Consider the following 72,089-nt stretch of genomic DNA (forward strand, 5'->3'; position numbering starts at 1 on the left):
CTGTTAGAATAGCTGATAGCAGGAAGGACTCTCTTAGCATGAATTATCACAAAAATAAGTTGAAGCAAAATAAATCCATATGACCTTCTTATGTTTCACTCAGAAGATTTTCCAAATAATTCCACGTCTAACCATAGCATACAGATGTTTCTCCTATACTGTGAGAGAGAGACAATTCCATAATCTGGAACTTAAAGCAACCATCATGAGTACAAATGACGTCATTTCCATAAAGCTGAAGCACAGTTTTCTAAATCAGCACACCATATTCATGAAAAAAAAAAAAAAGCATTGGCTTAGGTTTAAAACCAAATATTTAAAACAATAAGAAAAGGAAGTTAAAGTGGATTTCTTATGAAGACTAGAAAAAAAAAAGAATAGGAAAGAGGTAGGCCTTATAAAGAACTAAAACCAGAAATTGCCAGGGAGCAGGCATCACACTACTATCTCGAAGTCCCTGATTCTGTCTTTATGTGAGCAGCAAGTTCCTGAGTTTGATTCATTCTCCTCAAGGAATCTGTGAGCTCATGTTTATCAATGTGATAACCTAAACTAATCCAAAATCTCACTCAGCCCTCAAGGATAGTTAGAACCTGTTGGGCCTGTTGGCTGACACACTCTTGGAATATCTCTGTGGCCCACTTTAACTCCTGTCCTTTCTGTGTACCCAGTTAATGTGTATCAGCAGATTTTCATATGTATCTCTTACTTCCTTAGGTACCTTTTTGTCTATCTGTACTTCTCTTAACTTATTGTTCAGTTTGCTAATTCTTTTTCCAGCTGTATCTAATCTGCTATGGTAAATTTATTCTTTGCCGTTATTTTATTTTCCAACACTATAGTTTTAAGTTAGGTCTTTGCAGATTTGAGGATTTGAAACATACAGCTTTATTAGTCTCTAACCTGACATTATTTTGGGATTTTGATGTGTGATGGCTAATATCATTTTTCATTTTACTTTAATTGGCTATAATTATTCCATAATCAATAGCTTTCTCCCATCAGTCATTCTAATCCCAGAATTGCCATGGGAAAGAAAAATTCATTCCAGAGTAATAGCTGATGCTCCTGAAATTACCAGAGGACTTTAAAATGTTTTTCTTTGTAGCATTCTAAAATTTAAGGACAATTTTATTGAAACATACTACATGTAACTTAATGTTCACCACTTAAACTGCAACATTCCAAAATTATCCAGGCACTTACAGAATTATGCAACCACTTTCTGGCTGTGATGCCACATGCTTATAATCCCAGTATTTGGAAGGCTGGAGCAAGAGGAACATTGAAAGTTCAAGGCCAGCCCAGACTGCAGAAGGAGCCCCTATACAATAAATAAATGAATGAGAGAAAGAGAGGGAAAAAGAGAGAGGGGGAGGAAGAGAGGGAGGGAGGGAAGAAATAAAGAAATGAAGGAAGGAAGGAAGAAAGGAAAGAAGGAAGGAAGGAAGGAAAGAAGGAAGGAAGGAAGGAAGGGAGACTCAAAAGAATAATTTTATTATCACCATGAACAGTACTATGGAAGTGTATACCAAATAACACCTTTCCTCCTCAGCTTGCTTTCAGTCATGGTGTATCATCATAGCAATTGTGACCCTAACTGGGACATCCTCCATGATGTTCTGGAGCCATATGTCAAGGTAAAGCCTTCCTTCCTTAAGATACTGCAGTCAGGGTATGTTACCATAGCAACTGGAAAAAAAACTGATGTGTGCCATTACCTTGTTGTCATACTAAGAAATTGTTGTGCAATTCAAGAGTATAAAGATACTTGTGACTGTGTATTCCTTTGGGAGTTTACAGATTTGTCTTCTCCATATAAGTCTATGATCCATTCTAGAATCATTATTTTGTACCATGTGTTTGAGGGGGTAAAAACTAAGAGTTTTGCATATAGTATTCATTTCTTCTGGTTCTATTTGTTGAGGGGAATTATTATTTTGCACTGAAACTCTTTGGTTGCTTTGTGGGGAAAAAAATAAGTTGACCATAACTGTACAGATTGATTTCTTGATTCTCAAATCTAGTTGGTGTTTATCTTGTGAGAGTTTATCTTGTGACTAAGTGCTATCTTAGTCACTCGTTTTGCAGTGTATGTAGAAGTCAGGGAGCTGAATGCACACCCCCACCTTGCCTTTTCAGCAGTGGGTTATCCTAATGTCCTTGAATAGTCACATGATTGCTGAGAGGGATTGGACAAAATCATAGATAAACAGGAACTGAACAGGAACTATTTATGTTGAGTTAACAGTTAGTCTTCTGATACATTATCAGGGAATATGTTCACATTATTTAAAGTTCTCTATATTTTTCCAATACTACTTTTGTAGTTTCCAATGTATAAGACATCTTTCATCACCTTAAGTCAGAGTTAGAAATCTGCACTAGGGTTAGAGATGGAGATGCACCTGTGTTTTCTTCTACTGTCTGTGCACTGAAAGTATACTTGTGTGCATGTGCATGTGTGTGTGCATTCATGCATGTGTGCATGCAGTTGTACATGCACATATATTCAAGGACATGTGGAGACCAGTCTGTTGTAGAAATTTTTAATCTCATTCCTGGGTTTCTACCAGGCCTAGATCATTCAGTTTTTAGATAAAAGACACACACCCTTTCATATTTACAATAAGACTTAAACAGCACAAGAGCTAGGCAGATGTTTACTCTAGTGCCATTAGAATCTACTTTTCTATAGATGGCCCCGAGTTACTACTTACTATTTACCATGTTTCATCTGAGCTGCTCTTAGCTCTAATTGGCCAGCCCTCGGGGCCATTTTTCGTAGACTCACCTAACTCATGGTGGCGTCCCTTCCTCTACACCTTCCATTCTCCTCATGGTTCCTTCTTTAAAGCTAAGCTTGGGAACCCTAAATCCCACCTGTGTCTCTTCTGCCCAGTTACTGGCTGTCAGCATCTTTATTTACCAATCAGAAAGAACTTGGGGGCAGGGTCACATAGCGTCTCTAGGATCTAGGTGCAGACCCCAGGTCTTGGGGGCCCACACTTAGCATTACAGTAGACCGCATGACTAAACCTCAGGCCCTGCCCATCCTGTCTTTTGAGACAGGGTGTCTCACTGATCTAGGACACACCAAGTAAACTAGGCCAGCTTGCATAGGAAGGTAGTCTTGCACTTCCTTTTCCAACATATACACTTCCTGTGGTCTATCACTTTACTGTATTAGCTAACTTTCTAAAGCAAAGTGACAGGACTGAAGAATCAATGTCTCGGTTCTCCTTTGGGAGCAAACTGCTGCCCAGCATGTTTGACATGTGAAGGTTAAGAATGAGGCAGTCTACACACACACACACACACACACAGAGAGAGACACACTTTATTGAGTTTAACAAAACTGGTGTTCTATTTGCCAACTGCACACAACACTACATATTGGCCTTTGAAAAGTATTTATAGAAATAACATAAAACCTAAGATCTACATCTTCCTCCAAGAAAGTTTGTGTGCTGTTTGTGCCACGATTCCAGGGACACTTTGAGCAATCTAGACTCCCCCTACTAGTTTTTGAATTTCACATTCCAGACCTGATGAGTCAATTGAAGAGAGGCTGTGATCCATATGTAGTCCATTCAGTTCCATCCTACTTTCTGCAGGCAGCTCCCTGGAATTCCAATCCCAAATTGTAAATAAAAGGAGGGCCTTTTGGACCACAGCTTTTGGGCCCAAGCCTCAAGGCATTTTCAGAAACACAGCTCTAACTTCTAGTCCCTCATTCAAGACCTGAAAATGTTTATTAAAGAGTATGTTTGCTCTCTGGATCTTGTGACTTCCAAGATTTCAACTTGTAAACTCTCATAACACTCCCAGTTTTTCACTAGCTCTCACCCCTCCTCATTCTGACCAGTGACTGTCTGTCTCTCATGCTAGGCGGCCCTAGTTGACCTCTGAATGCCCCTGAAAACAGATGACACTGTGGAGCCTTCCCACAGTCCTATAGCCCCTTTGAGAAATGATTGGCACCCCGGTTGGGCACAAAGGAGTGGTTTTATTGTCCTAATCACATTTCACTGCCTCTCAGCCCAAATTCCTCATTGGCTGAGTTCTTCGGAGACATACAATCTTCCCAGTGTCTAGAACTGTCCCCTTCCCAGATTCCCCATCCTGTTGTTTTTGGATTCAAAGCTTTATCTGATTTATATCCTGGAGCTTGAGACTTCCTCCTTTTCTGGTCCTGGGTTCAGCCACACATGGTACTGTCTGTAACTTTTCAACTACAGGATGAAGAGAGAGTCCCTAGACAAGCAAGAGCTGGCTGCCAGCCAGAGGGGACAAAGTAACTCCTGGTTCTCTGTAATTCTCTGACCTCTTCTGGCTCTTTTTCAAATTCATGATATCTTTTTAATTAATTGTTGTTACATGCATATATGTATATGCATATATACCTAAATATAACATGGTTAGTCTGTATAATGTTATTTGTATATGTGTTTTCAGGACTGAGCATTTGGAATTTGGATAATCAATTGGTGTGCTCTTCCCTGGGGAAGAGTATTTCTCCCACCATCAGTACTCCTTAGTGGCCTATAGTTCTTCCTGTATAGTTGAGTTCTCATCCCCTGTCCACTTTGGTTTGTCTATTACTGTAATCCTTGTTCAGCTTATGTTCATTCGGTCATAATGGTGAGACGTTATGGGTGTAGCTTCTGATGTTTCTAGGAGACAGAGCCTCACAGTAAACTCCCAGATCCTCCGGCTCTTACAATCTTTCTGCTCCCTCTTCTACAGTGATCCCTATGTCTTATTCAGGAGTTGATTTGTAGAGATATCCACTGGGACTAGGCTCTAGAACTCTGCATTTTATTGTGGTTTTCTGTAATGGTCTCTGTCTGTTACAAAGAGAAGTTTCCTTAATGAGAGGTGAATATTACACTTAACTATGGGAATAAAGCAAATATGTTGAATATAGTTAAGGATTATGCTGATGTAATAAAATGATGATTGTAGGTTCTTCTTCAAGATCTGTGACTTCACTAGCCCTGGGAAGCTGTGTAGATTTTCAGCACCTCTTACTGGACAGGTCTTAAGTCAAACTAGAGAGCTGTTGGTTATCACCAACATATGTGAGCCACTACTGTACCCTTAAGGTTACTGTGCCATTCTGGTGATTATTATGATTCATAAGCTAGGTAGAAAAGTGTCGGTCTCATCCCCTCCTTTGGAAGTTTGCAGGGTACCTTTGGTGCTACGAGAGCTAGTCCGAGGGAGGAGGCTTCCATGTTAGTTCCACCTCAGGAGCTTCTGGGCCCCTGTGCCTGACATATGGACGAGGTGTCTTCAGCAAAGTGGACTTAACTTCCACCTCTAGGAGCAACCAAGAACAATAGTGAGAGTCTGTAATGTTTTGGGAGTCTCTTGAACAGTTCTAAACAACTCAAGGAAGGGGACGGGGGGGGGGGAGCTTCTTATAGTTGGTATTAGTTTTGTTAGGTTGTCATTGGCTCCTGGAGGAAGCACTGCCAGGCAAGATGAGTAAATTTATGTATATGAAGATTTACTGTATGATTAATGAACTCTAAAGGCACCATGTACTGAAAATGACCAGATTGATGTATTTCTAACAAGAGTAAGCAGTGCGGAGGACAGAGGGAGCAGACACAAATAATGGAGATCCGAAAATACTTATCAGGCCTAGCACACATGGGTGACAAGGAGCAGTCATATTCCTGGACTCCAGAGTCTCATGATCTGATGAACTTAATAACCTTTTATCCCTTCACCTTAGATCCTAATGGGTACCATTAGAGTGCACAGCTTGGAAGATGCTCTGCTCTTGCTTGCTGCGATCATTTTTAATTTTTTAATTGTGTGTCTGTCTGTCTGAAATGTTTGATGAGTTAATGATTATGGACTCATGTCTCTACTGTGTGGTGGAGGAAAGGAAGTGAAAACAGCATGCAGGGGCTGTGGAGTGAACCACACCTGAGTTCTTAGAGGCGGCTTGGAGCTGCTAAGTTAAAGGTAGCCACAGAGCCATGTGGCTCCATGGGTGCTGGCCCTAGTGTGAGTTAAAAGGTAAATGACATAATTAATTATTACCAAAACTCTCTGTCTGTCTGTCTGTCTGTATCTAGGGGCACACAGTCATCAGGGTACATGGTGGACTTCAGAGAATAGCTTATAGAAATTGTGTCTGTCCTTCTATCATATGGGTACCAGAGTTCCAACTTGTATTAACAGGTTTGGTGGCGAGTACCTGTGCTCACTAGGGCATCTCTCTGGCATTTGTTGGGGTTCTTACTTGGATGTATAACAAAGTGAATGGCAATAATGAATGACAAGCTGACAAGCATCGGTCTACCCACTCAATTGTAGCAACCAGTGGGCTATAATATCATTAATCTTCTCCTTGTTCATTTTCCTTCCCCTTCCTCCCCTTCCCCTTTTTCTCAAGCCAGGCCCACTTCTACACCATTCCACTGCACCTTTTCTGATCAACTGGAACTCTTGGTAGCCCAAATGGCCACCCTCAATGTATTTGGATCCAACCCTCCACTGACACACTCTGTGTGCCTCAATTTGCCTTTATGTAGACAGGAAAGACTGCTTTCAAAAAGACAATTTGTACCTTTCAAATTTTCTCTTTGCCAACAACAGGAGCCAGAAGACAATGGAACACTAATTACAAGAAATGGCTCTTACCTAAGATTCTACATCTGTGTGGGAAGGGAAGATAAGACGGGCTTAAATAAAGAATAAAAGTTGCCCAAGCAAGTTCACCTGCCATATTGGCTCACAGACATAAAGTCTCCCTAGCGTTTGCATCAGACTTTGTTTCCTTTTAAGCTGGATGACACAAAGTGACCTGGAAGGTTCTAAAACAGAAAATATTTACCTAAGCAACAAGACAGGAGCTCAGGGGTTTGGTGCTTAATCATGACGTCCATAGTCAAGCTACTTCACCTCCTGGGACCTCAGTGTCTTTACTTGTGAGGATATCTTCCCTGCCTTCCCTTCTTACTGCAAAGCTGTGAAGGTCCATGAAAATTATATAGGAAGGAGATTTTTTTTCAAACTGAAGGCACTGGTCAATAGGAAGCATTATTTCCATATTCCACAAAGGCCTTCTGGTCAATCAGCCTTCTTGCTCATCTTCCAAAATCCTCGACTTTCACCAAGAGAGGACATTTTAAATCTTTGACTTGTCTTTTCTTCATATCTCAGCCCTTCACCAATGGGAATCTCAGGGTCTGAAATTACAGCTACCTGACTCACCTTTGCTCTAGATGTGGAGGGTGGCTGACCTGCTGTCCCGGCCTGAAGGCCTGTGACATGCCCCGTTCCCCTCAACTTTGTTCTACTTTAAGCAATGACTTATGTGTTCATCCTCACTGCACCATGCCTGATTAAACCCTACATCTATGGCCCCAAGTAGGACGCCAGAGATTACAAAACTTCCATCCACAACACCCTTTTAAAGCAATACTTGTTCCAAAGTCTTGAAGACTGTCGCCACCTTGTGGTCAAATGCTGCTGTTTATTGGACAGGATCTTTTGACCTTTTCCTAAGGGAGTAAAATGGACAAGAAGTGAAACCAGGGGCTGGCAAAATGAACATCTCATTAACATATTCTGATGACGGTTGGTACAGAAAGTAGCAAGGTTACAGATGGTGAGGCCGGATCAAGCTACATGAAGTTTAGGCTTGGATTCCAACAAGACTGGATACAGCAGTGGACAAGTTGAAGTGCTATTTTGATACAAACCCCTAAAATGATTAAAATATTATTAGTTCAGCATAGTGAGGATGGTATTTAGCTAAATAAAGCCACCAACAGACATTGACATCTTGCCTGCAATCAGACCACAAAAGGGAAGGAAGTCTGTTCCGTGAGAATAAATAACAGACGAATGGTCTAGAAGGGGTGATGAGCATCCAGGAGAGCCTTCCTAGAGTGTGACTGATGAGTTGAAACAGGGGGAGTGACCAGAAGGTAAGGCGTGGGGAGGCAAGTGTCCACGGTCTGTGGGAGAAGGACCACACATTGGTGCAGCCCACGTGCCTCCCATGGCTGTAGACACGGAGACAAGGGGGTAGAATCTATTCCTGGAAGGGCTCGTCTATGCAGTCAGGTAGAAAAGCACAGAGCACATTCTGAATTTCAATCTTTTCTTTCTTCTCTTCTCATAAACCAAGAGGAAGCCATTCACATGTTACAAGCCAGAGGGCAACAAAGTTGAGTGTCAGAAAGGTCATCCTTGTGGCAGTGAGGAGAATGTACCAGAGAAAAAACATTAAGGATCAAAACACTACTAACCTAGTCTATGTGAGCAGGGCAGTGGTAGGAAAATGCAGGGCATGGTAAACACATTATCTGTAATGAGCCGTGTCATCCCTGTACATACTGAGAAAGCCAATTCCAGAGGTGACACCTGTAACCACCATTCCACAAGCTCTTGCTGTAGTGCAGGAGGTAATGGAGACATGGGGAAAAGTGTGTGGAACTCTTTGGGAATGAGACTCAACAGGGCCCAATGAAGCTGGATGTAGGACATGAGGCAGGGAGAGTGGGACCACTCTGTGGATGAGCAATTTTTGGGGGGTCTGAAAGAACACCAGGTTAGAAGGAATCATACATGAATTCGATGTTGAGTTTGACATGTGTGTATGTGTGTGTGTATGCGTGAGCATTGTGTGTGCATGTGTGTGTGTGTGTGTGTGTGTGTGCACGTGCACATTATGTTGCATGGGGTATATATATATGTTTGTGTGGATGTGTGAATGTACATATGTGTGGAGGTATGTGCATGAACATATGTGTAGGTCAGAGATCAATGTTGAGTGCCTCGGTCACTTTACTTTTAATTAACACAAAGCTATACCCTCCTTCCTTTTTGGCTTTCTTTCTTTCTTTCCTTCTTTCTTTTTTTCTTTCAACAGTGTTTCTTTCTGAGCCTGGGGTTCACTGATTTGACTAGGCAGGTCAGTCAATGAGCTTAAGGAATCCACTGGTCTCTGTCCCCAGGACATTAGGGTTACACATACTTGCTGGTCTGTACACCTCCCCACCACTCAGATACTATAGGGATACTTAGACTGTTGGCTCAAAAGAGAGAAGCAGGATCCCAATGCTGAAGAGACATTTGAAGCCACAAGTACAGTGACCCAGAAAAAAAGCACGGGGTGAGAACAGAGCTAGAACTAAGACTTGTGAGCTGTGGAGTTCAGCTTCAAGCTATTCATGGGATGGGGCAGAGCCAAATGAGCAGAAATAGGATCCAGAATCTATGCTATATAAGCCAAGAAAAAGTATGTTGGAAGGAAGGAAGGAGCAACCACAGAAAGTGTCCAGGTCAATCTGAGGACTTAAACTGTCCCTTGGATTTGGCCAGTGATGTCACAGAGGCGGCTACTGAGCAGGGTCTAGCACAGAGAGGTGTTGAACTCCACTACTAAGGTTGAAGTCTATTATGTCTGGACAGCTTTCCTGAGCTCAGTGCAAAACAGAGGATGTCATTTTCTTAACTGGGCTTCTTCTTTTCTGTCTGATCTGGGGAGCTTGACCCCCACATTTTCTACTTGAGGAGTGTCACGTAGTCGTTGGCAAAATTACAGGTTCAGCTTCCTCTCTCCAGATAAGAACCTGCTCATCCTGAATGCCTCTCAATGCAAATGAGGCGTTCCCAGTAATTCACCTCCAGCCAATGATATATATTCACCCTGAAAACGCCTTTCAACTCTCCAAGATTCATATAAAGCCCTTGTTCACCCTGAATACAGTGTATGTGCACAAGCTGTTTCACTGCAGATGTCTAAGAGAACTGTAAAACTAAAATTCTCGGAGATAGCCTTCTCCGCCAGCACTCATAGCTGCACAAACATCCTGCACACACTGCTCCTGGGCTCTGCTTCATCCTTCCAACCTGGTGGGCCAGCTGCTCCAGAGGAAACAGAACTCAGATCCACAGCGGCCATCAGTGTGGAGCCAAGACCTTCAGTTGGTGGGAGTGAGTGTCCTTGGCCTGGAGCACACCTTACTGCCCAGCCTTTGGCATCAGCCCAAAGGCCCAAGCCTCCATATTATGAGGGATGGCACCTACAAAGAAGGCTTTCCTTCATTCCTTCAAGGCAGAAAATGCTTGGTGAATATTTGTGTTGAAGGGACTGATCCACTTGACAGGGTGTGAGAAGTCACTGGTAGAGTCAATTTGCAGAAAAGAAGGAAGGAAAGGAGAAAGGGGGGAAGGATGGAGGGAAGGAGAGAAGGAGGGAAGGACACACTTCTGGACAGGCAGAGGATCTGTCCTGCCTCAGGAGGGAAGACAAGGCAGGGGTAGATACAAAATGTCACAAACTCCAGGCTGAGGTTCCTACTGGCTTCTAAACAAGATGTCCACGTCCCTCCTAAGCAGGACAGATCTGTATATGCTCACAGATCTGTTCTCACTAATAACTCTCATGTTTAAAGAACATGAATATGAATATTCCACTTATCTCTGATATTGTAATTAAAAGAGCCAGAGTTTGAGCCAGAGTTTGGGGTCAAGCTAAGGCCAGTGGGAAAATTCCACCACAAACCTCCGAGCACAAAGACCCCTCCCTTCCAGGAAGGGTAGAGCTAGTTTAGTTCCTGGAACAAGCTAACCTGTCAAACAAAGCCACCTGTGACTCCCAACCAACACCCCCCCGAAGGTCCCCAACAGTTCATTGACCATGTGTCAGTTTGAAGGTTGCTTCAATCCAATAGTACCCTGTCCAGTTACCATTATTAGAATTCTGCCCCAATTGTTTGAATTCTGCCCTTATGAAATGTACATAATCCTGTTAGAGTCTACTCAGGGTCGTCTCCCTCCTGAAGCAGCACGTTAGAACAATAAAACTTGCTCTTGCATCGATCACAGCCTCCATGAGTCTCATTCAAGGGGTCCAGGTAGAGGTCTAATTCGAACCTCACATACTCAAACACTTTAACTAGAAACCACAGCAAATGTGAAGAGGGAAGTGATGTTTCTATGGAAACTTGTTTGAATGTGCTGGGAAATTTTCAAAGCAAGATGCTAAAAATCCTACCCAACTAAGCAGTTAAATTTAAAACACACATGCTGAGCCAGGTGCAGTGCAGTGGCTTACATTTCTAACCCCAGCTCTAGGGAGGCAGAGGCTAGCCTGAGTTACACAGTGAGCCCCAGACCATTACAGGACAGAGTGAGACCTTCTCAAATATATGCATGTAAACATACTACTGTATGATAGATACTGTAACGAAAAGTCTCTGCAAAGGTCTGCTTGTGTTTGAGAAAACAAGATTGAATCACAGAACTGTATCTGACTTGCAAAGGCAATATGAAACTCAAATAGATCTGCAATAGATCAGGTTAAAAAGAGAGGAAGGGACTGGCATGTCTTACTCAGAAATCATGAACGCATGTTCTGTGACTTCCTCTTAACTGACTTTTTAAATAAACAGAGTAACTCCTGGACCAAGCTGTCCTTAAGTAGATGTCTACAGTTTCAAAGATGAATGAACAGATGGGTAGTCACAGGTAGTTTACATATTAATATACTTAGTGAATAGTCATTAAAAAATAAGTCATATCTCTCCCATTTAATAGAGCAAGAAACAGGCTAAAAAAAACTGTCAAGGACTAAGTTATAGGATTTGGATCGAAGCTCAGTTCTCCTAACTTTTAACCTAGGATCCAGGTTGGCCATTTTTATTATTTTCATGTGATCTGGTCTCAGTCTCAATCTGTCTCTTCCAATGTTCCATCCCAGCATCCTCCAACCGAGAGCCACCGTCTCACCCATTTTCTTCACCTGTCGTACCCCATCACGGACTCCGTCATCAACTCTGACAGACAACTCTTCCGACTGTTCCTCCCCAGACTCACATCTTAGGCACACACCACGGCACTAGCTTTCCCTTCCCAATTCCTGATAGACTAAGCACCACCCTAGCACCAACCCACTTTTCTCCTGCCCTTTGTTTCCAGCACATCATCACTCTTCTACAGGTGTTTCTGTCGGTCCCTCTCAGCATCCTAATGGATTTTTTGAAAATGTCTGACATAGTGACTCTGGACTGGGTAATTTATAAAGAATGGATTTCTCATAGTTCTGAAACTGAAAGCCCGAGATCAAGACACTGGTGGAGCCATGTGTGATTTCAAGATGATGCCCCTTTGCTATGTCCTCACATGGTCTAAGAGCAGAGGAGAACGAGCCCACCCCCTCAAGCTGTCTCTACAGTGGCATCAGTCATTCATGAAGGCAGAATGTCAAGATCCTAACACCACTCCCCACAGGCCTCATCATCCAACACTCTGGCACTGGGGTCAAGGCTTGAAACAAATTGTCAAAGAGGCAAAAATAAGTCAAACCATTGCTGTGCCACGTTGGGTGGTTTTGTCCGGTCCTTTCCTGCAGGAGTGAGGGTGGAGAGGGTTCCTCTTTGTTTATTGCTTCAACTGTATCCACCTGTTCCAAACCACTGTTACAACTCGTGCTTTATGCTAGTTTTACACCTGATCATTATCCCGAAATGCCAAAAGCCCTCCCAAATCCACTGAGGCCTTTGACTTCCACCTCCCAATACTCACGCTCAAATCTATCCCTACATGCATTGCTCAGTGTTATCAGCTACAAGTCTGAAATGTTGACATTCTTATCCATCCCCCTTCTTGCCTTCAGAAGCCAATCTCATTCTTTAGCCTCAAAGGTCCCATAGTTATTACTCCTCCCCAACTGGCCAGTGTCTCTGCACAAGCCAACGAAAGAGACATCCTGTTTACAGTATCGAATCTGTCCTCATCTTTCTAAGCCATCTGCACTCAGTCCAGGCACCTAAGGGAATAGCCCTTCAGTATCTTAAGAAAATCGATGTGTTCTCATTTTTAAAATAATTCAAACCTGGTGTAATTATGCAGGACTGCAATACTTGCACCCAGTGACTTGAGGTCAGCCTGAGATATATGCAGAGAGCAGCTATCTCAAAAATATTTCAGTGTTATCACATGTGGCTTGAACGTCAAAGCCTGTGTCGTTACATACAAGGTGCGTTGTGGTCTAGATCTTTCACACACCCCTACCCTCAAACCATTTGCATTCTTGATCTAGGAAACATGTATTCGTAGTTACCTGTTATTGTGTATGCTTTGCATGTCTAAAGAATAATATTCTGTACATATTAATACAGTGGGAGTTATTCCTTGACAAGCTAGTTTCCTAAATAATCAGAGAACTTTTAGTATTTCAAAGCCTGGGCTTTAGTTGGGTAGACTCTCAATAGCTCACCTACCCACGTCCAGCCACATGGCAAGCTTCATCTTCCAGGCACACAGTCAGGTCCATCTCCACTGATATCTCCTGGCAAAGGGGCCTACCTACTTCTTTCCAGGGTTCCCCTTTCCCTCCCAGGAAGTTCTGCCCTCCTCTCTACTGCCCAATCACAGCCTTTTATTGACCAATTAACTTAGAGAGCAAGGTTTGCACAACCAAAGCAGGTGTACATGAGAATTCACTGGTGTTGGGGCAACCAGATTTTGGGGTACAGAATTAAGCATTTGAAGACAAAGCTGCACCAGGCCAACCCTTTTCTACAACCTGGAAAACTCCTACTGAAGCTTTTACTGGTGCCCTCTTCGTGTCTTCCATAATCATCTTTATGCCAGCATTTGGGCCACAGCATCCCCATAGCTTCTCCATCCTGTATGTCCTTCTCCTTTAAGTGCTACCACCATCCCAAGCCTTCAGCACCAGAAGTGAATCTCCTAACCAGCCCAGATCCCGGACCAAGCCCCAGAAATCTCTAAGATAGACCTGCCTTACCTACAAAGCCAAGGCCTGACAGTCTCTTTTCTTTTATTCTGTGTTCTTGGCACCTGGGCGAGCATTGGAATCCATGGTCTTCTAGTTCCAAAGGGCTCTCACAGCCCCCTCCCATCTTCTCACTTGGCAGTGTTGAGTCCCCTTGGCCTTTCTGGCAGTCAGTGCTAACAAAGGCAGAACATGGCTGAGGCTAAGCAAAGTAGCAAAGACTTGAGGTGCTGGTGGGTGGGCGTGTGACTAAGCACACCAGCAGGGCTGTGCTATCTGTGTGTTTTAGGCTCTGTGCTGATTAACTTCTTAGCATGACAGATGTTACAGCTATCCTCCCAATTCCTAGACTTTTAAGTTGGTGAAATGGGGTGCTGAAGGATGGACCACAGGGAAAAAAATGGCTTTAATCCCATCATTTCCAAAGTACCCATCACAGTCATTATGTGACTCAACGAGACACATGTGCTTGTTTTTTCATTTTCATTTATTCTGTGCAGTTTAAAGAGAAAGTTAAAACACATAAACCATGGAAGCATTAGATCTTCTAAGACAGGAACACCATTCATTTGCATATCCCTTCTCTGTATTTTACAACTTGTTATACACAAGTACTATTAACATACACAATTCCAACTCCTCACAGAGTATCTGTCAAGCAGCAAGATGAAAACGCATCACAGCACAGGACGGAAGGCTCCTTAAGAAACCACAGCAGCAGTATCTGGAGAACAGTTGTGCACGGGACTGGTAAAGAGGCTAATGCTAGACAGTCCTGAACAGACAGCATGTGCACTAACAATGGAGGTGCAGCTTCCACTAATACAGAATAAGATGGAACCTGTTAGAAGTTTCAAACCCTGGGACACTTTAACAGAAGACAATATACAAGGTTCCTTAATTCTATATTCTATAAACCATTCTACAGTCACCTGAGCATCTCTATGCTCTCACACTGCTTATTGGCTTTATAAAGTCAGCTTCAAATATAAAAGCACTTAAGTTTACCAGTTGAGATCTGCAGTTACACTGGTTACCAGTCAGTCAGATACCTTCCGAGAAAAGCTGACTGTAAAAAACATTGCACTGTGGATTCAGATTATTCCTCTTAACAGGAAACATGGACTACTTCTCATGGTGTTTTAGATGTCAGTACATACTTATCTTAAACTTTAGTAAAACACCACTTTCAAATGGTTTTTAAGCCTAATCTAAAGAAAGGGGGTCAAGATGTTGATGAAAGGGCTGACCAGTATCTACTTCACTGTGGGAAGCCATTGCTTCCCTCGGGCATGTGCTAATGCCTCAGCTGTTATACAAACTTTCAGAGTATTTGGCATTTAAATCTGAGCCATGCCACCACATGGGCACACACTCTCGCACACGCGCGCACACACACACACACACACACACACACACACACACACACACCTTTAAGAAGGGTTGGCAGAGAAGGAACTGTAGCAATCTACCTGAGTCCTCGAGTATCTAATTGATCCTCAGATATAGCATTATTTCTGAAAGGGTTCAAGCAAGACTCTAGTATCTGTCCGCGGCATCTTTAAACTGTAAAGTACACCCCTTGCACTGAGAGCCTGAGAATACAGGTCTAATAGTCCTAACAGCTATATAAGTTCTAAAACAAAACAGGAAACAGGGCAGAAATCCACAGCACATAAGGAACCCTGCAGGGATGCTTTCTCTTCCCTCTCTTGGTTAAAGGAGGTCCAAGAAACCAATCTTACACAAAGGACTATATGCCTTAGATTCTTTATAGTGGCATCCAGAATGTTTAGTTAAGTTAAAACCTGCCAAATATGAGCTATTACACCATAAGGTATTATTTCTTGGGCCAAGCACAGTATTTATTAGTTCTATCAGATATGCGAGGAACATAAATACCAATAAATAATGCCCTTTATGTAGTTTTGCAGGAATTAGTTTGGGCCTTGTTACAGATTGGAGGGGACAGTTACATTGGCCGTCACTCTTTAATACTGATACAACAGAGCGCTCACCTGCTACTTAAAGGTTTTTCCTATTGGCTTCTAACCCTTAGATATCCACCACAAAACATTAGCAACAATGAAAACTTGAAACTCAAAACATTAGATTATGAAAAAAAAAATCTAATGTAAACATCCTCCTGGTACCAAGATGCCCTGGGGCATCTTGACCGGTTTAAAAATATTTAGTTAGTATAAGAAATACTAAATGCTAAAGATCAATGCTAGGAACAGTGTCACTGCTTTGTGCCTTCTAGTCACGGCCCATAAAGAAGGCAGATGACTGCACCCACTCTCAAGCAATTGGGGATCTTCCCCAGAAAATGTACAGTTGAAGGTTGTCTCCTGTAACTTCCCTGCCAGTGTATACAAAGGGCTACGATGTCTACATCTTTAGGAACTCAACTTGGGCAGTGCCAGTAGACAATGAACAAACAGCATCTGCCAGGGAAAAGGACGAGGTAACAAATGAGACTAAACACGTGAAGAACAAGAACGAGGAAGGAACTTGGCCTTGCAGCTCATTCCGTAGGAAGCAGACAACACTAGAAGGTTCCCCAATCCATCGCTCTTCTCTAGTAAACAGTCCAAAGTTCAGTTAAAACAAACATGGACTCCTGGCAAGAGGCATTTTACACAGTCAAGCAGGCATTTTCATCCAGTACTTCCTCAAGCCCTAGTACTCTTGAGGTCTTGTCAATGAATAGCTGTTCATGAAGTACTTTCTCTACACCACGAGCCCAGAACATAAATCCCCATATAAAGGAGGGACTGATCTCATTCTCCATAAAGACAGCTCTTAGATTCATAACTACAATGCTAAAACGCCCAGTAGGTTTGCCCTCAAAGTATTTCATAAAAAATAACTGTTAACACTGTAAGATTTACACTTAAATTCTCCAATAAATAACTGCGATCCTGAAAAGTAAATTTACATGTTAGGACTTTTACCTAATCTAAGTGGTCATCTATTAGGATGAACCATACGTATCTCTAAGAGAAAGCATTGCCCATTAAGCTACAGCATGTGCCTGGTATCAAAGAAATATTTTCATTTTGCATTTATCCCATGTTCCGAAATATTTTATCACAAAAATCTTGTGCCTATGTAACAACTGTGTGAAATAAACTGGTTAAGTTGTAACTGTAACTTCATATTCCAAGCCCCCCCCTCTTCCAAATCACCTCAAACTGGTTGTAGGAATCGGTACTTTCCCACCCACAGCAATAGCACTGGCCATGCAGCATTGCCAGAAGGTTGCTCCCACTGCCTTTTGTCTAATTCTGCCAGGCAGCTCTGGAGAAAACCTTGGATGCCTTCATGGCATTCCTCTCTGTTTAGTGGTCATACGAGCCTCTCTCTGCTTTAAATTTTGTTAAGATCAATTCTGAGGATTTTGGCAATTTCTCCTGCCTCTGCAATCACTTGGCATGAAGAAAGGCAACTGTTTAAGTGCCTTGCTGACAAAATACAGCACAGCTTCATCAACTTGTGGGTCTCTTCCTTTCTTAAGTCCTGTAAAGCATTTGCTGTTTCTTTGCAAGAAAATATAGAATTGTGATCATTTCTTCAGCCACAAATGTTGGCATCACGAATATCAAAAATGCTCCAGTGCTGTCTCCATGGCTTTCCACACACAATAACCTTTCATTTCAATGCTGAGTCATAGTGCTGTCTTTTAAATGCCAATTAAACCTGAAATATTTGATACCAACAATATGCACATCAGCTGAGGTAATGACACTGTGACAGCTGCAGAGTCACATATGCATGAGTTAGGATAATGACACAATATCACCTGCTGACAGTAATGACATCCGTCTCAATTTCCGACAAGTTAGAATGTCAAGAAAAGGGTACACTTTAATACTAATAACATGTTTTTTTAAGCCTGAAATGTTTACAGATTTATACCAGTGCACTTTTAAAAAAGAAAAAGAAAAAAGAAAGAATACGTCCAGCAAATAAGTGTATTAAGGAGACCCAGTGAAGCGAAACGTCCACGATGAAATCTGCGACGCCATCTGCGATGGCCCGATTTGGTTTAAATTCCCTTTATTTCTATATGGCTTACGTGTAAATCTTTTTTTGAACTGGATATAAATCCAATTGCAAATGTTCCTTGGTCACTTAGTAACTTTCAAAGCTAGGTCACTAAGGACAGAGACTCACAACTGCCTTAGATCATACTCTAAGAAACTGTTGCCTGCTCAGTGGCCATCGACCGGCGGCCTTCGCTGGCGAGCAGATCTGATCTTGTGTGGCGAGGCTGAAGGGTCTTCTTCTGTTTCAGAACCTGAAGGCTGCTCATTATCTCCTTCCTGGGATCCTGTGTCTCCCACCAGCTCCCGAAGAAACTTGAATTTAGATAAAAATAGATGCCATACAAAATACCAACCTAGAGAAAGACAAAAACAAAAACCAAAGAACAAAAAATTAAGACAAATTATTCCATTGTTTTCAACTCAGAACAATACAGTTTTCTGAAATGTCTATTATAAACATGCAGTGTACACTATGCGTTCATACATCAAACATAAGGACTTATGATATGAAAGGCATGGGAAGAGTTTCCAGAATTATACAGGAGAACAACTTCCTGTTCTCATGGAATTTAGAATCCAGAATTAACATTATAATGATGTGGGGGATGTTTGCACAGACTGCTGGGGGACTGAGGCAGGTAGATGCCAAGTTCAAGGCTAGCCTGGGCTCTGTGGTAAGATTCCAGTCTCCAGTGCCAACCCTCTGTACACATATTTATGAGTTTTGGATTAAGTAGGAGTACTCGCTGTTCTAAGATCAAGCGTGAGGGGAGTGTTTCTGTAGAAAAGAGATGCACTAGCGAGCAGACATACCCCACCTCAGCTCTGCTCAAGGTGAGGCAGACTGAAAGGTCACTGTGCCACCACAGTGGAAGGACACAGCTGACACTATGGACAGAGTTTACAGCAGTGTCTCAGCCTTCCTAAGGACCTTTAACACAGTTCCTCACGCTGTGCTGACCACACCAGAACAGTGTTTCTTGATACTGTTTTTTAACTGTAATTTTGCTACTGTAAATTGTAATATAAATATTTTGGGAGCTTGAGGTTTCTCGAAGGGTCATGACCCGCAGGTTGAGAACTGCTGGTTTATGGACCATTTCATAGAAAACTATGAAATTTCTACAATTACAAAACAGAAAAAAAATAAAGCCTGTGAAGCAACTGCCAAAGTTCAAGATTTTTAGAAAATGACATTTTCACATCAAATTCTTTAAGGAAGAAATGTTGCCCACTAAAGGATCAGTTACGTAAACTAAAGGTGGCTTGCCCCTGTTGAAGACTGGTTCTAATGCCTTGATTCAATCAGGAATCTGCATGTCCAAACGATAAAGTCCTTATCCCCAATTGGGTTTTGATTGACCAATAAAGATGCCAGTGGCTAATGGCTGGGTAACGGGAGACAGAATAGGACCCTTAGAGTTGCTCAGGCTAGGAACTGGGAAAATGAGACAGACGATCATCATGAAGTATCAGGAGACCGATAGGAGGTATAGAGGATAAAGCCATGTGAGGATTCAGGTGGGCAACCGCTGGCCACTTCCCCCAGTTGGGCCTGGAGTAGCAAGGGAGGATTAGGAGTACCCAGCCTTTGAGGTAGGCAAGGCATTTTAAAATAACTCTGTGTGTGTGTGTGTGTGTGTGTGTGTGTGTGTGTGTGTGTGTGTGTGTGTGCGCGCGCGCGCGCGCGCGCGCGCGCGCGCGCGCACGCGCACACACACATGTTCTATTCACAGATCCATACACTTCCAGGGCAGTGGGATCGTGACTGCCAGGAGCATAAATCTGAGTAGCTAAAACCTCATCACTACATGCCCCAAGCTTTAAGAGCAGAACAAAGTCAGGCAAGTCAGCCTTGGCACCATGTTTCCATCACACCATTGATTCGAAAAGGCCAGCAGGCCATTGCATTTTCTCATGACATGGACTTCATGGAAACAGAGCCCAACAGCTCTTCCACCGTGTTAAACTAGGCCAGAATCCTGGCCACCATGTAGGAGCAGTGCTTACTTTGTCTTATTTCTTACAGTCATTTATGAAAAAAAGCACAACATTCACTATTTACCACAAAAAGACCAACCTTGGAAACTTAGCCCATTTCTTGGGTTTTTGCCTTCTTTTAAGCCTGAATTCTGCATGTTGACCAGAGAACACCCAGAGTATTTTGGGCCAACCATATGCATAAATGCCCTAGCTTTGTAAAATAGTATTTTGATGATATTCCTAAATAACATGCTCTATTCTTACCCATAATTCTCTGCTGAATAGGTGGAGCGATTAGAGAAAAGACCAGACAGGCAGACCCTGCTTCTGACCCAAGACACATAAAGCTGCACTCTGAGGACTGGGAGAAGAGCTACTGAGGAAGTTTAGGTGCCTGTCGCTAACAAGGGCCCCATGAATCCCTCACCTAACATGAATGCAAATGCTAGCAGGGCAGGAGGGCAGGGAAATCTGTTTCTTCAAAGTGTATTTTTATAGATATGATTCACATATCAAGCTTATCCTCTTGAAGCATACAATTTAATGGCTTCTGATATATTCCGAAGGTTGTATAGTCAACACTCCCTGAACACCAGGGCAAGTGCACCAACCCTAAAACAATTCCCAGGCCATCCATGGCTGAGGAAGGACCTCTGCTGACAGAGAGCTTATCTAGTTGTATAAAGCCCTGGTTTAGTTCCCAGAAGCACATAAAACCAGGTGTGGTGTGCACACCTTTAATCCCAACACAAGCAAGTGGAAGCACCAAAATCAGAGGTTGAAGGGTATCCTTGACTACATAGGGAGTCTGAGGTAGCCTTCGATCCAGGAGACTTTGTCTTCCAAAACAAAACAAGCTAGCAAAGACAAAGCAAGCAAATAGGCAACAGAAAGAGAAAGGATCCTGGTACTTTGTAAGAATCCCATCATAGCTGGAGGGAATGACTACACCCAGTACCTGGAACACAGAGGAAAGTAGATGTCTGTATGTTTGAGGCCAGCCTGGTCTACACAATGATCTCCAGACCAGCCAAGGCTATATAGTGAGACCCTGTCTAAAAAAGGAGGGAGGATGGGGGAGAAAAAAAAGGAGAAAATCTATAAAACAACAAGCTGAACATGATAGCAGTTGTCAGAGACTTCCCATTAGATTTCACCCCCTCTTCCTTCCAAACTGCGCTGCCAGTAACTTCAACAATGTAGGAAAGTCCTGTGTCAGGCTAGCGCTCACACAGCAGCACTAGCACAGCACAGCAGCCATGCACCATTCTCACACTAGCAGTCTCTGAGTGCATCACGTGACTTGGGTTTACCCACTGGGAGCATGGGACATGGCCTCATTTCTCACACCTCTTTTCAAGATCCGTGCTTGTTGGTAGCCACACCGCCACACAATCTCACCAGGGCGTGTGAGGTCCTGCTTCCCACTTCCTACCCACACTTCATGACCTACTAGGTATGAAACGGCACACTAGAGTGGCGGATCTGATTGTCACAAATCTTCATAAGTAATAACAAGTTTCTGGTTTTTTAAATGTCAATTTTTTGGTTTTGCTTTTAAAAGTATTTATCTGATTCTGCTGCTCAGTTTAAAGGTCGGAGGGGGTTGTTGGTGTCTTAATCCTTATGTTGTAAGCTCTCGTGTGCTGTAGACAGTAGATGCTCTTCGCCTTCCCTCCCATCCAGTGTCTTTTCACTATTTTGGAATGACTTCTGCAGAACATTTAGTTCTGATGAAACCTGTAGGGGAGGTGCTGTTTCCCTAACTGGTTCTTGATTTGATCAATAAAAAAGGCAGAAGCAATCGCTGGGCAAAGGGTGAAGGTGGGAATTCTGGTCCCAGGAAGATGGAGAGAGGCGCTTTGGCCAGGCTTTGGAACAAGAAGCACAAACAACCTTGTAAGATCTTCAGAGAGCCAGAACCAGCAGCCCCCACTGTGGCGGAGGCTGGCTGACATAGTCCAGCCGGCATAGGTTAGCTGATAAGATTAGGGCAGGAGTCCAGTGCCCAGCAGTTGTGTGATCTGGCTAGTTTTAAAATATTGAAGCTGTCTAGTGTTCTTCTGTGGAGCTAAGGTGGGTAGAGAAAGAGCAGCTGGGGCAGTAACTGGTGTCTTGGCAGAGCTGGCCTGGAGTCGCAGAGTAAAGCTGAGAAGGAGCCCATAGAATGAAGACAGCAACTCCAGCTTTCCCAGCTTGGAGGTTGGTTGCAAGGAATCCGGAGCTAAGCTGGGAGTATGGACCTAGGGCCCAGTCAAAAGAGAAAACGTGTTTTAAAATTTCATGCAACAAAACCCAGTAAATCACTGTTAACTTGGCTGCCTGGGCTTGTGGTATCACTTAGAGGAAACTACTGGCTAATCCAAGATGGTTAAGATCTACACCTGCCCGTCTTCTACGTCTCCAGCTGGAGAGGTAGGTCCAAATTTATTCATTAGTGTATGAATATCAATTTGTCCCAGCTCATTCACTGAAAGGACTTTTCTCTTGGATGTCTGGTCAAACACACTCATAAATGGTAATTTTCTTCTGGCTTTTAATTCCCTGTATGCTCATCTTAATGCTGCCATACCAGCTGAAGGCTGAAGTCACCAACTCTGCTTTCCCCAAGATTGTTTCAACACGTGTGTCCCTTGAATAGGTCAGTTTTAGTGTCAGCTAGTCAGTGCACAAGTCTGTAGGTCAAAATGGGGACCAGCGTTGGTTCCACAATGCCATTCTACTCAACTAAAATGTCCCACAATGAGTATACATGGTTATATGTGTGTATACATGTATGTGTACCCACAGAGTACTCCCAACTGTCTCTAACTCCTGTTCCAGAGGATCTGGCAAAATACCAATGTACATAAAATAAAAACAAATACATTTAAAAAATAAAGAATGAGAAAAAAGATAACAAAAGTCTCAGATGAGAAAGCACTAACAAGCCCTCACAACAGTGGCAGTCCCTGTGGGACCATCAAGAGAAGGCCATGCCTGAGACAATGGCAGTCCCCTGTGGGACCATCAAGAGAAGGCCATGCCCCCAGGACAATGGCAGTCCCTGTGGGACCATCAAGAGAAGACCAAGCCTGAGACAATGGCAGTCCCCTGTGGGACCATCAAGAGAAGGCCGTGCCCAGGACAATGGCAGTCCCCTGTGGGACCATCAAGAGAAGGCTGTGCCCGGGACAGAAGTCTACAGAAGGACAGCAGCAATCCAGAAGTTTGTATGAAAACACACTCTTGGAGCAGGCCCTCTTCCTCTCAACTTGAACAAAACTGAGATTCAGTCCTGGGGGTTAAGGGTGGGGTGAGATTTAGTAGAAGGTAGAATCCCAAAGGCTATGGTTGTCATGGTTGCCATGGCTGCCACATATATACTCTCCATTTTCCCAAGGTGTCCTGCTAACCCACCAACCACTCACACTTCTAGACAAACTCACCAAACATGCCTCTATCTCCCTCCAAGCAGTAGGAGAGGGTGAGCCCCAGCTGGTGGGAAGGACAAGAGTCCGGTGCTTCCCACAGAGCGACTGAGGGGAGAACCTTACACCGTGAACACAGAGATCTCCTGTGGGCAGCCAGAGGACGGACACTCGGTGCAGGGAAGTGACAGGGCGGGAAGTGCATGCAGGGGAAAGGCAAAGGGAAGGCTGGAAGAGATAGAAGGTGTCTGTAATCAGTGTCTGGTGCATAGAAATAGTTTATATAAAATGTCAGTCTGAACAAAAGATGATAATGAAAACTCAACAGTTAAACAAATAACAACCCAAGAAGTTTACATTAGAAAAGAAACTACTGTAAATGCCAGTGCACATATCCTAAGAAAGCAGGTTTTAGCATAGTGATCACTGAGCTACTGCCGTCCCAGAAAAGCCTGATAAGACATACTCCAGAGCTGAGTTAGACAGGAAAAGAAACCACTATTTCTTTTCAACTTTGGGGACAAGTACTCTAAGAAAAAGCTTTGTACATATCAGCTACCAGCCACAGTATCATTCAATTTAGACTGTCCTGAGGGACCGACCACAGCATGGTATCTGTCCCCACCTTATGACAAATAAACCCTAAGCAGAGCATTGTGTAGCTCTCCTAGCTCAGTAAGGCAGCTTGTGTTTAAGTAACAGAGGCTCTAAGACCAAAGGGGGAGGGGGGTCTTAAAAACTTACAAGGGTATCTGAAAGTCCACCTGGTGGTTAGTTGGTTGGTAGTTAACTTGATTAGTCCTCATGAACCAGTCATTGTCTTGCTGTGGTGTTTTTCCCTGCATGTTTACCTCAGCACTCCTGAGAAGGAGTGGGTAGTTTTAGAAATCTGAGGAGAATGGACATAGTAGCTAAGACTTTGTAAATTCCTCTTCACTGGGTAAGACTCCCAGGGCAATCCCACTACAGAAGCTGCTCAACCCACCCAGACAGGTTTTGTTGGCTTGCTTTCTGAGATAAGGTCACACCTAGAACTTGAGGTATAGTCCAGGCTAACCTTACACTTGGGGCAATTCTGATGTACAAGCCTTCCAAATAAGATTACAGCACACTAACACATCTCCGGCTCACAGAAAAATCTGCTAGCTAAAGTTTATCTAAAGAACTGGACTTGGTGGTACCTATTATCATCCTTGGGAGGTGAGCTGGAAACAGGAGGCTAATGAGCCTAGGCTAGCCTGGGCTAGAGCAAGACCCTGCATCAAAAAACAAAGTAACAAAACCTTCCCAGAACCCTTTAAAACATCAACACACAATACCTATTAGTGTCTGTCTACACTGCACAAGTCTGCAACCTACAGAGAAGAGCAACTACTTGGAGTGGGGGCCACGGTTGGCCCAGAGGAAGATGAGGAGACCATTCTTCCTGAGATACAAGGTTCACTATAAACATAAAACATGGTTTAAAAAAAAGAAAAGAACTCAGTGTAATGACCCTACTTTAAGACGCCCTACTGCCGCAGTTCCTACGGGTAAGACTCAAACTGAGCATTTCCCAGTCTGCTAGGGGCTCTCAGACATCAGACTTCAGGAATCATCCCACAGACCCTGTCAATCTAGCGGCTGTGCTTCCTCATCTTCTGTTTGGGTTTGAGACAGTCTCACTACCTGTCTTTGAACTCGTGCAGACCAGGCTGCCCTCAAATCAGAGCTCCGCCTGCCTCTGCCTCCAGGGCTGGGATTAAAGGTGTCACCATGCCTGGCTAAGCCTCTGGCTAAGCGGCAGAGTGGAAAGGACCTAGCCTGAACTCCAGGATGGAGGGATAAGTTCTCCAAGGTGTTTTGTGTGTATTGGGGGAACAGGAGGATGGGAAAAGAGAACACGTTAAGACCCCGGTAGCCTTTAACTGAGAAGTATTTATCGCCTTAGGCCCTGTAGCATATGAGCAAGCTCACAGAAGCACAGCTTGAAGAACAAACTTTTTGCTTACTCTTGTTCTATGGACATGAGCATTGCACCATGTCCCAGGATTTAGAAAGAAAAACAGGAAGGAGAAAGGGGAGAAGAGAGAGACTCTATTTACAATCTATTTACACCAAGGCTGACTGTTAACATGAGTTCTTTATAACTTTTTAAAAGGTGGGTTTGAGCCTTGTTCCACCCTTAAACTGATAAGCAGTGTAAGGCAGAAAAACTGGCCGGTAACAGAGGCCCTGGGTTCTGAGAGCAGCTGCTGGGAGGAAGGACAGAAAAAGGGGAAGAAAGTCATGCCCTGGGTTATGGTCCAAGAAAAAGGGTTCAGCAGTGGAGGTCAGCAGGAAAGTGCACTGGGAAGAGCAGGAGGAAGATAGGAGGAGGAGCAGAAGGAGAAGCAGGAGGAGGAGCAGCAGAAGGAGGAGCAGAAGGAGGAGGAGCAGCAGAAGGAGGAGCAGAAGGAAGAGCAGGAGGAGGAGCACCAGGAGCAGGAGGAGGAGCAGCAGAAGGAGGAGCAGAAGGAGGAGCAGCAGGAGGAGGAGCAGCAGGAGCAGGAGGAGCAGGAGGAGGAGCAGCAGGAGGAGCAGGAGAAAGAGCAGGAGGAATGTCCAGAGTATGAGCAAGTATGCTTAAGATCTGGGCCAATAGCTGAAGAATAGAGAGGAAGGGGAAAAAGAAAAGTTACTTTTTGAGTAAGAACTCAGAAAAGCAGCCATACAAATAAAGATCTGTAAGCCACTGGGGTTGGTTGCTACCTCCTATCCCCTTTTAAGACAGAGTCTTGCTAAAGGAGCCAGCTGGCCTCAAACTTTAAGATCCTCCTGCCTCAGCCTCCCAAATTCTGGGATTATATGCACAAGTTGCAAAGAGAGCCAGCAAGCTAACTGTAGTGAGAATCTCTTGTGTACTGTATGGATGCAGCACCTATCAATAAAATGATGACTGGCCTATAAGCTTAAGCAGGAAATAGAAGATGGGACATCCTGTAGGGAGACTGAATATTGGTATGGGGATGGAGAATTCACTTGGGAACATAGGAGGCAGACAGAAGCATGATGGAAACTGAACAGAAGTAACCAACCACCTGGCAGAACTAAGAATAAATAGGATTTTAAGTTATGATCTAACTGGGAACCCGGCCAAGGTGTTTGTAAATATATGTTAAGTCTCAGAGTCATTATTCTGGGAGCTTGGGGGCAGGAGGAAAGGCTCATTTTACAGCTAACTTAGGACACAACAATGAATTTAAGCAGATCAAGTTCGTGGGGTTTTGTGGCAGAAGGTATGACAAGGCACTGTTTCAGGGACGAAGCATGATCAAATTCACTACAGACACTACAATACAGTCCCCAGTGTAGCCCTGTACACTGGAATTGGTCAGGGGATACGGTGCTCCTTAAAGAATTAGGCATGGTCATTCATGCCTGTTTTTGAATAGTGTATTCTGGATTTTGCAGTTTCGGGTCTATTTGACTAATAGAATTGTTCAGTGCCTGTGTAAAAAGGCACCCGCGGTTTTGGATGGATTTGTAGTTAGTATATAATCCAGTAGGAACCTTCAGAGTTAATGCTGGCATTAAATAGTCAGTAGCTATACATGTGTCTGTTAAAATCCTTACATGTGCCTCATGTGATACTGTATGCTTCTAGTCCCAGCAGTCAGGAAGCAGAGGCAGGTGGATCACTCTGAGTTCAAGGTTTGCCTGATCTGCATAAAGAGCTCCATGCCAGACACAGCAGTATCCTGGGTTCTGGTAGTACACACGGGCTCCATGTCTCTCCGCACCCTCTAGAAGTCAGGCTGAGGGGCTGAGACTCCCCAGTCTCCAATCACATGCTTGATGTCTCTGGTGACCAGTCCTTATCCTAAAGTAATCTGGGGGCCTGAGGAATACTTCCTGGGCTAAACTCTGGCTGTGAGAGTCCTGACAGCATGCTGATGCTACCACATAGGCCAGGGTAAGGGAACTGGGCTTTCAAGGACTTTGTGCCAAATCTATTTTTCATGATAATACAGAGATAAACTCAGAGGGGGGATCTGTTTGAAAGGAGAATGACAAAGGCATAAACATCCATGGGAGCCTCATCCGTGAGTAGAGCATACCTACATTAATGGTACCTTTCAGATGCCTGAAATGTTTGTAAATGACGAAGCTGGATCCCTGTCCAGCTTATGTCTTAAAGACAGAACCAGATTGTAGTTATCTTTGTACCTCAGAAATCACATCAGATATTATTCGAATGGGTATGACACCTAGCCCAGTGAGCAGGAGATAAGGAAGATTGATCCATCCTGCAGGGTCTATAGGAAAACAGAAGTGTGATTTAGGTAAAGACTCAGAGCTGGTGAGGTTGTCAGATAACCAATATTTTACATAATTAATATTCTGCCATACATAGTGGCCCAAGCCTTTAATCCAAGCACACTGAAGGCAGAGGCAGGTGAGTATCTGAGAATTCCAGGGCAGCCAGGGGTACATAGCGAAACCCTATCTTAACCAATCAATAAAAATAAAACTGGTCCAGGTAGATAAAGTCACCAAGACATTTCTGGTTTAGTGGGGCTAGACACTCAAGAGAGAGAAGCTGAGCTAGGAGCTCCAACAGTAACTCACAGAACAAAGGAAATCCTTGCTTTTTACAGATGTTTAAAGGAGAGGGGTCTGAGTTTGCAGCCTAGTGAAGGTATAAGATAAAACAAGGCATCCTCTGTTCAGGGGCAGTATCATAACCTGTGACCTATGACCTTAAAGCCTTGGTGTTACTAGTTACCTGCAGTTTGTCTTCCCAACTGAAAGATGATGTCCATGGAAACACAGATGGTACTTTGTTAATTTGGGATATCCCTGACACCCTCTCCTGCAAATGTACCTAAGAATCTAGTAAGTATATTTCACTGAATAAGAGTTAGTAGTTTGAGGCAATCCTAGTCAACACCACACTTAACAATTATTGGACTTCAATGATTAGCAGAGGGGTTTTCCTTCATTCTTCAAATGAGGACCTAGTATGCTGTGTGCCAGCCCTTCCTTAACCTAGGATCTACAGACAGTGAACAAAGCAACTTAAGTCTCTGGCTCTCAGTGGAAGAGTTAAATAATAACCAGACTGCCATTGTTCCTAACCTCTGAACAAGCCAGACTGAAATCAGTCAGTATTGCCTACGTTCATGTCCTGAAGCTGGCGCTAAACTATTTACCTGACCTTTCTCAAGGAATCAGGGGTAAAGAGATGTCAAGAAATCAGTATTAGAGAACAGCCCAGTCTCCAACAGGCCAGTTTCAATTGGCAAGATAATCAACTTCTTTCTGCCTTAATCCTTAGACAAGATGCACGCACGCACGCACGCATTCCTACCTACCATGTGAGTAAGCTGCAATTAACCAGTTGTTTTCCAAGTATCCTGTTGTCTCTACCTTACAAGGCAATTAACTCGCTGTTTGTACTTCCTACTAGAAAAACCAACATCTGATGCAAAAGTCATTGAAACACAGACTTTGTAGAAATAAATACCTGATTCTAGAACAAGAAGTAAAGTTTTAGGGAATGCACGCATACACATGCGTGTGAACACACAAACCTTGTTTGCTAGGAACAGCACTGCACCACATCCTTCCAGGCCTCTGCTAAGTCTACGGGAGCTGCACTGACTCACTGTTTCTGTGGACAAGTCAGTCAGGAAGCTACGCCATAGCCATGCTTTAGATACTGGAAGATGCCAGAAAATCAGAATTGTCAATTCACTGGATTACAATTCCCCTAGCCTACAAGTGCAGTCTCTGGAGGTGAGGGACTTATCCAGAGATGCAGAGAAAAGAATCACATGGGGCGCCTTGGTGAAATTTCTGAACTGCGTCTGCTTCTGGGTGAGAATGTACAAGTGACTGTCATGGGAAGCACACTGTTCCCAACACCTCAAGCAGGACTGAGTTCTCCTAAATCCACCCTTAATAGATTATCAGTTGTTTTTTTAAAAGATCTGATTAAAAAAAACTTCTATGGATGGAGAGAGATAAAGATACTGCATAAGCAAGCAGGTATGAAGTACGCTGAGACTAACCCCTGGGCAGGATGCAGGTCAGACCTCAGACCTAAACCCCTGGCAGCCATCTGTTCACATACACACCGACTGAACGCCCAGCTTCAGACTACCCAGGATATCTCTCATGGACTACCCTCCTAGACTGAAACTTAGGCTCTTTGTGCTTCCCGACCGTATGGCTCTGACCAGCTTCACAGGGCTGCTGCTACAGAACTGGTCTCTGCTCTCAGATCCAACTGCCATGGGTCTGTGGGAACTGCAAAGCCTGCCCTGGGACTCGGCTTTTTCAGGATAGATTCTGTAAACGCTCAGTAAACCTTCCTATTTCAGAGAATCTCCACACTCAATATTGGTTTAATCTCATAAGCTTAATAACAGAGAAGGGTATACCAGTTGGACACAAACTACATTCAAGAACCACAGAAAGAGGTGGAGAAAAGAAAAAGCAACTGACTAAAGTCTACTCACACAGGCAGAAAATTTTATAATATCCAAGTAGAAAATAAGAGAATTCCTCTCTGGGGAAAAAAAAAAGATATGTTGACACCCTCCAAGAATAGATCTCTACATTAACAGAGGGTGTGTGTCATATAAACACTAAGTTATTACCAAATCACTGGGCATGGCTAAACCTATGGCTAACAGAGAACCCATGGGTGCTTCTTGCTGTTGCTCTCATGGGTTGTGTGTTTGCTTGAGACAAGGTCTCTCTGTGTGTAGTCCAGTCTGTCCTGGAATTCACTCTGTAGACCAGGCTGTCCTTGAACTCATAGAGATCCACCTGCCTCTGCCTCCAAAGTGCTGGTATTAAAAGCATGCACCTCCACACAGCCAGGCAGGAACCTACTGTTTTAATAACCTCGATTTTAAGTATGAATATATCAAAGACATCCAGAGCAAAACTCTCTTTAGATGTCCAAGAAGAGTCCAGGGTAAGAAAAGGAAATTAGGAAATGATCATTTATCTAAAAGAAAATACTTCAGAAATGAAGAGGGGTGCTCAGTTGTGTGTATACATAAAAAATGGATGAAGGCAGAATGAAGCAAGGCAGGCCCTGACTTCTCAGTGCACCAGTGAAGAGAAGGCCATGGAAAAGGCATCTGGATCGAGGAACCAAGAAAGAAGGGAAACCAAGTCACCTGAGCAGAGATGGAGCAGCACTGAATGTCTCAAAATTAGCCCCGGAGCTGAAAAATAAAATAAAATAAACGAGCAACAATTTTAAAACTCTAGCTAAAAGTAATTTGCAACCTCAGATCTACTCAGAGTATCGATCAAATATCAGGGCTGAAAATCAAAACTTCTCAAAACAGTTTTTCACGGACCTTTTCTTAGAAAGCACAGCTTAGTGTGTGAGAACCCACAGCTGCTAAGAAGGAAAAAGAGCTTTGGGAAGGGATGGGAACAAGCAACAGACTGAACACGTGGGAACTATTTCTTGACTATGTAGATTGTGTACACATGTGGACGGCAACTGTATTAATCAGGGTTCTAGAGTCACAGAACTTATGGGTAGTCTCTACATAGCAAGGGATTTATTTGTTGGTGAATTTCAGTCTGTAGTCCAACTCCCTAACAATGTCGGCAGCAGCTGTGAAGTCCAAGAACCTAGCAGATGCTCAGTCCAACAAGGCAAGCAGGCAGAGAGAGCAATGTCCTTATGTAGGTCTCTAACTGACGGTGTGTCCCATATTAAAGGTGTGTACCACCACACTGGATCTGGGACTTCTTTGTCCCAGATGACCTTGAGCTCAGAGATCTCCTTGCCTTAGTGTCCTAAGATTCATAGCCTCTGCCTCAAGATCAGAATCACAGGTGAACCTCCCAATTCTGGATTGTGGTTCATTCCAGATGTGGTCAACTTGACAACCAGGAATAGACACTACAGCAATACAGGGGGCTTAGGGATGTAGCTCAGTTAGGTCACTTGCCTGGAGTGTGCAAGAACCTGGGTTACACACCCTCCCCTCCCCAACTAACTGATTACAATTACAAAATCAGTTGTAGCAATGAAGGATACCAAGACATGCATAAGTAAAGAGAGTCTAGGCTAAAATAAAACATAGGCCAAAGGAACTATGGCTTTTAAAACAGTTTCTTTGGTTAAAAAGCTGAACACAGTATTTTATTAAAGTAACCTGAGAAGCTGGAAGTGGTGGCACACTCCTTTATCCCCACCCTCGGGAGGCAGAGTCCAGTGATCTCTGTGAGTTTGAGGCCAGCCTGGCCTACAGAGTGAGTTCCAGGACAGTAAGATCTTGTCTTGGGGGTGGGGAGGGGGTGGAAATGATTGTCAGCCCTGGTGGAAGGAAAACACCACAGTATATGAAAGCCCAAAGTGCTTCTCGGGCAGAACCCTCAATATGAAAGGACTATCAAGTGAGTGAACACTCATTCAGTACGGCGGAAACCATTCATTACCCACCTCAGCTTCAGTGAATGGAACACTTTAAAATGGATTTTTAAAAAATGAAAAAGAAACCAATGTATACAGAAGGAAAACCTCGCTAGGAAATAGCACAGGGTTCTCCAGCAAACTCATTTTTACTCAAGTTTCATTCCTTGGGGCCAACTTGGTGACAGATTACGATCCAGTGTTCAGTGGGCACTAAACAGAAAGACAGCAGAATTGGATGAGATACAAAAACAGGAGACCTGGTCTAAGGGGCAAAGGCTGCTGAGCTGTGTTGGTTTAACAAAATCTGCTAAATAAGACCAAAAAAAAAAAAAAAAAAAAAAAAAAAAAAAAAACCCAAAAACAGTGCTGGTAAGAAAGAAAAATGTTAGACATTTGACAAATTTCCAAGCATTAACTAGGTTCTCAAACAAGTCAATGACTACAAGAAAGGTAAGAATTATTTTAAGGGCATATGCCTAAACCACTCAGCTACATCCTGGCCTCCAGCACATATTACATGTCCTAATTCCCAATGTGGCTGTCTGGAAAGGAAATAAGGTCACAGGGCCCAGGGCCCTGACCCAGAGACACCATGGTATCAGGTACTTCAGTAGGAAGACCCTATGAAAGTACCAAGAGATGATGGCCATCTACAGGACAAAGGGAGATGCCCAAAGCCCTTCCTGCCTCCAGCACTGTGAGAACAAATGGCTGAGGGGTGAGGCAGTCTGTGGTGTTCTACAAATGAAGCCCCAGCTAACATGGCACCCCATGTCTGGTCTGCCCCTTCCCTCTTCAACTTTCAACCACCTTCTAGTCAGAACAACAGGCTGTCATTAGTTTCCCGACAAGGAACAGTATTTGGACTACGTGATAAGGCTGTTAGTTTTAAAGTATCAGACCTTTCCTCTCACTCGGTAGGTTTCCTGAAACTAATGGCAGGAGGCATGCTTAGAAAAACTGGCAAAACTAAGCAGCCCGGTGGCCAGTGAAAGGTAAGAAAGCAATCGGGAATTAAAATGTCTCAGAGCGAGTTTGACAGGTGTTCTGTCCAAGACGGAGCATGGCTTGTACGTCACGTTCCCATTCCAAGTAGAGAGGGTGACACATGCCTTCATCCTTTCAAGCGTCCAACTAATGCTCAAGGATTTGTTTCTTTTTATTTCAAGAGCCTTGAGCTGGGGGCACAGATTGCCCAGCCTGCCAGAAGCTGCAGTTCCATGCTAACACTGAACAAATGGGGTGAAGCACTCTATGGGCCAGCAGGTCAAGATCACCCACCACCACACAGCAAGTTCAATGCCAACCTAGTCTATCTGAGAACCCCACCTCAAACAAAAAAACAAAAAAACAAACCAATGAGTGAAATCACCTTGCTCACACATTAGAAAATTGGGAGGTGTTGTTTACTTATTTATTTTTTTTATGTCATGAAAAAAAAAAAAGAAAAGGGGGCATCTTTAATCCTAGCTCTTGGAAGACTGAGGCAGTTGGACCTCTATGAGGTCAAGGCCAGCCTGGGCTACATGGTGAACTCCAGGCCAGCCAGGGCTACATAGTGAGACCCTGTTTTAAGAAAGGACTTTTTAGATCTAGAGTCACTAGAATTAGTCAAAAATTTTAGGGTTGTAGTTCAACATGTGCTTAGCATATGTGAGGCCCTTGATTCAATCAGCATTGGTGACAAAGATTAAACTCACGTATAGGTATCTCAGTATGTATGTACCATATCTTTCCCAAGTCCAGTCACTGGACTGAGGATTAACTATGTAATAATAAACTACAGTATTTATAAAATTTTAACCCAATGGTCCATCGCTTCAAACCCATACTTTGATCTAGTAAATGCTCACTGGCACTTATTTGAAATATTTTCCAAATTTTCACAATTGTTCAGCCTCCTTGCTGAGAACTGTGGTTATCAGCTATGTGCATAACGAATTAAGAGGGATTGAAAGCACGCCTTGAGAACAGTTTAACGTCCCCTCACTCTGAGAGGAGAAATACACACAGCAAACCAAACATCACCACGACAGCAGAACCAAGAATTAGGTTACCTGACCCTGGAAGTTTGTTACAGCCCTGTGTTTTAGTCTCTGCCCATTATCACATATGCTTGCTCGCTTGCTCGGAATTTGGTTAAAGCCTGAACTTGAAGTAAACAAACAACTTCACGTGCGCTGGAAACCCAAAAGGTGATGAAATCTCTCACTAGGTTCAGAACATCCAAATAAAAAGATGAAACCGATCACTTCTCCTTCGAGGCCAGGCCACAGTGAAAGATCTCAGCAGACTGTGGCATTATGACAACCAAGGACAAACCTGCCGGAGAAGCAGAAACGTGCTTCTACCTAGAGTCAGGATGCCATGCCAGCCCTGAAGGTTCGCTGAGCTTTCCTCGGTGATGCCCAGGCGACCTGCCCTAAGCAGGAGGCTTGACTCCTCTGAACTCGATCTTGGGAGGCCAGGTGGCCACCGAGACCACCGAGGTGACCAAGGTGAACACTTGTCCATTCACGCTTTCCCGACCACCCACGGCGTTGCCCCCACTCACCGCACACCATCAGCAACAGGACGATCAGCAGCGTGGCCACGAACACCAGCAGGGTCAGCCCCACGTTGTGCCACATTTTGAGAGCTAGGGGGTGGGCGCGGACTCAGCGGCGGGCGGCAGAGCTGCGGGGCCGCATGGACCGCGGGTGCCCGAGGGCAGCGCCCCAAGAGGGCGGGACTGGGCGGTGCGGGGGCGGGCCGCGGCGCGACCGGCCCGCAGACCTGCCCCCGGCCGGGGCGACCGAGTCGCTGGAGGAGCGGGCCGCGGGGCGCCACTACCGCCTCATCGCTCCGGGGAGCTGGAGCCACCGCGAGCGGAGAGGCCAGCGACGGACGGACGCGCTGCCATGGCGGACGTCGAGGGGGAAAGCGTGAGCTGGAGGTAGCGCGGCGAACGCCAGGCCCTGGCTGCGACTCACGCGAGGTCCCCTCGGCCCTTGGAGACGCCAGATGTGAACCACTCCCCAAGGCCGCGGCAGCTGCTTCTCCGCTCCCCGCCCCCTCCCCCGCGGCAGCTCATCACCAAGCACTCACTCCGCGGCGACTCGGCCACTGCGCAGGGCCTGCTGGGAAATGTAGTACAAAGTTCGGCGCGAGCTGCAGGTTTCCGCCCAAAGACGAACTACCACTCCCAAGAGTCAACGCTGCTGCTCAGGGCTTCTCCTTGCTCTCCTTTCCCGTCCCCTGAGTCTTTGGTGTTCTTGAGCCACCACCTTTGACTTATAGACTGGTGACTCTTGTTCTCCAAGTCTGTCCGTTGGACTGTCTCCCTTTCTAGACTGTGCCAAGGCACCAGTTACATTTCAGGAGCTAATTCAAAATCAAAATTGTTTTTAGTGAGCAAGAAGGAAAAGGGGCGACGGCTGTTGCCTGAAAAACAGGTTGTACTTGAACCCAACCTATTGCCGCTGGCAAAGGTTAGATACTTGTGAGGAAATAAGTCCCCAGACTGAAAGACATCAGACTCTGGAAAGCCTTTCCCCCTCCCCCAGCTACAGATGTTGTGTTATGTTTTCACAGATAATACAGAAGTAGCTCGTGAGTGACTTAGGGACATCTGTGTCCTTATTTCACCTACTTTTTTTTTTAGCAAGTGTCACTCGTTTCCTTTAATTCAAGCAACATAATAGCTAACAGCCGAAGGTTTTATCACATTTGCTTGAACTAACTTCTAAAAAACAAGGTATTTATCTCATTCCTTTTTTTTTTTCTGTTTGAAATTAAAACTCCGCAGTTCTGCCACATCTGTTGATGCAAGAGTTGCTCCAACAAAAAAGGGGGGACCAGTGCTTTCCTCCGTGAGAATTCAAGGCTTTCACCTTCCACTGCAAGTCTGTGCTAGCCATTCCCAAATGCCCTACTGTGTAAACTGCTTTCCAACTAAGAAGCAACATTTTGGATAAATGCTGCATACAAAAATACATCAAGGCATTACTCACTTTGCACAAGATTTAATATACAGTTCCTGTGGGGAGAGTTGAACCCAAATGCAATAAATTTAGAAATCAACATATTCCTTTTTAGTGCATGATCCAATTCTCTTGTATAACGGAGCACATTTGATTACAATCTGGTCGAAAGGAACACATTTGAATAGTTCTAGTTCAGAAGAAATCAGGAAGAACCCAGTGTGTTTAACCTTCTCTTTCATTCACATAATAACAAACACTTCTGTGTGCAATGGACTTCCTTGAGGTGGCAAGGATAGAACCATGTGATTTAAATGGTGCCTGAAGATGCTCACATTGCCCATGGGAAATACAGACAACATAAACAGGGATATACAAGAACGGCAAATCTCTAATGAGAACTAGTAAAGCACTGTGGTGAACATAGGGGTACTGAGATTGGGGTCATCTAGGAGGAACTACCTGAGGAAATAACATATAATCTGAGTCCTGAATAAAATCCCAGCTACAGAAAGACCCACAGGAAGCGCTTCTACATAGGGAGAGCAGTGTATGCAGAACCCCCAAGAACCAGATAAACGTGACCTTCCTTCCAATCCCTGACAATGTTTCTCAAGTCTGATGCATATCTGGACTCACCACAAGAGACTTAAACTTCAAATGCTCGTCTCTTATCCCCACACTGAATGAATTCCAGTCTCCATGGCAAGGAACAAGCAAAGGGTTTTGTTTTGATTTTTTTTTTTTTTTTTTTTTTTTTTTTTTTTAGGTTCCCAAGTGATTGTAATGTATCCTCCAAAATAATCTCGGATGTTCAGGATTCTCTGGGCATATGTCAGAACTACCCCAGAACTATTGAATCAAAATCACTATGGAAATCTCAGTAAAAGGTTTGAATGAGGACAGTCATCTCGGGCTTGGTAAAAAGTGGTCAGATGTAGGACACATCAAATCATTAGGATTAGTGGATGGACCAGAGGTAAAAAAAAAAATGAAGGAAACAAATCTAACCAACTTGAAAAGCCTAAATCCCTGGCGCTTATGCCATTAATAGTGAAGGACCCTAGGGGCTTTCACCAACCTTACACCCACTGCCTTAGGTCAAGGCTAGGACAAGTTCCATTCTCCACTCACAGTTCTTGGGAGGAGCAGGAACATTCTTGGAAAAAAAAAAAAAAAAAAACACAGAATGTACTGACTGACAGGCACCTGGCCCACTGATCCCATGGCCTGTCACATACTTGCCAGCCAATAGATTCAAAAGCTTAAACACTTAGCCAATGAATTTAAATTATAACCTTGCTGATGTAACCTGTACCCCTAAAAGTATAAAAACTGCTTGTAACAGTCTTTTAGGGTCACCTCTCCTCTGGATGTAGGCCACCCCAGTGCATTGGACTAATAAACCTCTTGCTTTTGCATCAATCCCTGATCTTTCCTCTCATTCATGGGAGCCTCAAATAGATAAGACCCAATTTGGGTCTTACAATAGTAGTACTTGGAAGGTGAGCAAAAGAGGATCAGAAGTTCAAGACCAGCCCTGCTTACATAGTGAAGTCAAGACTAGCTTGGACTATATGAAACTATATCTCAGACAAAAAAGAAAGAGAGAAAGAAGGAAAGAAGAGAGAGACAGACTGAGAGAAGACTCGTGTGGAGAAAAGGGAGCCCTTACACACTAATGAAAATGTAAATTTATACAGTGATTATGGAAAACCACATGTAGGCTCCTCAAAATACTAAAATTAGATGTACCACACGATCCAGTAATTTTATTGCTGGGTATATATCCAATGGAAATGAAATCAATATTCTGAAGGGACATCTGTGCCACCATCTTTATTACAGCAATAGTTAATAGAAGCCAAGATGGAGGGCCAAACTAATGTCCCACTAACAGAGTAAATCTAGCACCTCCACTAGATTCAGACTGTCTGCCATGGATGTTTTAAGGCCACCCACACTCTTGCCCATAAACACCCCCATTGTACTGTAAGCAAGCCTAATAAACTCATTGCTTCCCCAGAGTAAACTCCCGTGGACCAGTTCCTCAGTTTGTTGGTTTGGTGGTGGAGGAGGAGAAGATGTTATTTATGTCTCCCAGGGAAGAAACAACCATAATCACACTCATACTTAGAACCTAAAAAGGTCAATCACATAGAAATTAGGAGTAGAAGAGATGTTACCAGAGACTGGGGATTGATCCTACTTGGGATGGGGGACTGCAAACCAATGGGTCAATCAGTACAAGTTGACAACCTTGTTTCTTCACCTGTGTATACCACATCCATCTCCAAACAATGCACCTCGAAACCTCAGAACTTCCTCACACTCCTACATCAAACTATACACACGCCTCTGTGTAAGTTTTTACACCCTTGAAAAACAATCAGATTTGGATTGTTTGTACTCATGGGTATTCCCGACATATCAGTGCGAAATGATAAAAAGGCAGATCCAGTTTGAACTGTTTTGGGGTGCATGTCTGGTAGGGCAAAACTGTTTCAATGAGTGAACTTTTAGGAAGAATCTCCTATTTACTATCTTGTGCTTATGCATAATTAATTAGATGTGCAAATAATCAAAATAAGATACATTATGGGAAAAGACACGCTCAATAGGAAAAAAATGTTACATGTCAATCAAAACAGAGAGCCACCCTTATTACCCTCTTTCTTTTTTTCTCTCTCTCTCTCTTTTTTAAGATTTATTTATTACATATAAGTACACTGTAGCTGTTTTCAGACACACCAGAAGAGGGCATCAGATCTCATTACAGATGGTTGTGAGCCATCATGTGGTTGCTGGGAATTGAACTCTCGACCTCTGGAAGAGCAGTCAGTGCTCTTAACCTCTGAGCCATCTCCAGCCCATCACCCTCTTTAATAACTAAATATCTCTTGGTCCCTTTAAAAAGAAAGCCCCAAACAGTAATTACAGGCTTAAGTACCTTTAATCATGTGGCCTTCTGTCAAACAAGATAGAGTGTCCCTCTTTAACATATATTATCACATAGCTTCAAATATAAGTTATCTTGATATTTGCAATTTGCGTGAACCCTTCTTTTCAGTTTTCTGGAAAAAAAAAAAAAGTCAGGAATCTAGAAACAAATTCTCTCTAAATGTATTGTGACTGTGCTTTTGGTAAAGGTAGACAATACAGATAAGGACCATACTCTAGTTGGACACAATTTAAAAATAAAAAAAGTAAATCTCCCTGCCAATATCAAACAACCAATAAATTAAGGAGGGACAGCTGGGCCATGACTAGGAAGAAGATAGAAATAGGGATGGAAGAAGAACTGTTCTGGGCAGGGGAGGGGCGACCTCTGCATGCTAAACGATGCTGTCCACAGCACTTCCATGTGGAGACAAAGTGGACATCTGGGCTAGGGCACTGGAGACTGGAAGGCACACAGGGCTGAGACAGCAAAGGGTATAGGAAGAAAGGCACCAAAAATAACCCTGCAACCCGGGTCAGCTTTGTCTGACCCTGCGACCTACAAACAGTCACACTCCGAAACTGGATTAAGGAAATCCTGGATTAGTATAACCCTGAGGCCTGGGAGACATAAACCAAGAAGCAGTTGTCCTAGACCTCAAGTTACTTCTATAAATAACTTCCAGCACGATTTTCTACACACACTCAAACTTGGGCTATGTCCGTGTGTGTGTGTGTGTGTGTGTGTGTGTGTGTGTGTGTGTGTGTGTGTGTATGTGGTGTGTGTGTGTTTATGTGGTGTGTGTGTGTGCCTGTATGCAGTGTGTGTGTGTATGTGGTGTGTGTGTGTGTGTGTGTGTGTATTTAAAGACAGGGTCTTATGTAGCACACTAAAAAGCTGCCTTTGAACTCAAGAGCCTACTACTCTGCTCCTGAAGATTAGATACAAAATGGGTCCCCCAAAAATGCCAGGGCTGGTGACAATGTCCTGAACAGAACTCTGGCCTGGTAAACAGGATTGTTAGTAGGTGAACAGATGCCTAAGTTCAGCATTCCTCAGAAATCTCATAAGGTGGGTTTCTGTTTCCCTCATAATCAACTAACTCGTGCAGGGCATCTAATTCCCAAGTTTAGTCAGACAGCCTGTATCAGCTCAAAGACCCTCACCCCAATGAGTTATGTCTGCTACTTTCCAGTCATTTTGCTGTATATGCAGATGAAGAAACAAGGCTGTTAACTTGTACTGATTGACTCATTGCTTTGAAGTTTCATCCCCAATAAGCCTTTCTTTCTACCCAAGGAGTGGTCTAGTTTGATGGGTTCAATGCACTCTTGCTTACACTGACTGCTGGGATTGTAGGCATATATTACTAGGTACAGCTTCATATAGTTTTTAAAAATAGTATGTATACAGTAAGTACATCAGTGAGTTGGTTTGAATATGCTTGGCACTGGGAGAGGCGCTACTGGGAGGTGTGTCTATGTTGGAGTAGTTGTGGCCTTTTGGAGGAAGTGTGTCGTGGTGTGGGTGTGTTTTAAGACCCTCATCCTAGCTGCATGAAAGCCAGTCTTCTGCTGTTTGCCTTTGGAACAAGATGTAGAACTCTCAGCTCCTCCTGTACCATGCCTGTCTGGATGCTGCCATGCTCCCACCTTGCTGACAATAGACTGAACCTCTGAACCTGTAAGCCAGCCCCAACTAGATGTTGCCTTTTATAAGAGTTGTCTTGGTCATGGTATCTCTTCACAGCAATGGAAATCCTAACTAAGACAATATATGTCTTCTCTCTGTATAATACCAGTCATGCAAGATTCAAACTTCCTAAGACCTCGCCTCAACTGAACTATTAATGTCTGCAGTGTTCCTAATTCAAAATCAGATCATTCTAAGATACCAAGAATTGTCTTTGATTTTCAAAAATTAAAAATAAACTTTATTATAATTACCAATCATGTCTATGTTATAAAACCAGTATAAACATTCCCAAGATACTGGTTGCTAAAGATACATAGGCAGCAGAAATATGGCATGTTGACAAGAGCTTATTTGCTTGGGACTCCTGTGGACCATGTTTTATGTGGTCCATATTTTGGGTGACCCTTTGTAACTTTCTCACAATGGTGGTTAATCTTCTTATTCACTGGATGGATTGAGAAACACTTCGATCGGTAAAGCTCACCTTTGGGGCAGCAGTTATGGGGTAAGGGGAATGGGGGTACATGTTTTCGAGGACGTTCCCACAGAGATCTCCAGAAAGATCATGAGGCCTCTTGCCTTGTGAATGCTTGATGTGACCAAGCTAGGTCAGTCAGTCAACGGGTTCTCCAGGGCAGGAGTGAAGAGGATTAAAAAGAAAAAAGACAGACAACAATGTAGCATGACCCCAGCCAGTTCTGAGGCTGAGGCAGGTTTATTTTTATCTAGTCTGCTTTTATACCATTTTAATTTCATGCTAGTAATAAGGTCAGTTCTAGGTTGAGGGAACGAACAAGACAATAAACAAAGTCCTGTGATCACAGTTTCTAAAGGCTTATCAGAATGATCAAGATATCTGAGCCTACTTCCCTGTCCTAGCCCACAGTCATATTCTTGCCTGAAGCCTTAAATTCTTTGTTCTAGCCTTAAATCAGATTCCTGCCTGAATTTACTTCCCTGTTCTGGCCCAATGTCAAATCCTGACTAAAGTAGCCCTTACTTCCTCGTCCAGGCCCAAAGTTGAAATCCTGCCAAGCAGCCCCAAAAGCTCTCACATTGATGCTTTCACAGATTCAGGCTATGGGTGTGTGGGAAACTGTCAGATGTGCTCTGGCTGGAGGAAGATCCCTTTGAGTGTGTCTGGGAAGAACTCTTGCCCTGCCTCGTCCTGTCTTTGCTCTGCTTCCTCCTGGCTGTTGTGAGTTGAGCAGTTCTGAACCCTCTGAAATAGAGAGCTGAAATAAACCCTCCACCCTTCAATTGGTCCTGTCAAGTAGTTTGTAATATCCACCTTTCTTTCTTTTCTTTCTTTCTTCTATCATCTATCTTTCTCTTTATATCTATCTTTTTGTCATATATCTATCTTTATATCTTTGTTTCTTTCTACCATCTATCTATATTTCTATTAATCTTTCTATCTTTCTATTTGTCTGTCTATCTTTTCATCATCTATCTTTCTACCTAACTTTCTATCTTTCTATCATCTATTTTTCTGTGAGTCTATCTGTCTGTCATCTATCTACATCTTTGGTAATAAACAATAGAGGAAAGTAGACAGCATCCCCTGGTCCATGAAATGCTCCAATAAATCAGTGCTTCTTAGCCTTCCTAATACTGAAGCCATTTAATACAGTTAATCCCTCATGTTGTGCTGTGGTGCTCCCAACCATAAAATTATTTTCATTCCTACTTCATAACTATAACTTTGTTACTGTTATGAACCATAATCTAAATATCTGATATGAGGGATATCTCATATACTACCCAAAGGGTCCTTTCTTACCTGCAGGTTACAAATTACCATGATAATTATGGAACTGAAGAGGAGATCATAGCAACCCCCAGTTTACAGCCAGTTGCTTCCAAATGCAAGAGGTTCAGACTAGCCACTGAAGTGGGAACAATTTCATGGAAGGGGGCCCTTAACTGGTGTAGTCTGCACTAACTGGTGTCTAAATACTTGTACACACATATATGTATGTGCACATGCACACACGAATGCACACACACATGTGCACACACAGGGTCTGGAAGCAATATTGTCAATAAAGGAGGAAGTTGCTTCAGAAAAAAAAGTGCCCTTTGGAGAGAAGGTTGGGTGTGGTAGTGTGGGTGTTTAATCACAACACTCAGTAGGCAAAGGCAGGTCTCTATTTGTGAAAGTCCAACCTGATTTACATAGTGAGTTCCAAGTTACCAGGGCTATGCAGTAGGATTTTTTTTCTCATATATTTAAACTTCCAGTGTTTTCAAAAAACTACACAGTTGTGTCACATCTGAGACAAACTGGTGTCAAGCAGGGACACAGAATTGCTTTCCTTGTTTAAATTTCCTCAACAGGTTCTGTGGGTTTTTAGTCTATTTATAAAACAATAAAAATACACCATTTCCCAATTAGTGCTGAAAAACAACCAATTAGCACCAGACAGATGGAAATTTATGAGCTGAATTTTAACAACAACAACAACAACAACCAACTCTATATAATTAAGTATACAGCATAGAAAAAAATGTTTTTTTTTTAAGTCTTATTCTTCAGTCTAGACTGACATCACACCCACAGTGACCTTAGTCCCCCCAGTACTGGAATTCCTGGCAAGAATCACCCTGCTCAGCTCACAATTTAGTTTGGCTCTGTGGTATAGCACTAGCCTAGAGACAAGGTCCTTGATCCTAAGCTGCTTCCATTTGCATCTGTTTGAGCTGGAGGAGGAAGCTCTCCTCACCACACCACTGATGCCAGCTGCTGCCTTCTCCTGCCCAGTGCAGTAAAGACAGCAAACATTAAACATGTCAACACAGGGATCAGATCTCTATATCTTCCTATGAAACTGTGAGCAAAAATAAACCCCTTTAAAAAGCTGATTATCTTTTGTATGTTGTCATGGTGATGGGAGGCTAATGAAGACCTTAATTGGACAAACACCATGATGTCAAATAGGCTGTCCCCTTACCTCCATTCTAACCTCATGGAAACCCATGTGAAGTTCTGGTGGTTCCATTATTAGAAGTGTTTCGGCCAAGTTGTTAGTAGGCTCTGATTGCATCAGCTTCTCTATGGCAGTAAATAGCTTACAGATTGGGTGTTACCTAGCTGAAATGCTCAGGTTTGGGGTTATTTGGACTTAGAAAAATTTGTATTCACTCAGGAAAATATGTTAGTAGTGAAGAGGACCTAGGTCAAAACAAAATCCAATTCATATTTCATACCTACCTTATATTCGCAGCCTGAAAATATTTTTTAAAAAGATGTGTTTATTTATTTGTTTGTTTGTTTGTTTGTTTGTTTATTATAAGTACACCATAGCTGTTTTCAGACACACCAGAAGAGGGCATCAGATCTCATTACAGATGGTTGTGAGCCACCATGTGGTTGCTGAAATTTGAACTCAGGAGCCCTGGAAGAGCAGTCAGTGCCCTTAACCACTGAACCATCCCTCCAGCCCCCCCCCCCCATAACTTTATACCTCCTTTTAGCAAACCTGGGTTTGTATTTATCAATAGACTCTCATGTGTGGTCAGATATGGAGTTTTCCCTTTATAGTGTCATGAGGATGCTTAGAGGTTTAGATTTCAGAACAGCCGGACTTTGTGTTTTCTGATTCGGGACAGTCAGTCTCCAGTAGATTTTTACCTTTTTTTTTTTTTTTTTTTCAGTTACCTTTGCCATTATTGGGACCAACTCCCAACAACAACCAACCAAAGAGAGGAAGAAGGATGTATTCTGGCTCTCAGTGTGAGAGCCGTGTACATTGTGGTAGGGAAGGCGTGGCGGTGGGGAAGGCGTGGCGGTGGGGAAGGCGTGGCGGTGGGGAAGGCGTGGCGGTGGGGAAGGCGTGGCGGTGGGGAAGGCGTGGCGGTGGGGAAGGCGTGGCGGTGGGGAAGGCGTGGCGGTGGGGAAGGCGTGGCGGTGGGGAAGGCGTGGCGGTGGGGAAGGTCTGGCGGTAGGAGCAGCTTGCAGCTTCAGCAGCAGGAAGGAGACCACTATCTCACACCTTGGTAGAGAAGGCAGAGAGGGGCACGCAGCATGGGGCTGGGCTGTAAACCTTGGCGTCTATTGTCCCAACAGCCCAGTTTCTCTATTTAGGCTCTACCTTCTAAAGATGCCGCAGCCTCTTAACAAATGTCGAGAGGGGCGGGTGGGGGGGGGCAGAGAAAGTATTACATTTTCTGCAACTGGAGTTACAGGAGCACATAATAGACAAAACACTGAAACACATAAAATAATAACAGAAAAAAAAATTTAAACAGTTGAAAAGTAAGTTGCAATCCTCCATCATCACGGGGGATCCACGGACAACTGGTAAAAAGCTCATCTGGTGTGAACACTTTGGTTCCCGGTTGGTGACACTGTTCTGAGAGCTTATGGAATGTTTGGGGCTTTTCTTGTCCCCATTTCTCTTCCCACTTCCTTTCTTTCTTCTCCCGTTCCTCCACGTCCCTTCCCTTTGCTTCTTTGCTTGCCGAGCCGGAGTCCTTTTAACGCAGGAACTCTTCCTTCCCCAGTGTCCCAAGTCTTGCCACCAAGCTTGCCTGTCCTGCTCTCTGGCAGCCATCCTAACTAGGCCTTCTCACGGAGGCCTTAACACAGCCCATAGTCAGATGCTTTTGATTTCTCGCCTGCTTCCCTGGAAGTTTGTAGGCTTCCTGAAGACAGGCAAGATACCTCTGCTGATAAAAATGGATTTCCCATTACTCACAGTGTGTCTGAGGCCTGGCTTTCTGAGTGAATAAATAGGGCTGGCTGGCCAGATCTGGACGGAGTGAGATTTGGCCAGTAAATTGGAAGGCGTTACCGTCTGGTGGTTGTGTATGTTTGCGACGGGTGTTTGTGAGGGAGAAAGGTATAATATTACACTGTTCTCATTTCCACTGATTTTCAGGTTTCTAAATATGTCAATTGGGTATCTGTTTGTGACTGTGTATGTATTTAAATTTCATTTTCTTCCAGATCTGCAAAAGCAGAATACCGCTTGCACATGGATAGAAGTCATAGAGCATTTGTTTGAAGGACAGACTTCCTTTAGTATGGATTATAGATAAAATCTTCTTCCGAGCTTGTATTTAAAAGGTACAAGACAAAAAAAATATAAATAAATAAATAAAATCCTGTATTTACCTGAGCTATACCTAATTGTTCCAGCAGAGGGTGCTCAAACATAACTTCAGCACAATGGAGTTCCACCTATCTTTGCTATCCTATCTTTGCTGGATACTGGGGATCGCAATTCAGCCTTGTCGGGTTCCTAAAGCAAATATAGGATCCAACCTTGGGAAAATATAAGGCATAGGAGGTCACTGAATTTTTAAAAATTTATCTGTCTCTTTTATATGAGTGCTGGGGGTCAACTCAGATACTCGCTTTATCCACCGAGCATCCCCCCACTTCCCTGACAGCCCCTACACATGCTCTTTGAGACAGGATCTCGTTTACCGAAGGCTAGCCCAGAACTTGCTGTGTCTCAGAGGATGGTCTTGAACTTTGAATTCATCTCTCACGTGATGGGATTACAGCATGTCCCACCAAGCCTTGGTTATATGGTATTGGAGGTCCAACCCAGGACTTCAGATACGCTAGTTAAACACTCTACCAACAGAGCTATACCCCGCTCCCTGGTGTCTTAAGCAAATTGCATAACCACCCGTATGTCCGAGCTTCGGAATAGTAATGATGCTGTGCTTCTGGAAGGAGACCCCGAGGCACCTTCGCACTCGACACATGAAACTATTGACCATGACAGACAGTTAGGCACAGTAGAGTTGAGCTTGGTGGCCGGGGAGGGTTGTGGATGGGGTGTGGAGTGTGGTGGGGTGGCGGGTCCGGGGTGGGAGTGGGGAGATGGGGCATGGGGGGTGGGGAGAGGAGGGGAATCCGGGTCAGGCAAGCTGGCCTGAGGTGAGAGCATGGGGGAACTGGCCCTGTCACTTTGCTGTGTGGTGACATGGGCAGGGGAGAGATCACCGACCCCCAGCCCCTTGTCAGATACAGCAAGCAGGAGAGCTCCCTTCCCGCCCCCGCCCCTCCACCCTGGTCATCAGAAGGGGAAAGCCGGCCCTGCACCTCACCTGGGCAGCCAGCAGAGGGGGTTGCTGGTGAGCCAGTCCGAAGGCCGTGAGAACGGAATGCTGATAGGCTGACCAGCTCAGATACCTTTCAGGTCCAGATTCAGGGCTTTGAGTTAGCCCACCCCACGTCTCTCCCGTCGATGAACTTCCGGAGTACGTGAAGAAGCCATTCCTGCAGATCCAGAACTATAGGATCTCCATGACACGGGCAACAGCACATCCGAGAGGGGTCTCAGTGAGGTTCCAGTATTGGTAGTGTAGAAGAAGCCAGGGGCCTCGGACCAGACCAAGTCACTGCAATGAATTCTTGCAAGCAAAGAAGTGTGGGTAAAGGGGTACACTGAGGCACACTACAGCTTCCACAGTGAGGATTTTTTTTTCTCTGTTGGGGGAGGTTGGAGGGTGGGTATAAGGGGATGGGAGATGAGTGGGATTGGGGTGCAAGATGTAAAATTCACAAAGAACCATTGTTTTAAAAAAGAAAACAGTGTTGAAATGTTTTAAATGTCACCAGAGGCAGAAGAGCAAACCTGGCTTTGAAATTATCCTAGTATCTTCAAAATGAGCCCCTGTGGGCTAGACTCACTAAGTCTACACTGCCACTTAGCAGTGAGAGCTGGTAACACGAACGGTGAGCATACCTCGGTGCAGGCGTTTGAATCTGCTGCTGTTGACAATTTTAGGCGGGCAACCTAGTTCGGTGCTTCTCAACCTGTGGGTCTCGACCCCCTTGGAAGTCTAATGACCCGTTTCCGGGGATCACACATCAGATGTCCTGCATATCAAATGTTTTCATCACAATTCACAACAGTAGCAGAAGAATAACTTTATGGTTGGGGGAGGGGGTTCACCACAACTTGAGGAACTGTGTTGACGGACTGCATCATTGGGAAGGTTGGGGACCCACAGCTCTAACTCATGTTCAAAGCTCTTTGCGTATACAAAGAATACTGCCATCGCTAAGTGTGAGGGGAAGCGACAAGTACGCTGGACTCAGAGCAGAGGCCAAGAACTCTGGGATGAGCTTCTGATGCAGTCAGGGGCCAAGAAGGGATGAAAAGATCGGGGTTCGGCAGACACTTCTTGCTTAGTGCCACGAGTCCGGAGTAGCGAGTGTCCCTGCTGAAGGGGTGAGTCTGTAGTGCTTTCTCCCAAGGTCTGGAAAAGAGAATACGCTCTCTACCATAGGAAACATGGGATTCTAGGACGGTCTGCTGCTAAGTACAGGCTATGGCCTATTGTGCCCTTCCTGCCCATCCAGAGCAACTATAATCTCTGTGATCAGAGAGGGTCCTCACTGGTCATCTCAGGAACCTAGACTCTCCTGCCAAGACAGAACTGGCAAGTGTCTGGCCAGAACAAAGCTGAAAGCTGTGTTGTATGAGCATGTTATGGACACAGACAGCCTAAGTCAAAGGGACCACAGCTACTACCAGCTCCGGGAATGGGCAATGCGCTGGGGTCCTCACAGGAAAGACAAGCAGGGTATGGTAGGGACTGGGCTCCCATCTGCACACACAGCATGTCGTAGGGTTGCAGTGATGTGCAGTGCCTTTTCACGAAAACAGTGGGAGAACCAGGAGCCCCAGTGAGCTTCATCAGTAGGTGGCTCTTGTCACCTCATCTTTGTTTGTTTATATCCCTCTCACCTTGTCTAAGCAGAAGAGCCTGCTGCCTGCCATAACCCCATCAGAGACACCTCAGCTCCAATCTCCTCTGTTGAATCCCTGAAGCCCTCCTACCTCCTACTTTTTTCTCTGAATGAACGAGTCTGACTGTCTTCAGTCTCTGGGTGGTGAGTGGAAGAGAGACAGTCCTCACCTGGATTACCTGCTGGCTTTTCCCCAGCACCCACCTAGTTCCATTGACCCCATTGATCAATACCTCTCTGTTGGCTCTGCTTGGCTAGGTGGCTGTTTTAGGATAACATCCAGTTTCTACACATGGAACACGGAAAATAACAGCACCGTGCTAATTTTCAGGCTGCGTTTACTCAGATGTTGAGGCTGAGGGTTAAGGACCATGGACTTTGGAACAGGGATGACGTGGCATCCAATCTCTGCTCAGTTTCTCATTAACGCTCCCAGGAAAACCACTTCCTTTCTTTAACCCTCGACTTTCTGTCCATAAGATGAGACAATAGGCTCAGTGGATTGCGCTCAGGACTGAGAGACCCGAGAAGGTGAGGCTGTAGCTGAATGGGAAGGCGCATGCTTAGTAAGCAGGACGTCATGGGTTCAAATCCTCAGCCTTGGAATCAAAAGTAGGCAAGATGAGATAATACATACATGGAGTACTTCCAAAAATGCCTGGCTCATACAAATACCTCAAAACAGTCATGACTATGACATATTTAAATTCATAAGGCTGAACCCTAAAGACTAGTAATAATTAAAGTCAGAAGGCATATTGTATAAAAACTGTCTAATTGGGGAGGAAAGGACAGAAACTATACGTCAAAAGAAGAGAAGACATACCAGTTAATTGTACAGAATTAGCGTAGATCCTGATCTAAGCTAATTAGGCACCAACAGATGATATAAGGAATTATGGCCAACTTACAATGTACAAATCATACAGAGATCACTGTTTTTAAAGAAGCTTTTGGGGTCTGAGGATGAGCTCTTGCTTAGTATGCATAAGACCTGAGGTTCCATCACTAGCACCACTGAATAATACATTGGTCGATCAATTCATTCATTAAAACACCCTGGGGCTAGAGAGATGGATCAGTGGTTAAGAATACTTGCTGCTCTTGCAGAGGATCCAAGCTCAGTTTCCAGCACCCACATCAGGTGGCTCACAACACCTGTAACTCCATTTCCAGGGGTTTTTGACACCTTCTGTTTTCCATGGGTGCATGCTTGCAGGTACATGCTTAAACAGACATACACATGCGTGAGCACACACACAAATAAAAAGTAAAGATGTGCTGTCTTTTTTCTTTTTAAGCAACCAGGGATTGAACTTGGGTTGTCAAGCTTGTGCAGCAAGGGCTCTTCCCACCACACAGAGTCTGTAAACCCTGACCGTGGGTTTCCCCAAAGAGTCAGTATTGACCAGTTCAGAAACAAGATGATATTTCACCGATTGAAAGTTGTAACACGTGGGGTTTGCTCTAAGCTAATACAGGACAAAGGAGGGGAAATGACGAGGTGTGTTAGTAAATCAAGACTGGCCATTGGGTCGACACTCAGTCCCTCCATGCTCCTATTATAAAACACAGCAGGAGTGGCTTATGAACAGCAGAAATATCTGCCTGAATTCTGGAAGCTAAGATGGCTTAAACTTGAAGTACTAGTGAATTGGTATATCGTGGGGCCCTTTTCAACCTATGGACCACATTGCTTTTTTCTTTTAAAGAATGTATTTATTATTACTGTATGTATGTAGTGTGTGTGTGCATTTGTGTATAGTAAATGTATAGTGTATATGTGTAGAGTGTGTGTTGTATTTAAATAGTGTGTATATATGTGTATATATATAATGTATATGTGCAGTGTGTATGTAGTGTATGTTCTGTGTAAATAGTGTGTGTGTGTATAGTGTGTGTGTGTGTATGTGTGTAAATAGAGTGTATGTGTGTCTGAGTGTGTCTGTGTCTGGGTGTCTGTGTGTGTGTGTCCATACACCATGGCACACGTGGGAAGGTTAGAAAACAACCTTTTGGAGTCAGCTCTCTTCTTCCCACTGGAATTGCACTCGGGCTGTCCTGTAGGATGACAAGCCATTTTCTCTAAGGAGCCACCTCACTGGCCCAGTAGGCCACATGGTTTATCTTCTCAGGCAGAAGGACCAGGGGAATCTCTGGGCTCTGTTTTGTACAAACGCTGATCTCAAATGTACTGCAGATTTCATGTGGTGATTTCTCTTTACCATCATCTGGGTTGGCTTTGGAATCACTTAGGAGACATGCTCTGAACATATCTGTACAGGCATGTCTAAGACATTTCCAAGGGGGAGACCCATCCTGAATGTACATGACTCCACCCCATAGTTTGGGGTCCAGGTCTGGATAAAGAGGGAAAGGAGGAAGCCAGCATCCATCTTCCTGCTTCCCGGCTGCAGATGCGGTACGATCAGCTTGTCATACACTCCTGCTGCCGTGGCTCCTCCGCCCTTCAACTTATCTGCCACAATAAAGACAGCCTTCCTCATGAAGTTTTCACTGAGCATTCTGCCACTTCAGAGTGAAACTAACAGACCCCGACTTAGCACCCATTTAGCTCCCAAAGAGCCCTCTTAATCCCATCACTTTGTGGATTAATTCCAACACATGGGCTTAGGTGGGACATACCCAATCAGATATATTTAATGTGGGTTGGTTTCCTTTGGGAAGCAAATGAAAATAAGGCTGTAAGGGACAGAATATTTCTCTTTTTCCCTCCTTCCCTCCCTCCTTCCCTCTTTCCTTCCTTCCTCCCTCTCTATGTATGAGGGGGGGAGAGACTGAGAGACTGAGACAGACAGAGAGAGAGAGAGAGAGAGAGAGAGAGAGAGAGAGAGAGAGAGACTGAGACAGAGAGAGAGGAGGAAGAGAGAGACTGAGACAGAGAAATAGAGAACCTAGGAAGAGAGGAGGGAGAGAGGGGAGGGGGGAGGAAGAAGGAAGGAGAGGGAGAGACTGAGACAGAAAAATAGAGAAGCTAAGAAGAGGGGAGAAAGAGAAATGGAGGGAGGGAGAGGGAGGGGAAGAGAAGGGAGAGGGAGGAAGAGAGGGGAGAGAGAGAGAGATGGGGGAGAGTAAGAGAGAAGGGGTAGGGAGAGGGAGAGAGATGAGGGAGAGAGGGTAGAGGGAGGGAGAAGGAGATAGATGGGGGGAGAGGGAGGAGGCGGGGAGAGAGAGAGACTGGAAAATGGAACTGGAACCAGTTCTCCCTGGAGAACCATCAGCACTGGAGCAAAGAAGCTGCCTGGTACCTTTTGCTTTTCCAGGAATATGTGAGGACAATGTCAGCCAAGGAACAGCGAGGTCTGGATCATGGCTTTGCTTCCACCTAGGGCAGCTTTCTAGGCAAACACACCTGGTGCTCTGAAGCTGAGACTTGGGGACATAAAGTGATGGTAAATAGTGCCAAATATTGTTCAGTAGCAAGAAACCAGATGTTTAGATCTCTTTAACAAGGATGGGCTGAAGCAAGGCTTTCTCTTTGTGTGTGTCTGTGCCGGAGTGCATGTGGGCATGAAGGCTAGATATCAGCTTCGGTGCTGTCTACTTTCTTCTCATAAAGCAGAGTCTCCATCAGCCTGGAGCTCACCCTTTAGGCTCAAGTGGCTAACCAGGGGGCTCCAGGACCCTTCTGTCTCCACCTCACCAGTGCGGGAATTACAGAAACACACTGCCATGTAATTCTGGGAGCTTTTCTTTGCAGCCCCCTTGTTCCGAATTAATGACAGAGACACCATCATTATTTGCAAACACTAACAGGGCAGGTTCTGAGCTATCCTAACCCGGCTATGCTGGCCTGGTCTACTTCCTAGCCGTGGGGCATTACTGGCCATCTTGGGTTCACACTGGCACCTCCCTTTTCATCTGTATCCTCATGGCTGCCCTCTCATTGCGACCTCGTGGCTCACATGGGCTCATGGGATAGAACTTGGGTCTTCATGCCTGTCCAGTGAACACTCTACTGACTGAGTCAATGCCTCAGGCCCCAGCAGGCACTTAGGTTTTTTACACATTTAAGGAAGTCACCTTTTCCTTTGCCAGTCAAACTACCAGGTATTACTGGTATCACTAGAAAGCATGTCTGATATTCTACAAATGGCTATCCCTGAGGGCCTGTGTGCTCAAGGGCTTCCTTAGGTTGTGCTGGGATTTGGATCGTGAGTGTCCCTCAAAGGGTCATGTATTAGGGACTTTATCTTCAGCCTGGCATTCTGGGGACTTGTCAGGTCTTTAAAAGGTGGGGCCAACAGGAGGATTTAGGTCATTGGAGGCAGGCCCCCTCCCCCACTCCTGTGCACTTCCTGGCTGGAGGTAATAGCTTTACTCTCTCCTGCTCAGACTGACAGGATGTCCCTCCCCACAAATCCAAATGCAGCAGAGCCAATCCACCATGGACCCAACCCCGGATTTTTGTTTTTGTTTGTTTTGCACAGCAACAGAAAGCTGATTAACAAAGCCTGTTAATGAGTAATTTGCTCTTCAAACCATCTTTGAGAAGAAGCATGGCGAAGTAAATAAAAACCCTGACGATTCCTCGATAGTCAACATTAATTAACACATCGTCTCATCTGGTGTTGCTTTCTCCTATGTCTGATTGGCAGGTGGCCCATTCCATCACAGAAAGTCTTGTTGAGCCCAGAGCCATCTGTATGCATCTTCAGAGGAAGCCTTACAGCCAAAAGGTGGTGATTCAGTTTCAGCCGCATCTACAGTATCCACTCCAGTTTGCCACAGTGTGCAATTACTTTAGGATTCTGAATGGGGGGAAAGTAAATTTTTATGCAATAAAAATGCTTGTAGATTCTGAGTATCTGATGTCTTGGCACAAATACCCGAAGCAAAAAAAAAAAAAAAAATCATGAAACTCTGTTAATCAAATACACGTTGGAAAAATTATGAGCTAGCCTATGCATTTGACTTCTAGATATGGCATAACCCTGGATTAATGTTAAACAGTGAAACGAATCTCATATAGTTTTAAACTTTTAAATCTGCATTGGTTGTTTTTTTCATAGTTGTGATGAAAAAGTCTGGCCAAAAAATTTTATTTTAGCTCTTGGCTTTAGAGTGTTCTGTTATCTGAAGAGTTGGCATGGAGGTTAGGAAACAGTGTGAGCCTACCTGCATTCCGGCATTGGTCTCCTTCCCCCTCTCCTTTCTAGACTCTGGCCCATGGGATGGTACCATTCAGGGTGAATCTCCATCTTTTAGTTAGCCCTCTTAGGAAACGACCTTATAAATGACCAGAGATATGCTCCGCTGGTTTCCTAAATAATCCTAAATCCAGCCAAGCTGACAATGGAAAGTAAGCACCACATACTCTTACCACTGGTGTGGCACTGGAGGGGACTCAGCTCTGCTGGCTCTAGAGCAAGGAGCAATTGTCTGGAAGATACCTTTTAAAAAAGATTTATTTATTTAACGTGACTACACTGTAGCTATGTTTATAATACATACTGTACTCTATTTAATGTGTAGACACACCAGAAGAAGTTATCAGATCCCATTACAGATGGTTGTGAGCCACCATGTGGTTGCTGGGAATTGAACTCAGGACCTCTGGAAGAGCTGTCAGTGCTCTTAACCGCTGAGCCATCTCTCCAGCCCCGGAAGATTTCTTCCTTCCTTCCTTCCTTCCTTCCTTCCTTCCTTCCTTCCTTCCTTCCTTCCTTCTTCCTTCTTTCCTTCCTTCCTTCCTTTCTTCTTTCTTTCTTTCTTCTTTATTGGATATATTTTATTTACATTTTAAATGTTATCCCCTTTCCCGGATTCCCCTCCATAACCCCTATTCCATCAAGAACAGGTATTCTTTTTACATAGACATATATTGTTCGCCATAAAGGTGTGCACATGCCGAAGTGTGAGTGAGGAGGTCAGATGTGGGTGTTGGCCCTTGCTTTCTCCCTTGTACTGGATGAGGTCTGTCTTTCACTTCCCCCTGCTTCTATGAGGGTGTTGACCCACCCACATTCTCCCACCTCCTCACCCTGACATTCTCCTACACTGGGACATCGAGCCTTGGCAGGAACAAGGGCTTCTCCTCCCATTGATGACCAACAAGGCCGTCCTCTGCTACATGTGCAGCTGGAGCCATGGGTCTGACCATGTGTACTCCTTGGACAGTGGTTTAGTCCCTGGGAGCTGTGGTTGGTTGGTATTGTTGTTCCTATGGGGTTTCAAGCCCCTTCAACTCCTTCAGTTCTTTCTCTAACTCCTCCATTAAGGACCCCGTTCTCAGTCCTATGGTTGGCTGTGAGAATCCACCTCTGTATTTGTCATGATCTGGCAGAGCCTCTCAGGAGACAGCTGTATCAGGCTCCTGTCAGCATGCACTTCTTGGTATCAGCAATATTGTTTGGGTTTAGTGACTGAATATGGGCTGGATCCCCAGGTGGGGCAGTCTCTGGATGGCCTTTCCTTCAGTCTCTGCTCCAAGCTCTGTCTCCACATTCCTGGGAGATGTCTTACTTCTACTCTTCAGGGAATCAGCTAAGGTCACTGCCACAACTGAATTTAGTAGGCTCATGGGCTGGATTGGGAAGTCCAAGGAGGTCTTGCTCAAATGCCTTCCATTTACTCTTTTTTCTCACTGGCGTTTCTTTTCACACACTGTGTTTCACAATTTACGTTTACTTGAGCTCAAGGTGTCTGACTTCCTCAAGCAGCTGCTGGAACAATGTAGCCCAGACACAGCACAGTGTATGGGGATTTCTGCGACGTTTATTGATCGTATCAAACCACTAGGTCAGAGCAGGCTATAGGAGAAGAAAAGTAGATGCTACTTCCTGGGGTGCTTATGAAAAGAAATTGATACCGCACATCTTTAGAGACTTAACTGCCTCAAGTAATTTATTCAAAATCTCACACCCACATGGGACAAACAAGTTACAGAATTCACTACCGGAAGACGTGTGCTACAAGAAATCACCCGGGAAATTGTGCTCACAAGAAATATGGCAGTAGGTAGAAAGTTAGATCTTTACAAATAAATAAAGCTCAGCAGTTAACCTGTAAGGACAAAATCAGAGACATTTTCATCGAGCAGTTCTAAAGGTTCTGAAAGTTCATTGATTTTTCTAAGGCAAAAATAAAATCAGTGGCTTATAGGACGGCAGAATATGTGACAGTAAAATACACACCAAGAACAACGCAGAAAAGGGACCTCAGCAGTGAGAGTAAGAAGAAAAATGGGAACTCAGCTGTTACAAGGGGTTTTGTTTGCTTCTTGAATTCGCTGTTTGTTTTGCTTTGAAACAGGGTCTCCTGTGATCCTGGCTGGCTTTGAACTCTTTCCCTCTGGCTTCTACCTCCTAATTTCTACCACATTAGGCACGTAGTACCATGGCCAGCTAGTTGCTTGGTTTTTGGAGACATGGTTTCCCATACAGTTCAAATTGTTCTCTCCTTTACAACCACCCTGTCTCGCTCTCCCAAGTGCCAGAATATTAGGCCCACTCCCCCACAACTGGCTTTTAAGTTATTTTTTTTTTCTATTTGAGAAGTAGTTTGATATTATTTGAAGATCAATAGTGATTAATAACAAGTTAGGGCAACACAGATAGGTAGAAAACCTAACACTGTAAACGCAGTGATTTAACTTAAAGTGGGTAAAACAAGTACCAAACTCAATGGGAAAATATGTATTCTTTCTACACAGACATAATTTGTTCTCAGTAAAGGTGTGCACATGCCGAAGTGTGAGTGAGGAGGTCAGATGTGGGTGTTGGCCCTTGCTTTCTCCCTTGTACTGGATGAGGTCTGTCTTTCACTGCTCATGCTCCAGGTTAAGTGGTCTGAGAACTTACAGGGGCTCTCCCTCTTCTCTGCCCATCCCCCCATGAGAGTGCTTAGCCTATAGATGCTCACTACGGTATCTGGCTCTACGTGAGTTCCAGCATCCAAACTTGAACCCTGACACTTGCAAGCCTTTACCCACTGAGCCATCTCGACAGCTGTCTCTTCCACTTCTTTGGAGACTTGGCATCATATGTATCCCAGGGTGCCTTGAACTTGTGATGTAGGCAAGGTTAGCCTTGAATCCCTGGTCTTACCTCCTCTGCCTCTCCTGTGCTGAGATTATTAGCCTGCAACTAAAAAAACCTGGCTTTTTTTTAATGTTTAAAATTTTAATTAGCAACTTAACTTTCCAGAATAAAAAAAATAAAGATTTAAACTACTCTCATTAAGGTACAGGGTAGATGCCGGACTGGTGGCTCCCACTTATAATCCTGATTTGGGAGGCTGACGTAGGAGGATCGCTACCAGCTTGAGACCAAGCTGGGTTACACACGGCTACAAGGCCATCTCTCACTGCACAGCAAGATAGTTTCACAACAAAGCAAAGCACAAACTCAAGAATAAAACACAGGAGGTTTGCTTAAAAAAATGGCTTTTTACTTGAATAAGGGTAGTTGTCTGTTCCTTGAAGGATCCAAGTTAGTGTCTAATTGCTTGTATAAAGAATGCAGACTATGGGTAAACATTTGCATTTATGCGTATGTTGTAGGAAGGCATGTCTGGTTCTACCAAGAACCGCTTAAGGCAGGAGATAAAACTGTGTACAGCATCAGATGTTCACCTAGCAAAGTCCAAAACTGTGCAATGTTTGCTAGGGAGACAGGAAGTGGGGGGAGGATTAGGAGAACTGGGTGAGTTCAAAGGTGCATAATAAGAGACAACTTTCTAAGTGCTGGGCTGGTAAAGACCTCTGTGCATCAAAGGTCAAGATTTATTCACTTTGGTTCCTTAGGAATGATGAACTACATGTCCTGTTACCTTTGAAGCTGCAAGCATCAATCTAAAAAAAAAAAAAGTGGTTGAGGGGGCACAGTGGTCAAAAGCACTGACTCCTCTTCCAGAGGTCCTGAGTTCAATTCCCAACAACCACATGGTGGCTCACAGCCATCTATAATGGAATCTGATGCCCTCTTCTTTTGGTGTGTCTGAGGGCAGCTACAGTGTACTCATATTAATGAAATAAATACATCTTTTTTTTTTAAACAGTGTTTGAGCACAAATTCAACTGGAAACATCACCAGGCTTTACCCAACTTTACCAGGGAAAATGATCAAGACAGTTCTCTATGATTTGTGTGTCCATCAAAGGTCAAGAAACAGAAGATACGACTTCGCTCCACCATTGCAGGCTAACCTTAATGTGTGAGCTTCCTAGAAACGAGACCCCAGTTCAGTGAATTACATTATTGTTGGACCTGGACAGATCCTCTAGGCACCAGGTGGCACTGTGGTTTCCTCACTGCTGGGTACCACATCTGCAAAACTGCCAAACCCTAGAAAATACAAATTTTAAATGATAGCTTTGGAAGATTTCTAGCCCAGTTTTTAGATTGCCACAGAAATCTTGAGTAATATGGAATGAAAGAAAAGGAAAGATACCAGTCTGTCTCCAGTATGAACTGAATGTCTAAGACAGTGGGAAGCTTCCATTTTCAGGTAAATACTAAACTAACCCATTATACATTTTCCTTTAGCAGAACTACTTTTACACTGATACTGGGCTGTATTTTATTCCGGGAATTCTATCACCTGCCTACCTTAGAAAGGCAGCCCAAGAGGATTTTATTGAAAACTAAAATAAATAAAACAGTCTTCATGACCCCCCCCCTTCCCGTGCATTCTGATCCCTGTTCTTTAAAGACATCAACCACAGTAGAATCTTCTGGGGTTTTTAATCCACTTAAGCTTTCTTTGAGAGATTCACTCTGTTTTCAGAATGAAGAGAAAAGACGCAAAAAACAAGTTGAGCAACAGTGGCTGACGTGGCAGTGTTGATATGGGCAAGCATTGCCAAATACTATTTATTCTTTCTAGTTTTTTTTTTCTTTTTGAGACAGTCTTGTCCTGCAACCACCAGCTGGCTTCACACCTCTCAAATGGTGGGATAACAGGCATGTGTCACCTTCCCAAACGAGGACAAATACTCTTTATCCTTGATTTGTCTTTACGGCTTAGTTTTGGACTTGCTATCTGCATTTTTTTTTTTTTTTTTTTTTGCACTATTAGTGAGTCTGCTTTTCATCTTATCTTGTTTTTCTACATAAACTGCTGAAGAGCAAATAAGAGGGTGTTTCTTTTCCAGCATGCAAAAGAAGTGTAGGGCTTATCGAATACTTCAATTGCAGCACTAATGAGTCTCTGGGTGGGAGCATTTACTGTTACTTAAGCATCATGAGAAGAGTGACAATTAGTTTGTTGTTTGTTTTTTTATAGGGGTTCACCCCCGTTTGGGGAGGGGAAATACTGCCTCATTAAGTATTTCTGTCAAAAACTTCTTACCTGAATATGACCAAACTGGTTCTAGACAGCAGTGTGCAAGAGCACAGAGCTCGGAAGCTTGTTTGAGTGGGATGCTGGCAACAGACTCCGGACAGCTGGAAATTCTCCAGCCCGTATGAATAAACAAACAGGTTATTCATTTAGAAGAAAATGAAAAGATGGGCGAGGAGAAACAGGTTAGAAGAGGAGACATGAGAACAGAACTCAGTGTTAGGAAGGGGACATAAGAGAATTGGGAAGTCGTGTATCCCTTGTCTATGTTTAAGGATGATAAGATGTTAGGACCAGTTGTCAAGGTGTGCCATTGTATTGTGACTGTGGTTCTGTACAATAATAATTTAGTTTTCTGGGACACACTATAAAATACTTACAGGTAAGATATTACATCCGGGTTTTGATCGAAATGCAGATGAAACCAGATTGGTTCCACATTGCCAGTCCTTGAAAATGGGTGGTAGCCAAAGCCCTGGGATTCATTATGACTCTGTCTGAGTATCCTGCCTTGTGTTGTAAGACAGGGTCTCACTGTACAGCTTGGGCTCACCTCCAGCCCCCACCTTCGAGTGCGAGATCAGAAGAATGTACCACCCGGCTAGGGCTTTCTGTCTGTTCTTAAAGGGTTCCATGAGGGGAAAGAAAATCACTTGAAGTCACACTTCAGTGGTTTTTCAATACTCACGGCTGAAGAGGGACAGTGACATGAGCTGGAGTCCCCCCAACAACCAAGCTGTCAGAGAGCACATGAGCTCATATTTTGGACCTTGGGCAATCATGTAGCTATGTATTTAGAGCTGTCCATTTTACTCCCCAACCCTTGAATCAATGCTGGGAGACTCTCCTAGAGTCACTGGGGCTGAGCATCACAGAAACAATTGCCATCAAGTAAAGGAACAAATGGTCTTTGGAAAATAGTCTGATCTGCCTTATCCTCTGTGTGTGTGTGTCTGTGAGTGTGTGTGTGACTGTGTATGTGTGTGTGAGTATGTGTATGTGTGTGTATGTGTGTGTGTCTGTGTGTGTATGTGTGTGTCTGTGTGGGTATGTGTGTGTGAGTGTGTTTATGTGTGTGTATGTGTGTATGTGTGTGTATGTGTGTATGTGTGTGTCTGTGTGTTTGAGAGTGTGTATGTGTGTGTGCATGTGTGTGTCTGTGAGTGTGTGCGCCTGTGTATGTGTGTGTGACTGTGTGTATGTGTGTGTATGTGTGTGTGAGTGTGTATATGTGTGTATGTGTGTATGTGTGTATGTGTGTATATGTGTGTGTGCAGATAGTAGTGGGTGTTGAATAGCTCCCTCAATCACTTCTTCACCTTATTTAAAGACAAGGTTGCTCACTGAGCCCAAAGTATGCTCTTTCAGCTAGACTAACTGACAGGGAGTCCTCAGTATCATCCTATCTCTGTGTCCATCCCTGAGTGCTAGGGTTAGAGAAACACATGGACACACTTGGCCTTTACTCCCTGACCCCCAGCTGCTAAGCCTCACTCAATCCAGCTTAGCAATGGGCCCAGCTGCTCAGTGAGAAAAGTGGACACAGGCCAGCATGGGGCTAGTGTTACTGAGCTGATGAAATCACTTAGCACAGTTGGGACTTATACACTCTGGTAACTCAATAGTTACCAGAAAACACCACATTTAACCTGAAAACTGAGGGTGAGCTCTCCGCTATGACTTTGTGTTATCTTTCGGATCCCTGTGTCCCCTGTGTCTCTGACATTGACCTTGAGGTCTCTCAGGTAGTAGCACATATGGTTGAACCATGTGCTGAGGAAAAGACCCTTCACATCCTTTAAAAATATGTTTTGAGAATTTCACACATGCATACAATGTACATTGATTCTAGTCCCCCTTCCCACTAACCTCCATCATCCACCTCCCACTCTCTCGACTGTTTTCCAACACGGCCCCTCCTACTCCCGTGTTTTTACTTTAGTGACCCGCTGAGGTTCAGTGAGTCAATGAATACAAGTGTAGGTTTATCTACTGAAACCTGATCTTTTTATCCATGATTGTACCTTTAAAGAAAAATGTCTCCCATCACCCCAGCAGCCTTTAACTACCAGCAGCTTCTCAATTAGGGGATGGGGCCTCGGGAGCCCCTCCCAGGTGTGTGTGTGTGTGTGTGTGTGTGTGTGTGTGTGTGTGTGTAAGGAAAAGGGTTCAATATTGTGATCTTGTACAGGTCTTGTGCAGGTAACTGAAGCTGTTGTAGTTCATGAGTCTAACAGCCATGATACATCTAGAAGATACTAGGCCATGGATATCATCCTCCAGCATTTACTTTCTTGCTGACCCCTCTTCTCTGATGTTCCCTAGCATTGGGTGGATTGTGGGTAGGAGTGATACCAGTGTCACATTTAGGGCTGAGTGCCCAACAGTCACCTTCCTCAGCATTTTGAGCAGTGATGAATCTCTGCATTAACCATTGCCCATGCCAAAAGAAGTTTCTTCGGCTGTGCTGGTTAGTTCTTATAACGTCACTTGGGAAGACAGAACCTCGGTTGAAGAATTGCCTTGATTAGAATAGCCTGTGGCCACATCTGAAGATTGTCTTAATTGGTGATTGATATTAGAGAGAGCAGCTCACTTTGGGTGGCTTCTGGGTAGGTGGGTCTGGGAAAGCTAGCTGAGCAAGCTGGAGAGCAAGCCAGTAAGCAGCATCCCTCCACATTTTCTGCCTCAGTTCCTAGTCTGATTTCCCTCAGTAATGGCCCGTGGCCTGGAAATGTAGGTCAAATAAACTCTTCCCCAAGTTGATTTCAGTCAGAGTATTTATCACAGGAACAAACCAAACTAGAACACTGACTAAGACTGAATGTAGATATAATATATGGGCAGAAGCATAAATACATGGCAGGCAGCTGGACAAATGTACATTTAGCAAAGCAATAGCAGCAGGCTCTCCCCTACTGCCTATCAACCTAGACCTCCCAACATATTGGGCTTTTGACAAGATTTACAATGAATTCCTACAATGGTATGGATTTGGTCCTGTAGAATGAGCCTTAAATCAAACCAGGAAGCCATTAGTTATGTCTTGCAACAGCCATCTCAGTTTTGACTTTATCTCGATGAAGAGACACCATGATCAGGTGAACAGACACCATGACCAAGGCAACTCTTATAAGGACAACATTTCATTAGGGCTGGCTTACAGGTTCAGAGGTTCAGTCCATTATCATCATGGTGGGAAGCATGGCAGTGTGCAGGCAGACATGGTGCTGGAGGAGCTGAGAGTTCTACATCGTGATCTTTAGGCCGCAGGAGACTGCCATACTAGGCCTAACTTGAGCATCTATGAGATCAAAGCCTGCCTCCACAGTGGCTCACTTTCTCCAACAAGGCCACGCCTCCTAAGAATGCCACTCCTTACAGGCCAAGCATTTTGCCTGTATATTAAGTATTATAGTACCCAGGTCCACTTCTGGGTAAGATCATAAAGGATGTTCTTTCCCAGCAGCCTTTGCAGCACATTCCAGCCCTATGAAAGCTAGCCATCAGGGAGGAAGCTTCCAGTTCAGTTCCAGCTTGATTTCTTCGTGTCCAGCAACCCAAGCTTGTGGGCCTTACCATCTAGTTCTACTAGACAACCAACAAGGCTCTTCAAATCACTGAACACCATTAGGCTTTTCATCTCTGTCTTCATTAGTTCATTGGACAATAAAAATGTCAATTATATACACCAAGACAAATCTTGTTTTGGTTACCTCTATGCTGCCTAGTTTTATATCAACTTCATTTAGAGTCATTTGGGAATAAGACCGCTCAATGGAGAAACGTCCCCACTAGATTATACTGTGGGCAAGCCTGTGGGGCATTTTCTTGATTGATGGTTGTAAGGACACCCAGCTCCCTTTGGGTAGATCCCTGGGCTGGTGGTCCTGAGTGCTCTGCAGAAGCAGGCTAAGTGAGGCTGAGAGAGAAAGATGGATTTTAACATGGAAGTATAAGGGAAATAAACCTTTTCCTCCACAAGTTGATAATGATGATAGCATTTTATTGGAGCAATAGAAATCCTAACTGAGACAGGAACCAAAGGTTTATTTTGAGTTATGTTTCCAAGGTATGGTCCATCATGGTAGAAAATCATGGTAACAAAATTGTGAGGTAATGAATCTCACTGTGTCCACAGTTAAGATGGCTCTGTCGACAATTAGGATTTGATTTTCTACCTCGTCTTAAACTCTCTGGAAATGTCTTCAGACGTGTCCAGGGTTGGGTCCCCTAGGTGATTGTAAACCTGTTAAGCTAGCAGGAAAGACAAACCATCACAGGAGTCAAAGGAAGTGATGCTTTGGATGAAAAGAGAGCACCGGCTAGTGCCTTTACGCCACAATTTTGGTGATGGTGGGTCCCAGTGGCCATGGAGATAACATGAATCTTGGTTGTGGATTGCAGGAGTTTGTGCTTAGCAGTGTCTCTTGCTGGCTCTCAGTCCTTTCTAAGTTTTATCAGATACACTGTCCGGGTGTGAAATATAAGCTATGCAAAGGAAGAGAGAAGGTCTGTATTTGTACTTTTTATTTTTCAGATCATTTTTATCTCTTTGTCCATAGAGGTACCTAACACCTGTGTGTGTGTTTCAATTACATCAGCTGTCTAAGAAAAATGCTCGCTCCTTCTGAAGGCAATATGAAAAGCAGTCATTTGGCACACAAGGGCCTGGGATCTACTCCCTGGAAATAAGCTCCGAAAAAGTTAGTTTAGACTGAATATTGGTGCTCACTGCTTCCAGTGGCACCCAGAAAGAATACAACTTACCGTTTGTTTGCTTATTTATTTACTTATCTCCAGCAGGCTTTCACAAAGTTCAGGTTGGTGCTGAACTCCCTATGAAGCCAAGACTGACGTTGAACTCTTTCCTATTCCTCCTGCCTCTGCTCCCCAAGTGCTGGGATTATAGGTATGCACCACCCCAAGCCCATCCCAGCTCTTGGACAACCCCGCAAGTCGGTGCGCCCTGGCTCTGGCCCAGCCTCCCCAGGACTAGCAGAGGAGCAGCAGGTGGCTTTCTCCAAGGGAACCGGGTGTACGGATAGACGTGCAGACGGCGCCAGCTGAGCTTGCAAATCCCAACCCGGCCGGCAGGGGGCGCCGCGTCGGCGCCAGCGGGGACGCGCGCGGAGCGGGGCCGCGCAGGCCTCTGGGGCCACGGTCTCGCAGCCGGCGCCGGGGCTCCTCCCCCTCCGTGGTCCCCCCGCGGAGGGCCAGCGGCGCGGGGCGGAGGAAACGGCCCGGAGCGGGCAGGGCGCGGCGCGCGCCCGAGGGGGCGGGGAGGCGGGCGGCGCGCGGGGCGGGCGCGGCGGCGAGTGACTAGCGCGGGCGGCGCGCGGCGCGGCGCAGAGGAAGGCCGCTACCCTGGACAGCGCATCGCGGCCGCGCGGCCATGGTGAGTGAGTGGGACCGCGCGCCTCGTCCCGGAGGGAGGCGGACGTTGGGGCCCGGGGCGTGCGAGCGCAGGGCCGGGGCGCCGGCGGGTAACGGGGCGCGGGGGTGTGTCGGGCGCTGCAGCCGGGGCCCAACGCTCTTCCCCCGAGCCGCTCGCCGAGGGACCCCGCGAAACCAGGCGCCTGGACACAAAGGCGGAGACCGTGTGCTGCTGAGCTCGCTGGGAGCCTGCGGGTCCCGGGCAGGCAGCGGTCCCAGCCCTAAGGGAGCTGAGGCAGGAGGATTGCCGGGAGTTCAAGGCCAGCCTGAGCCAGGGTGAGACACCCTGTCTCAAAAAACCACCCCCCACCCCCCGTTAAAGAAAAGAAATCCGCAAATCCTGCGTTTGTCTTCAGATCCGCATTTGTCTTCATTGGTCTTTGTCCTTTCGCCTCCACTTCAGGGCTTGCTAAAAATGTGAAGGGCATGTCCCTTTCCTTGTCCCACCTGACACCAGTCAGCCCGAAACTGTCCCCCCTCTTCCCACACTGGTTTCGCCTCACCGGCTCTTCTTGGTTGGATGTTGTCTTAGCACTAAGATTCCAGCCCACTCCTTTCTTATTCCCCCTCTCTCCCTCATTTCGTTTTCTCTCTTTAAGCATGCTATAATATGTTTTTTAAAGTGTATTAAATGTCTCCCTCACCAAAATGCAAATTTTGGTGAGCAGTCTTTGTCAACAGTGCCTGTCACATGTCATTTATTAAAAAATAATAAATAAATAAATAAGGGAAAGTACTTTATGCTGCGCTAAGTAGGAGACAGGAGTCCCCTTGAAGTGAACAGCTACAGGTACTGTCCACTTAAGTGAAGCGATGAAAATCTAAAGTGCAGCGTGGGAGGAGAGATACACTCTTCTCTTGGAGAGAGGGACACACTGATCAGAATGTAGGTGGCCGCTTTGTGCTTTCTCCTGTCATCTTCCGAGTGGACAGAGCAATTTTAGCACTAACTGTCTCTCTCTCTCTGGGTTCTGAATCTTTGTTCCACAGTAGACAGAGATTTTCTGTAGGGAGAACTTCCAAGAATACTTCAACTCAGTGAACGTCAGTGGGCATTAACCTGGGACAGCTAAGGGCAAGGGCAAACCTTAGAATCTTTATCCTATACCATTGTGAGCTCAGTAAGCGTTTCCAAATCTGTGTCCAAATCAAGCGATATCACTTTTGAGAGAAATGGGGCAGAGAGGTGGGGGGGGGTTGCTGGGTTGGTAAGCAAGTGGGTCAGGTGATAGACTTTTCTACACCCATGGTAACTAGTCTCATTGCAAAAAATACTATTGAGTTTCCCTTTTCCTCACTTGCACGGTGTGAATGTGTGCTGGTGATTTGTGATCTGTAAAGGGAAATGTGCTTATTACAGTCATAGAAGAATCTGCCTGAGGGCATTTTTATGAGTAATTTTAAAGATGATAGAGTTAGGACTGTACAGCCTGGTGGTCCCCAGCTAGTCTTGTCTAGATAGGTAATAGAAATAAAATCTTTGTTTATGAAATTAAAGACAATGAACTAAACATCAACTAATGATGCTTAATTTTGTATTTCAGTTGATTTTTGCAGAAGATCTTATTGTTAGGATTCTAGCAAAAAGGAAGAAGGTTTTGTTGCTTGAATTTGTTTATTATTTGTTTATTGAGACAGCCTCATAGTTCAGGCAAGCTTCAAACTCTCAATCCTCCAGGCTCTGCATCCCAAGTGTTGGGATCTTGGGAGGCAACTACAATTCAGGTACAGTGTATTCTTAAATCATCCAGCTGGGTAAAGCTCAATATTTCGATTCTTCAGTGAAGGGTTGAGGAAAATGCATTTTACCTGGGGAAGTTGAGATGCTGTGGTGTGAAAACCTGCTGGATATGTGTTAAGTGTGTCCGTGTCTCATATCCAGCTGTGTTCGGGAATCAGGGCCCTCCTGCTCAGGGTTTTGTCAGTGATGTTTTTCTCTGCTGGACAGTTAGATATGGGCCATCTGACTTGGGGAGAGCTGGAGTGGCCAGCTCAGCGGAGACCTTTTTAGCCCAAGTGAGTGAAACTTTGTGAACATCATGAGCTCCTCACACCTCAGGAGTCACTTGTAACATGTTTACCTGTTTTGGTTTTCAACTCTGAATATGAGGCTGTCACTAACTCTGACAAAGAACCATTCTAAGGAACTGATACTTCCAGCATTTAAATTGTAACCACTCAGTAACTTGAGAGGACCTGAAGTTGTGATCTAGTGTCATTCCTGAGTTTGAATCTCAGCCCCATATTTACCTAGTGGTTATAGACCTGGGTATTTCCTTCCACAAAAAGTGACACCATAGCAGGACATTGCAGTGCATGGACATCTGGAACGTGGGAAGCTGATGTAGGAGGGTCTAGAGCTTGAGACCAATCTGGGTTATCCAGACCAGTTCAAGACCAGACAGAGCAGCAGTGACCATCTCAAAACACAATATGATAATGTTTACAGGATGAATAAGTAAGAGCATGTACTTTATGAGTCTGTTAGACCTCGTAGGAATAGAGCAGAAAGCATGTATGTGACTTTCAATTTCTGGTAGGTAAATTTGAAAAAGTAAAGACTCAAAATACATTTCAGCATTTAACCCCCTCTGGGCAAGTGTTGCTCTCATGTGCAACCAATACAAAAACGTTAAGGAATTTCACACATTGTTTTTCATACAAAATCTTCAAAATCTTGCCCTGGGCATGGCGATTCATGCTTGAAGTTCCAGCACTTAGGAGACTGAGGGGTTGTAAAGGTGGATGCTACCTAAAACAAAGACCCCCCCTTTCTAAAACATTCATAAAACATTCTAGTGTGTTTATGCACATAGCACATTCAGGGGCAGGGTGACTGTGTCTTGTTGCTCATAAGCAGATGCTTTGGAGGTCACCATGTTGAACAGATAGCTCTCAGTAGCATGCACATCCAAATTTATCTCTTATCTCTGAGACCCTGGCTGCCACCTTAGACCCAGCACGAGGCAAATGAAGCTACTCACCTTTCAGCCTCCACCCTGAGCTGCTGGTAATTCCACCGGCTGTCTAGGTTACTGTGTCAGAAATCCGATTCTTGGTCCATTTTTTTCTTTCATTTTTTTTCCTTTCTCACCTCCACTCCAGCTCTCTTTCTTCCATGTTTTCCTTTCCTACAGGTCTCTACTTTTTTGGTCTCTTTGATTTTTAACTTCTTTCCTCTGCTGAAAAAATGCTGTTCTCTGAATCACTGGGACCCATGTCTCCCTATTGATCCCTCTGTCCTTACTCTTGTTAAATCATAATGGCTTCTGTTTTATAGCTCATTTCTAATACTCAAAGAATACTCATTGCTTTACATGACAGACTTGTATTAAGATGATCCATCCAAGAAAAGAAAGAATTAAGGCACAGAAAAAAAAAATGAAATCGATCTCGGAACTTTCAAAACATTAAAGGCTGTGAGTTTAATTTAATCTCTGAAGAAACATCAGTGGCATCAACTAATGATAATCACCACATCAGTGGTGACCTCCCTCTGATACCTTGTGAGAACTAATGCTCTCCTCTGTGCCCAAGAAGCAAGATACTCGACAGGTGGTCAACAAGCCCAGCTTCCAGTGCTGGCTGGATTACCCTCAAGTTCCATGCCCCTGGTCAGGTCACTCTGACACACTATTCACCCAATTCCTAAGTGGGGTTAATCTTTTGCATAAGATTATTTTGTAAGCATCAGGTGGGACTCAGTGTGGATTCCCCTAGACAGTCATGTATCTGTCTCTTTACAGCATCTGTGGTTAGACCTCCTGTAACCATGGTAACAAAAACTGGAGCCATGCCTTCTCTATACACACCAGACCCTCTCACACCTCAGCGTGACTATCTAACAGTCCACTCAAGCACCCTTGGCCCCTTCTAATCCTGTATTTACTAGTGGTGTCTGTCTTTGCATCTCTTACTGAATTCAGACTTGGTGAGGACAGGCTTTGTCTGTGTCATCCAGTAATGCATCTCAGTATTGGGTGATCATCGTAAGACCGAGGCTGTCACATCATAAGCACCAAACATTACTGCATGTTGAGAGCCTGAAGGTCAGAACTCCTGATTCACATACTGTGTTCTCCCTCTCCTTATCTGTAAGGGCATATCCAGGGATAACCGTTTGCTTTGCAAAACCACAGCGTACTCCTCCAGCCGGTGGCATGTCTTAGCACTTGGAAGCACTTGATTTAGCATAGTACAACCAGGCCTGCACCTGTGTTATATTTAATAAGTAACCCGTATTTTATCCTGAAGCTGCATTTGCATTTCACACTCACATTTGTTGTAATACTATTACTTTTTAAGACAAAATCTATAATCATACGTTCTTACTGAAAGAAAAGAATGCATTTCTGTAAATGCATCTAGTAATATAATTTGCAGAAGAGACCAGATTACATTCTTGTTTACACATAATGAAATTTATAGTGCTGCTTTCTTACTGAGATTAAAAATGAGTATCTGTCTTAATGTAGGCGAAGCCATTTTCCATGGATTTCCTGGGTAGCTTTTTCACTTTACATTATTTTGTGGTAGTTGGCCATTTAATGAACTTGAATACACTGTAGCCTGGGGAGATGGCTAGTCAGTAAAGGTCTGCTGCACAAGCATCGGGACCGGAATCTTGACTCCCGACACCACAGAAAAACGGACAGTCCCAAAGCTAGGCATGGGCTGAGCACTGCAGTCCCACTGTGGGGACAGAGATAGGAACATCCCAGGGCGTGCCGGACAGCCAATTTACTGCACTGAAAAGCTCCAGATTTAGTGAGAGACCCTGTCTCTAAACATGGGGGACAGACAATTTGGGACGATCTCTGACATGAGCCTCTGCCCCCTCTGCAAGTATGGCAATAGTATTTTGTACTAGTAAATATATTTGAACTCATATAAACATAATTAGGCTTTAATATAGTTAAAACACCAGATGTCTTTCCCTGGATTTTTATACATAACTATCTTGAAGAAAGGTAAAGTCTACAGCACTAAGCTTATGGCATAGGTAATAAAAATGATTGAAAGAAGAGAAATGCTTTGTTCAAGGTTACATGTAGAAATTTGAACTGTCTCATTCCAGTGTACCTTTCTGGTTACTCCATAGAGCCAGCGTGGATGTGCTCTCTTACATGCTTATAAAAAGTCAGCGTTTGTAGCCAAGCAAGCAAGTTTCCTGTGTAGTTTCCACCCTGTGAGTTACATATATGAATAGATATAAACGCATACATGGATACATAGGCAGGTTGAATTTTCATTCTCCAAAACGCTTCAGAACAGAAGTAGCTTGGGTTTAGGATTCTTTCTTTTTGTTTCCAGAAGTTCTTAAAGTATTTGCAAACACATATCCTGGCATCATGATGTATGTCAAGGGTGGTAATCCTAAACACAGACTTTGTTTATTTTCCATATCATATCCTGTACACAGCCTGAAGGTCATTTTACATATACCTTTGCAAATACTTATATTTCGATTATTGCATGAGGTCAAGTGTGGAATATTCTATTGCGGCATCATGTTAGCACCCAAAATGTTTTAGATAGTCAACCAGATTATTTACATATTGATATATTTATATATTATATTATATATAATATATATACATTTAATACACATTTAAATACTAAGTAAGCATTCAAGTCTCATTTTATACACACAGAACTGGAACACACAAGAGTAACTTATGTAAGCCAAATAGCTTTCAAGAGAAATCAGGAAGTCACTGGTTTGATTAGCGTGACATTAATATCAAGACTTCCAGAAAGGACCACGGTAGCTTTGCACATGTTTCATGTCTTAAGAGTTTATCAGTTGGTTTTAATTCTGGCGCTTTAAAGATGAAAATATGTTGAATGTTCATGTGATTAAGCAGCACTTAGTGAGACCCTGAGCTCTGTAGATATTAGGGTCACTTATTTACTTGTCGGGATCAGGACATTCATTAGCCATCCCACTCAGGTGTAAGATTTAAATTAACTCGTGCCTTTAAAGGAGATGAATGTGTCTGTAACACAGAAGCATTGTTCATTTGGCTTTGCTCTGCTCTTGTTGAGGCGTCTCAGTTTACGAACCTGGCTGGCCTGCAGCTTGCCTCTGCCTCAGCCTCCCCAGGGCTGGGATGCCGGGTGTGCACATCACGGCTGGTGAGCCATTTTCCTACTCACTTGACCTGACTCTCCTTTCTGTGTCCAGGGAAAGAAGCAGCCTGTGCTGGAACCCTTTTGCCCCTGTTCTTGGGGGCCTTCCTTAGGTTGCCTCAGGGAAGCTGCCCCTACACCCACAATTTTCCTGATTTGAAGATCAAACTCCTTAGCCCTTGGTGGCAATGGGGAAGGTAGTTTCAGCACAGGAGAAACGTCTAAGGCAGCCCATCCAAATCTTTTCTGGGACGTCTTGCTCTGGAAGCTGAGCAGTTGTCCTTCCTTTTATTGGCAGGATGCTCAGGTTCCTTTCTGGCCTTTATTGGGTTCTGACTCCAAAAAAGAAATGAAAAGAAATGGCCTTCAGCACAAGTCATTTTGCCATTCACAACAGCCTGAAGTCTGTTTCAAATGCAGCATGCTCTCAGCACCAGCCCCTGTAAGTCCTACCCCTGCTGCTAGAACACTGGGTACTAGGTCCTAAGTGTCTTTCCTCTTACAGTTGAAACAGTGGGAACGTCCCTGTCAGGACTCTGAAGAGAACACTCATCTTTCCTGCGCTTTCCTCCTTCAGGCTGAACAAGCGTTTGTAATGGTTCCCAGGCCTCGGTGCCGACTTTGCAGTGATTAGTTTGCTTTTACTCTTCCTTTGAAGGAATGAGGTCCACTCTCTGTAACTGAGTAACTTATCTTTAAAAACTGCTTTCAGCAAAACATACAAATATCTTGATTCCTGAGGAAAGAGCCTAGGGTCTGCATGGCAGGAATTCAGGCGCTAAAACCTGGTGCTCTGGAGCTCAAACAATAAGGGGGTACTCCTTGTAAACATGTTCAGCATGCACTCTGAGGGCTCAGAATCCATCCTGGATCATGACTGGGTCGATTTGGATGTGTGGGGAAAACATTAATGTAGATGTGACAGGAACCTCAAAGGTAGAGGAAATAACCAGCTAAGGCCATAAAAGGTAATGACCCAAAAGGATGTGAGAGACATTGTCCTGGAAGCACTTGGTGGCCAAGTCCAAGTCTACAAAGCCTAACTCATGTTAGTTCAGTTAAGGTCTTTAATGTGGACCTTGTTGGCTTCATGTCAGGGAGAGACAAGTCAGGCCAGATTTAGAGTGCTAAACTTGAGAGTAAGGTGTTCCTAATAGATTTTGAAGGAGGTAGAGAGTGGTTGTGAGGAGGAGGTTATTTATGGAGTGGACATCAGGAGGGGGTATGTAGGGGCTGAGCTAATATATTGATTCTTTTTACTTCTTTTCCTGACTCAATTTTTATTTATTTATTTTTTTAATTCTCTGTCCAGTTGTACACTTTTGGGTTCAGTTCCTTGGTCTCCATGTCTTCCAAGTTGCTTAGCCATGTGAAACTCAGCATTCTCTTTTCTAACTCATAGAGTGAAGGCTGGATCAGATAAGACAGGGCATGTAAAGCCCTTGCAAACAGGAAGTTGGCCATTGCTCACTGCAGCTAAGGCACATCCATCTTCACAGCTGTGACAGCATACATGAACCAGGGATGCTTTCAACATCTGGATTATCTAAGGACATTTACATTTTAAAATGCCGTATCCCCTGTGAAGGCAGTGTTAAATTTAGCATTCAGGAACAGTCCCCCTCAAGAGTGAAACTGTGGAACAGTTTCATTGTTTCCTCTTCAGATCCTAAGGCTTTAAGAACTCTTTTAAAGTAACTGGTGAAAAGGAAAACCTGCAACACAGCTCTCTCACTTGTGAGGCTTCTAAACCATCTTTTTACAGGGTGGTTCTCCCAGAGAGGCACTCATGCCTTAGCTAAGTGCCTGCTTTTTGAAAACTACCTGGATTTGAATAACAGCTTTAGTCAATCCAGAGAGCCTCCGATAATCCACTAAGCCAAACTCTTTACTACGCAATCACCCACATCACACAGCCTGATTGAGCCTCTTAATGCTGCTTAGCCTGAGGCCTTTACCCTAAAAACAGCCTCCTAGAAAACACGGCTCCCGTTCTCTGCCTTTCCCACTGCACTCTTGCTCTTTCGGTTACTAAATCTAAGCATAGCAGATCACTGGATTTGTGTGTTCGGGAGAGAGAGTGCGTTGCTTGTCTGTCGCTGTAGAGGTAATGACCGTTGGGGAGACACTTAGGGTGTAAGAATGAAAGAGGTGGAGAGCAAGAGACTTTTACCTTGGAGGGATTGCTGGAAATGTGTCTGGGCCCCAGAGCCAGCCTGGCTGGAGTGAAGTTGCTCTATAAGGGCTGGTGGACACAAGGTTGG

General features: G+C 44.3%; 1 protein-coding gene across 1 annotated transcript; it reads right to left on the reverse strand.

Annotated features, from left to right (window-relative positions):
* Positions 1-14,259: 14,259 nt before the first annotated feature.
* Positions 14,260-34,321, reverse strand: SMIM13 (small integral membrane protein 13). Its single transcript, XM_080939364.1, has 2 exons — positions 34,193-34,321; positions 14,260-18,182 (listed from the first exon to the last, which is right to left on the reverse strand). Exons 1-2 carry the CDS (start codon positions 34,266-34,268, stop codon positions 17,995-17,997), a joined length of 264 nt encoding a protein of 87 aa, XP_080795490.1. The 5' UTR covers positions 34,269-34,321; the 3' UTR covers positions 14,260-17,994.
* Between the last annotated feature and the right edge of the window lie 37,768 nt (positions 34,322-72,089).

The sequence above is a fragment of the Micromys minutus genome (assembly GCF_963924665.1).
Source record: "Micromys minutus genome assembly, chromosome: 1".
NCBI lineage: Eukaryota > Metazoa > Chordata > Mammalia > Rodentia > Muridae > Micromys > Micromys minutus.

Bases quoted from the DNA above. Each gene is read 5' to 3' on its own strand.
- SMIM13 (XM_080939364.1), bottom strand. From the start codon at position 34,268: ATGTGGCACAACGTGGGGCTGACCCTGCTGGTGTTCGTGGCCACGCTG. The intron at 18,183-34,192 runs GTGAGTGGGGGC...GTCTTTCTCTAG, and splicing joins CCTGTTGCTGATGGTGTGCG to GTTGGTATTTTGTATGGCAT.